Source organism: Polyodon spathula, chromosome 13 (assembly GCF_017654505.1).
Source record: "Polyodon spathula isolate WHYD16114869_AA chromosome 13, ASM1765450v1, whole genome shotgun sequence".
In the NCBI taxonomy this organism is placed as follows: domain Eukaryota; kingdom Metazoa; phylum Chordata; class Actinopteri; order Acipenseriformes; family Polyodontidae; genus Polyodon; species Polyodon spathula.
In genome coordinates, this window is record NC_054546.1 from 5714020 (window position 1) to 5770551 (window position 56532).

The window sequence follows — 56532 nt, forward strand, 5'->3', positions numbered from 1 at the left end:
CTAGCGTAGACCGTGCCAAGTGCAACAGGGCAGAGGCCAAGTTGAATGGCAGGGGAAGTTATCGTCGTCTTTATTGGAAACAGCGAGCTGTAACTTGCAGAGGTGGACTGAGTCCGGTCTGACATTTATTATAAATGTTGAGGAGGGAGCGCCGAGTTTGAGATGAGTTTCTCAGAAATCCATGAAGTAGAACCCCCCTACAGCTGAGAAATGGTTTGGCTGTGTGCGGATATTTTCACAATGTGTAAAGGGTCTGTCCTGCTGCTGGTACAGTTTATTACAGCCAGTCAGTCAGTGAGGGGAGTTGTGCTGGTTGCGGAATGTGGTGTGTGCGAAGGTTGTTTATTTCTTCACGGTTCTTTTGTTTGCATGTGCCGAAGATGACATTCATTATGAACTCAGGCTGACTGAAGACAGGTATTTGCTGTTGGTCTTTGCAACATCCCAAGCCTTTGATCGAGAGAATATAAAAAGGTGCTTGTTCCCGTGGGTATTTTTTTTAACCTAATACATTTAACGATACAGTCCTGTATAGACAAAGGTGATGCACGCATATTTCTGTATGTCTGTATTTAAGTAAAAGTTGCACTGATGGATGTGGTTTGTTCTTTGTAAGTTTTTACCAGTCAGATTTTTTTTTTCGTCAGCACCTTTATAGAACAGACTATGCTTGTGTGGAGACACACCGGGCAGTAATGCTTTAACACGAGCTTAAGACGGCTATTGTGCGTCAAGTTATTTGCAAACAGTGTATATTGCGAAGAATGTGGGATTTCAATGCTTCTTCGCATGACTTGAGTCCATGAATGCACTGTTGTGAAGTCGCATTTTTGTCAATACGTCACAGAGGTGGGCAATGGAAAGTTCCACGGGCTTAAGCCATTGTGTTCATTTACCAAGTAGTCGTCCAAGCTAGTTCGAATTTTTTTGTTTTGCTTCTTAAGGATCTAATAAAATGACATGATGTCTACAGTCAGAAATGCCTCAAAACGAACTGATCCTACCGTGTGCTGATCCTACCATTTAAATGTGCTTTGTTGCACCGGTATTGTAATATGTGTGACGAATGCAATGCACCAGGTCAAGTTTATATTTTTATTGACATCGCATTTTGCTATATGCATTAAAATGTATCCCACATAGTGGAACGTTATCGTTCTGTGCATTTGCCTGCCAAGAAAGTAATATGTTTTGAGCTTTCGACTGTAGTATCACCGCGTCTGTGTAGATTAGGCATGCTGTGGGTACAGATTTTAAAATGATCATTTTGCGATGTTACAGGAACTGCTCTACTAGTTTTTCTAGGAAATGAAGCTCAACTTCTACTATCCACAGACTGGTCATACAAACAATATAGTTAGTACAGATGTTAATTGCTCTGCATATTCTGTAGTGTGTATAATTAAAGCCACTGAATATTGAGTATGCACCAGTTATAGATCAGTATAAGGAAGCATACGGGTTTATAGCTTCTGCTGCTTGGAGTAGAATTGTTGAAGTTGAAGGAGGAGAGTCTGCTTATCTCTTGTCCTCTGTTCTGCCTCCTGCTCAGATTTCTAGCCCTCCGAAATACATTCTGAAAAAACTAGTGGCATGTTAAGAAAACGCTACATAATGTGCATGACTTTTCACTTGAAATTTTTGTAACAAACTTTATTGATGAACAACAAATATTATATTGGGTGGCATTCTAGAGTGTCTCATTCTAGAGTCTCTCAAACTACATATTTCGTTTATTATTATTATTATTATTATTATTATTATTATTATTATTATTATTATTACTACTGATGTTGTGTAGCTCTACTGGTAGACTCCCAGCACACCTCAATCAGTGATAATCTTATTTCACTTTGTATAACAAACAGTATTTACATACTGCTTTCATTCTTTCTAGTGGGGTTCAGACAGCTGGTTCCTTTCCATTTTGAACACACATGGGATTCTTTTGTCAGGCTTAATGCTCAGTTAAAGTGGAAACGCTCACTTGGTCATACAGTATGTGAGAACTTGTTGCTAATCTACAGAAATGCAGTGATAGAAACAGAAGACTTATAGCTCAGTGGAATATTGGATGCTGTTGGGCAGAATGCCCACTGGGGATGCATTGAGAAAACACCAAAAAAAAACTGAGGTCCTTGTGGTTGACAAATGTTTTTATTGCACAACATTGAACATGCCTTGTTCCTGTCAGCTGACAGCAATCGGATCTAGTTTTTTTTGTTTTTAGTAAAAAAAAAAAAGTTTGCATTTATTTTACTTTATTTCTTTAAAGATACTTGTACATCTCTAGCTCAAACCTGCATGGGGTGTAATGAATATTTATACAGGTTATGTGTATTTTATACAGGTTATGTGTATTTGTGGAGCACTGGGAACATACTTGTGTCTAGAAGGACTGACAAATACACTTGACATGAATCCAGTGTTTTTTTTTTTTCATTAGCTATCTGAATGAAATGATCAGAATTCAGCTAAATCTGCAGTGAACTTACTAGATGTATTGCAGACTTATAGGCTAGTGTAAATACCAGTGTCAAGCCATGGCACATGTTCTAGTTCATGTTGACATGCATTTATTTCAATGATCTGTTCCACTAACTGTGACTGCAGGTCAATGTTGCCTGATTGTAGAAATGGGTTTTGAGGCAAAGATGGCAGAAACTTTTATAGACTCCTCTCTTGAAATCTTAAAGTACATGACAAACACCATAAGTTTTTATTTTAAACAAAATACTGATAATATGCAGAAGTAGTGCTAGATATACCATTCATACCAATGTGGATTATATGAATATTCTGGCAAATGGAGCACCGAATGGGAAGTAATTAATCTAGCTTCCTTCCATTCACAACTTTCTCCAACGCTCCAGTGTACAGCAGCCCACTACTATTTGACCCACCAAACCATCGTTTGCAAGGCTGGGGTTGAGAGATCACCAGTAGCAGAAATCTGCTTAGCAGTTCCTGAAAGAACCCATTGACGCATTTGGGTGTGGGGTAGTTTTGAAGCTGCATCTGAGCTGCTGTTGTAATTAAATTTCAGAACCGCTCAGGATTTCCCCTGTATGAGCGGCATGGCTTCTCTTTTTAGTTGTGGTGTTAGCAAATGGAAACATGATGTATTGTGAGTCACGCCAACGCGGCAGCTACAAATCACTTTCGATCAGGATGTAATCTGTAGCTTTGTTTCTGCTCGTCTATGCCATTTGGTAGCCGCCCAGAGGTAGCTAAACAGCAAAGCTGATAATAAAGCAAACAATAAAATACTTAAAAAAAAAAAACAAACAAAAAAAAACAACAAACCTTCCCTACTTGTTGGCTATGTCTGTCCTTAATGAACGAGTACAGTAGGCATTTAAGGTTTCGTTAGCTATTGACCACCTGATGATACAATTTGGGAGGTTAGCTTGTTCATCTGCTTGAAGGGCAACTGGCACAGCTAACAATGAAGCGGACACACAGACTGATAAATCCATCCCAAATCATAGCTTCATAGTACATGAAACAGGGACATTACTGGGTTGTTTTTTAAAATGTTTTTAAAGAGAATTAGTGAAGGAAACAATTTGGAAATGTGGCTCTACAAGAAGGCTGCTGTTGAATCATGTCAAGTTTCACATTTTATTTTTTTATTTTTTTTAAATTAAAGTATTATATTGTTAGAACTCAGGAGGGAACTCGCCAGAGAGAACTTTTCTGTGCCTTGAAAAACTGGCTGCCTGATTTTCTTGTGTCTGCAGAACACGACTATCCCTGTTTTCTCAAGGAAGTTTTAAAATGCTGTTCAGTTTGTTACAGAGGGGCTTTCCAAAGTAGGCCTGCTCTGTAGATATAAACAAAGTGGTGTTCACTTTGTCCCACTAAAGTATTTAGGGATTAGATAGTAATTCCAAAGCTAGAAATATTATGATAGTGTTGTTTACCATAGAATCACTAGAAACGGAGACTAGACAGTCGTGATGAATTAACTGGGGGAATTGGTTTATTATAAATAACCTTATTGAATAAGACTCCTATTGCATAGCAGTCCACCTATTCCACAAGTTTTATTAACCCCAGTGTAGAGATAAGAAGCTCAGGTGTGTCTTATTAAACTTACAGTAAAACCAAGAATAGATCAAACTGCTGTGCAATGGAAGTATTATTTGCATCACTGAAATTACACATCGTATAACTTATTAATTTATTTTATATATGCACCACTTTGAGTAATCCCAGGCTTGGGAGATATATTATTGGGTGTGTATGTAATAATACATTTATTACATCTTCCATATAATTTGTCATATTGCTGTTTAAAAGAAGAACTCAAGGAATAATGTGCTATTTTAGTATCATGCTTGAGAAAAAAAGCACACATGGTTTGCAATTGGAAGCAAATACAAAAAAATAAGAAAAAAAAGATGGTGCAATTTAATGGCATGTTTCCATCCAGTTTTAAAATCTCAAAGGCTGTATTCATTGTACGGCACTGAAGCATACATTTTGGTGTACATAAGTATAAATAGGGAAGGTTCTCGTGTGTAAAATATGTACTTTTATAGGGTTGAAGGGAATTCATTTTTTTGAATGGATAATTGAATGCTATTCTAGTTCTTTGGTACATCTCTACAGTGATTGGATAACCCTGAATGCTCATGTAGCATGTGAATATAACTCTGCTTAAGCATTTACATTGATAAGCATAAATGCAGGGTACACTGCAGTCTGTGCTGTGTATCTGTGTCACTGAACAGTTTTAAGTCTAAACACAGCACTGAAGTAAATGGCAAGAGATTGTTTCGTGACAGGTGGTGATGTGCAAGTCTGTATCCCGCAGAAGGGCAAGGGTGGGTGATGGATGTTCAGGATTGCACCAGCCTAACTCTTCAGGTACTTGAGCCGCAGTGAGAAGGAGACTACCCTGAGTCCACAGACAAGGCATTGTGCAGCATTGCATGCCAATTCCAAACATCCATTCATCATCAGGAAGCTGTTTACCTTTCAATGTTTGCTGCTGTTCCATTTCTACTTTCTGGCAATCATTTGACATTTCTGGAGGTTCACTTACAGTAAGTATATTTCTTCTGTAATTGTTCATGTAACATTTTTTAAACCACTATTGTAAATGAAGGGGGGTGGGGGGTGAATACATTTGAATTTCTTTGAGTTGTTTCCTATGTACAATAGTGCTAGTATGGTAGGATGGAACTGTTATAGATTACCAGTGCGTATTGATTAATGCGTATTAATACTATATGAATACGCATGCATAATTGGAAGTGGCTCTACGCCTTGCATGACAGAAATCTCCAAACTCACTCCCACTTGATTCAAGACTGATTTAAATCTCATTCCAGTCTTTATCGTCGTGTGTTTTCCTAAATGGGCAAAAAATAAAAATCTTAGAAGCAATGGGTAGAAATGACTTTTTCCTCTCGAGCTAGTCACATACACAGACTTTTTTTATTCTTTATCACACTTGTTTGGTTCCCACAGAGAGTCACAGTTTGTAGCTGCGTCTTGAACAGAAATGGTTGTGTAAGGTTTTGCTTTTGGACAATAGTAGTTTGCGTCTCTTATACCAAAGGTTATAATCATTGTGAAACTGTGGCTACTCACTGTTTTGTTTTTTTTGTTGTGCTTTTGCATTTTATGATTGAGCTGTTGCATGCAAGCTTGCAAAATAATACAGGGTGGGGTTATCTTGTATGACTGCTATTAACATATATAAGATGACATTAGCACATTCTCACCCTAGATATGCTTAACTTGTATGCATTTTTAAAGCCACTGCCATCTTGCATAGATGTTGTTCAGATCTAGAATCAAGCAAAACATTTTGGTATCTGTGGATTTGGTATTTTTAGCAGATTTCTTTAGTTGCGTTTGTCATGCATTCAAGCATTGCTTTTGGCCACTTTGGTGAGGCTAAAGTATCACATAGTCCTAACCGAACTGGCCTTATTCTTCAATTTTGCATTGTCTGGGGTTATCTTGGTAGATTTCAGAAGGGGTTGATGACCAGTGGCGGGACTTGAAAACAAAAGTGTTTCAGAAAATTTGGAAGAGTGGTTCCTAAGGTTCATCAGGATACGCTTTAAATTACTGAAATCTTTACATAGAAATGCAAGGGCAGCAGAATACAGTGTTTTAAGAGTTTTTATTTCCATATTACATAGTTATGGTGTATAATTGGACCTGAAAAACTGCTGCCTGGACTTTATCCAAAGAAAATGATGTTCCAAAAAGCATGAAATTGCTTCCTGGTTTCTATGTATCTCAGAAGAGCTGCAAACGTTTCAAGTTGTAGATATTTTCTAACGACAACACCATGAGTAATCATTACTCCATTGTCATGCCAGAGAGATTGAACTGATAGACATAGTGTAGCCTGAGACTAAAACTTTGAATCTCCCCCAGGACTCTCAGGGGTGCCGCCTCTGTCAGAACTGAGAAGGCATGTGTGTGCTGCTGGGGGGATTACTGTGGTGGTAGAAAAGCAAGTACAGGGATGGAAATAAGACTCCCATTGCAAATCAGTTTCACCCATTCCAGGTTTTACTACGAGCTTGATTAGTCACAGTGTATTGGTAATAAGCTCAGGTTTGTCTTACTAAAGTCGTAGTAAAAGCAGGAGTGTATCAAACTGCTATGCAATGGGAGTCTTATTTCCTTCCCTGTAGTATCTTCTGCTTTTGTGGCATCTGTGAGAATAGATGCGTTTGCTAGTCTGCATGCTTACTTTACTGTAGCCTGAATTTTATTGTCAAGTTTTGACTGAATAGCAGGGTGAATGCTTCTTCCCAATCAAAGCTTAGATAAAGATTGCTTTTCATTACTGTATTCAAAACTCCATTTAAAGTGGACACCCACACAAAATTCATACAAAGCGAAACAAGCAAATTAGCTTCAGTGTTAGTAATGTTAAAAATACAATAAAAAACAGATTTGGCTTAGACAACAATACTTGGAATATCATCATTTTGTAAAACTATACTTCTTAAAAATAGAATAACTGATAATTCAATATAAAATCCTGAAATGAAAATGGGTTGCATGTAGAAACTAGAAAATGGCCTGCCGCCTTTCATGAGCAGTGAACACATTTAGAATCAGTAGATAAATAGAAATTGTGACAGCTACCCCTATGCCAGGGGAAATTGTAAGTGTGTATGGTATCACAGATTTGATATCCATGCTTGCATTCTACATGCAGTACTGCATTCGTACTGTTAAGATCACTGTGAGTGAGTGTTGCTGTAGGTTTGGGTTGCATTCTGCTTGCCTGCTTCTGTCCGTGATTTATGTTCAGACACTGTGAATTGAGAAGCTTTTATTTTTAGATTTTTATGAAAAACTTTTAATCAATACAACATTCTACAGTGCGGTGTGGTGTTATCTAAACACTGGTTGCTGCACGATACATACTGGCTTTGTGATGTGAACGGCTTTAGTATTGCCTTGTTTTGATTGTAGGAAAGAAACCAAGAAATGTGTGCATAGAGTGTTGGAAAAGCAGTATTTACATAACAGGGTCTGGTGTACTTTGACTGCTGTGATTGAGCTGCTTTTAAAGGATACGGGTTTCCACCAAAATAAAACAGCATTGTGCAAACGAAAGCTGTCCCATCAGGTTTAGCATTAATATGGATTCTGGATTGTGTCACTGAAATGTGTTTATCCATGCGGTATTGAAGTACTGGGACAGGAAATTACAATACCTTCTAGTGTTCTTTCTTGGAATATTTCTGTTGGCATTAAAAATCCCTTTGGCATCATTTCTAATGTTGAGGCACTCCCTCACCTATAGCCACCATGTTTCCCCCCGTGAGAAGAATGCACTTCAGGTTGTGACCTCCGATTTGTTGGGCTAATGAAAATTGTATTTAACAAATGTATTCAATAAGTCTTACCTGTCATGCCCATCCATTCACTATATAGATTTCAAATGAGCACTTCTGAAAGAAATGCATGTGGTTTCATTTTTAAAACGCGATATCTGGTACGTTACAGAAATCTCTGTTTCGACTAGTCTTGCACTTCCTGAAAGGGAAGGTAAGCAAACTGAGGATATCTTTAACTGCGCTTATAATCAGATATCATGTTTTAAAGGAAAATCCATGTGAGGCCCATATAGAGGCTGGAAGTGCCCTGCAGAGAAGATTTAATGGAAGTTCTGATTTTTCTTTGTTCTCCTTGTGGTGCATAGGGGATACTTCCAGTATTTTAGTTTTCAGCTTGCAAGTTTTCAGTTCATTGCCATGTAATTCTATAATACGTATTTATACTTACACTGTTGGATAATATAATCTCAGGATTGCTACAAGTGGTAGCACGTGCTTTCCAGCACAAGATCAAAGGTGGCATGCCAACTGCAGTATTGTCAAGTATGCAGTCATAAAATATGTACCGCCTGGGATACATAGTGCCAGGGAAATTTTAGATGACCCTACTGAGTAGTTCATTCATTACCTCTACTGATTTGTACTGTTCTCGAGTTAACCCGTTCTTTAATCCTTTCTCCTTCACAGTCTATACCGGCTGTTGTAAGTTTAGGTGATGGATAAAATAAGAATGAATACTCGCTGTGTTCCTTTCCTTGCACCAAGGAATCTAGGATAAGAGGGTTACTGCTTTATAACCTAGTGACAGTATACACAGAAGTCTTTTTTTTTAAATATATAAAAATAAAAAAATCACTTTTCTGCAAAAAATAAAGATTCTGATTTTGTGAACTTGCCGGGACTTCAACCTGCAAAGGGCCGTCACTGTAGTGCACTGTGCTTTCACTACATACTGTCTTGTTTGAGCTTTAATTACGATGACCTTCATTTTTCCTCACAGATATCTAGGTTGTCTTGACCCCTCCCAGCACACGGGAATAAGTTACTGACCAGAGAAATTGTATTACTTAACCTATGATCCCAATAGAGTAACTTCCAGTCATGAACAATTTGCCAAATTAGCATAGGAAATTAAAACTAGCTTTAGGAGCCCTGTCTTATATTGTTGCTCCAACGTGATAAATTACAGTAATGTGAATCATATGCGTGCGGTTGGCTTTCTCTGCTGAAGATTAAACACAGGCTATCTGTATTCTCCCAGTGAGGTTTATCTTGGCTCCTGTCCCTAGCGTATAGCTAGTGGGGTCTTGTGATCCCTTACTGATGTCAGCTCTTTGTTTCCCACGGTGTTTCATCCTTGACAAAACGGCACTTTGTTCTGTAGACACCACCAGGGATAATGTCAGGTTAGCAAGCTCCTTGTCTCTCTCTCTCTCTCTCTCTCTCTCTCTCTCTCTCTCTCTCTCTCTCTCTCTCTTTCTCTCTCTCTGAACATTTAAAAAGATTTGGATCTTTAATCATGCGCCATGATAGCATCTCCATGTGACTTCCATCAACTGTTTTAGAGCTGTCTTGTGTGAGCTGCTAATGGAAGAAGGTGTTAACCAGATATTTGTAACCTGGCTTATTAACCTTCATACTGTGGTGTGTGTGTTGGTTCTCTTTGAAGATGGTAGATATAGACTAAACACCAATTTTTTTGTGTGTTTAATTTATATACTGGAAATTCTCCAAGTTACCTTACATCTCTGTTCGAGACATGTAACTGTACCGAAGATCAAATGATGTGCCTACTTTTAAAATCCCTAAATGGAGATCTAATATGGGCCAGCATGCCATTGTATATCAAGCATGCCATGATTTTATCATGTTATTTCTCTTGGTAGGATCCCCTTGGAAATGAGATGTATAGGGTTCTCTATTGGTTAAAAAGTACAATTTAAAAACAAAAATAAACAGATAGGAAGCTAGAACCCCAATGCAGTAGCAGTTAAAGAATGCTGCTTGTGATTTTGCATGGTGTACGAGACACTAAAGGTCATTATGATAATGAGCCAAGAACAGTGAGTAAGGCAGGATTGTTTTCCTGCCCGTAGTTTTGTTGCTGTTCTTGCTTGTAGTTTATGATGTGGAAAAAAATCTTTTTCTGTCCCTGTTGTTTGCACAGGGATTGGAGGAGGTTTGGAAAGTATCCCAGTAGAGTCTCTCCATGTTCAGCCAATGGAAAGCAACCTCGCTGAACTTTTCAACTGATGACGCTTTGAAACGGGATGCAGTGGTCGGTAAAAATGGATCCTGTTGACCTTTGCCTGCACTGGAATGTATTGGGAAAAACAAGTGTGTTAGCATGGTGATCATCCTTACCAAGACACTGGAAAAGAAGAAGGGTGCTGATGATGTAACACGCAGAGCCTCTGAACTAGTAAGATACCGTATATTACAGTAATCGCAAAAACACTGTTTTATTTACTTTCTTTAACTCCTATTAGTTTAGATATATTTGACTTCTCAATGCAGGGCAAAGCCGGATCCAAAAAATAATTCCAGGATTTTGCTCCTTAACTGCATACATATGTAATTGTATTGTTTTGTTGCCTTTTGAGCAGGAGTGTAGTATTACAGTATTTGTGGCCTGGAAAGCAATGCCTGTTGAAACTGTGGACTGTAGACATTCGTGTAGGGCCCTCATTTACAACTACACTGTTGACTCTCTTCAGGATGTACACAAACAATATACAGACAGTTCACTCATTTGCTGGAAGCAGCCAGGAGTCCCCAGTCTTTGTGTTCTTGCCCCAAGCTGAGGAATTTGTTTCTTGGTTTTGAAGTCTAATGCACACAGCCATGCTTATTGTTATTTATGTATGTGCCATGTTGTGGTCTCTGGTATAAATATCAAAGCTAAAAGAAATACAGTTTATCTCTGGGGTTCCCAATTGCCACAGACATGGCACTGAACTGAGTTTCCATCAGATAGAGTTCATATTAAACCAGTGTATTTATTCCCCACACACTGAGCTGGGTGTTTCAACTCAGTCATCCCCTTTCCAGCAATGCCATGTTCATTTCACGTTATGAATCTGAGTTGCTTAAAAAGCCCAAGTCGCTGACTGATTAGCCTGTCAACGGTCAGTCATACTTCAATCCCTGTTCAGTGTGTAAGACAACTGCAGGTGAAAGTTAAAGCTTAGTAAATTAATGCAAAAAGAGGGGTTAGTTAGATTTAGATTAGTTTAACTGGAAGTGATCATTTTAGAAGACTCCACTACTTGTGCCTACTAACATTTTCTGTATTGCTCAGGTCAAGGAAAAATTAGTCTTACTTAAAAATAAACTTATTTCTGCGTTTAGACAAACATGTCTGCCTATATTATGATATGATATGTAACGTATTCAAAATAATCCCATTCACTTTGCAGTCTGTAAGTGTTCAAAAGAATAAAATATCAACTCCAGCTATGAGGGGGATGTCTCTTACAACACTCTGATGCTGTTTTTCTATCATACCATTCATATTAAGTGACATATGCACACAAACACACAGATACACACACATGTGCACCCACTCTGAACAACCATACAATCTGGGCACAACAGCCAAGTTGAAGTAAAGGAGATAGTCCCACTGAGCACCAAGACAACATTTGAAACTAAAACCCACTAAATGCAAAAAAATCCCACAAACATCAGGCCATCTGACAGAAAACTGGGGTAGAGACGCCATTCCCTAAAGCAGTGGTTCTCAAACTAGAGTCAGTTGGTTACTCAGGGGTTCCCCAGAAAACATTTACTTCCATTGTAGTTCAGTTTGTGGTTCTTGTATAATATTTAGCCTTTTACTCACTTTGTTCAGGGACGCCTTTTCAACGTTGTTTTTAAAAAGGGTTGCCTCCGCCCGCACACCACCGGCAAACCAGGCTTGTGAACCCCCCCCTAAAGAACTATTAAATGCAGCAACATAAGGACATTCAACACCAACTACTGGGAACACTTATCCAGTTCTATACATTAAATACATTCTGTTTAAACTATGCATGTGCAGTGTTTCTACTTGTGAAACGTCCGTCTTCATTGCAGCCTGCCCTGGGCAGTGAGCAGACAGCAGGTGCTGGAGAACACGCTGGGCCTCTCCCATGCAAGAATGTCAATTGCACAGCATTGCTGTGGACTAGCGTTTACTGTGGCTCAAATTGAGAGCACATAACTTTTTACACATAACTATTTAACTTGAAGTATAAGCCTAATTCGAACACAGGCCGGTGTAATGCTAATGGATCACCCCACTCTGCCACCTAGTCCCCTTCTTTTTAAAATCACCCGAACTTGTGTTCTCTAAACTTCACATTTGACCGTGGTTATGTAACGGACAGAGGCTTGCTGTAAAGTGGTTACCTCAGGTGCCCACTCAGGAAGTGGTCAGACTTGTTAGCATGAGTTGTGATTAGTACCTCTATCCTACCTCTTCACCCACGTGTTGTGTTGGGGGGGGGGCGGCGGGGGGGGGGGGGGCTAAAGAAGTGCTTCACCTAACACTGTGCACAATCTGTTTCTATATGCCCTTTTGCAACCATGTTGCTGTAGACACAACAGCAGTGAGAGGAGACCCTTTTGCTTGGCTAGAAGCACCTGGGAATGTGATGTCTCCAGTGCAGCTGATTGTGTTTTATTAGGTATGAAAACTACTTCGGGAACATATCAACACAGTTGTGGTTACAGTTTAAAGGAAACTGCAGAGACAGGTAATGTGTGAAAGTCTGCAATAGGAAAAGACTGTGTTCTTTAAGGTTCTAACAGGATATTCAACCTTTTAAGTTTCCTGGAAAAAAAAAAAAAAAACACCATTATTTTTAGATGATATCGGTGACAAAACAAGTGCATCTCTCATGAAAAAAATTGATACAGCATATGAAACACTTGATAAATATTGTTTATTGTTGGTTTTGTGCCAGTCTCACAGTGTTGTGGTAGAGTTATTCTTTTTAACTGTGCATTGCTTATTGACTTTGTTAAGAGGGTAGATACTCTGGTTTGATCAGCGTGTCTGTTTATTTGCAGCATAATCCAAAGAAGATGAGTAAAGGGACAACTCTCTTCTCCTGCGGAATTATGGGTAAGTGGTTTTTGAAATAAAATGCACCTGGCCTTGATCTGAGCAGCAAATAAGCTCTTAAAAAGAATTACCCATAATTGTGCTTTTGTCTTGTCCCTCAACAGCTGGGAATTCAGATGTCAGGAGTCAACCAGAACCATATTGTACTCGCATAGAGCAGCCAATATTGACAGGGTTTTGATGTCAGATCTTTCTATGTGCAGACACAATACAACAGACCTTCCTATGCAATGCATTTATGCACAATAGCATGGTTTAATAGATGCATCTTCCGTCTTACATCAATCATGTTTAATACAAATAACCTTCAAACACAATATATAAGCACTTCTTTATTCCATTGGCCAATGCAAAAACAACTTGATTTGAAAGTGCAGTAAATTGGTACAAGACTGCAGGTTCTTAACTACTGCATTGTAACTGCAGTTTAACTTTAAATGCAGTTTCATTTAACTCATTTGGAGTTGCAGCACAGTTTCACTGTGCACCTTCTAGTAGAATTATATAGGATAACAGATGGCTGTCTCCAGAGACGTTAACAACCACAAGACTGAATGACAGTGCAAGCTGTCTGTTACAGTTCATAATATCATTTGTACAGGTCTTTGTGTTTGTTCGCTGACGTCATTAAGAATATACCAGTGTTGCGTTGAGTTAGAGGTGGTGCAATCACTCAATAGGGAGAGATTGAGCAACATTAAGTACTGTAGGCCTTCTTTTATAAAAAGACAATTCTGCAAGACAGTTGGTGTGTATAATAATAATAATAATAATGCATAAATAAAATACATAATACATAAATAAATAAATAACAAACTAAGGAAGATCTGGCCTCAGTCCCTGGTATTTCCCTTCTGTCCTAGACACCCTGGAGTCCTAGGTTGTACTGTAGGTGCTTTCTATTGCATTGTTATTACACCCTGTGCATATTTATGCAAGTGACACCCACAGAATTTGCATAGTGAGGATTGTATCTCTAATTTTTACACCCAAGTAAAACAACAAGTTGAACTTGTTGTTTAAATGCTTGTAAGACTTATTTCTAAGAGCTTGAAAAACGCAGCTGCTTGCTCATGTTTGTGAATTAGGCACACTGCAGTACTGTAGTTGTTATTTGCGGTACATTGATTGTTCAGAGAGCCACTCATTGTTTTTGTGATTTAAATTGAATGGTATTGGCAAAAGGTTTTGAAAGTCTAGGTAATGGTAATTGACTGTTTGTAGGCTTTGTTCGGTGGTTGGTGGGTAAGTCTCCTGCTCCACTTTGCTCTTCTCGTTCTGTTCCTGCCTATCTTCTAGACATTGCTGTTATTTCTCAGCAAAGCTGGCCCCTAAGGTCATGGCTTCCTGCCATTAAACAGGAGAATCTATTTCTTGTCTTTGTCCCCTTCTGGCACTTTGTAGACATTTGCTATGAAACCAAACATTACATTGAAATGTAGACTCAATTGCTGTCGCTCCTTTCCAGAAACAGATAGGATATTTGTATATTTATTAAAGGAAGGTATAGGCTGTACAGTTGGGGAATTGATTTTGTGTGTTATGCATTGTAACATGTTGCTGTTGATGAGATGTCCATGTGTATGACATGATAAAACTCAGTGGACTTTGAAATAAATAAATACTAATCCAACACAGCTGTTAACAGATAGGTAGAATACTCCTGGCAAGCATCCAAGTGTTATCATAGAAAAGATTTATTGACACTCAGTCAAACCAATAGGTTTCTGAGCTATTTATATTCCTTCACTGTCCTGGGATCAAGGACACCAGAGGTGGGCAATTTCCCTCTGCCCGATGCCACATTCCAGGAATAACTGGTATCCCGTTGACTGGAAGCTCGAAGTGCTGGTAGGATTTGGGAATCGTCGATAACATGCCTTGTCTTGTTTCCAGCAGAACCCCAGACCCACCTGTAGTGTTCACAATCAGAAGACTTGTATTTAAAATACAGTGTACATACATACATACGTATTACCAATGAATATCCTTCTTTTCCAAAAATGCCCTGAAATGTGTACTCTTTTACAAGCCAGTATTATTAGTTTTAGTATCATTCTTGCCCCTTTTCCAAGTATTGGACCTAGTACTATTTTGTAACGGGCAGAAGCTTCAAACATTATTGTAATCTTTTCTAGTTCCTTCATGGCATTAATGGAAATTCCCAAACAACAAAGTAATCTTCATTTATATCACTTGCATGCAAACCATGAGATATACGTCAAGTATCGACGTGCATGTATATCGGACAGTGCTGAAAACGTGATTGAATTTATTTTTTATATAAATGCGTTCATATACAATAGTTTTACGCCACAACAACACTGTTTTAACTGGTGGATGCTCTGGGATTGCCCAGCAGCCTATTCAATACAATGAAACTACAGCATTGTGAACAGACCACAGGAGGAAAAAACTTTGAGAAATGCATTTATGATAAGAAAAAAGTGTTTTATAGCACTTTAAGAGTAACACTGTACAAAAGCAGTAATTCAAATTTAATTACGAATAGGTAATATATTACTTATTGTAAAATATGAATGGAATGATCAGTTCATTAATAAATGCTCCCTTATTATAATGTGCAGCATCATTCCAAGCCCTATTGATATGAATCACTATAACAAATGTTCAGTGAATACATTCGTAGCTTCCATTTGGCTATGACTGACTTTGACTAGTTTTGCTTCTCTAACAGAATGCGACAGTTGGGCAGAGCTCAGCCGGAAGTGTCCCTTCCGGAAGGAGACGGCTGATGCGAGTCTCGAGTCTCTGTGGAACGTCCTGCCAGAGCCCTGCCAGGCGAGCCCAACCAGGGAGCGGGAGTCTGGTACAGCCAGCGCCGTCACCAGCCTCATCCGGAACCTGAGCCTAAGCGACACCAAGAGCAGCCCAGCTGCAGCTCCGCCCAGCAAGCGCCAGTGCCGCTCCCTGTCCTTCTCCGATGAGATGAGCTCCTGCCGCTCGGCGTGGCGGCCTGCGGGTTCTCGGGTCTGGACCTCTGTAGAGAAGCGGCGCTGCCACAGTGGTGGGAGCGTGCAGCGTGGCTCCAATGGCTTCACTGGAAGCACCATGCAGCGTAGCTCCAGTTTCAGCCTGCCTGCCCACTCCAACACCTTCCCTGGCACTGCCTTCTCCCTCGGCTACGACCAGCCCTGTTTTGGACAGCGCCTTGTCTGCCAGCCCTGGCCAGGCTTCCAGGCTTTGCCTTCCAGCACCGTCAGAGACTCTACCGAGCTACACAGGTCCCTCTCACTGTCCCACGAGCAGATCTCTGCCTTGGAGTACCAGGCCCCGTCAGCCCGGAGCAGCCCAGAGTCTACTCCCGAACTGGGGAGACGCGCGGGGCCCGGGGGGCTGTCCAGGAGCCGCTCCCAGCCTTGTGTCCTCAATGACAAGAAGGTCGGGATGAAGCGGAGGAGACCCGAGGAGGCCCAGGAGCAGAGGCCGTCCCTCGACCTAGCCAAAATGACGCAAGTAAGTGCGCACAAATGAACAAGTTTGAATATGGTACAGGCGCAGTAGGTGATATTTTCTAGAAAGTTTTATCATGTTTTTAAATTTGATTTTGTTGCTTGAACTTTCTTGAAAGTGACTCCTATAACAAATATTGCCATATAATTTTAAGAACACTGGCTCAAGTCACTAATCCTTCCTAAACTCCACCATCTCTAGTTAGTCCTGGGCTATTTACATTTGGCTGAACAGAGCGATTTGAGATCTGGACTGCTGTTGTGCTACCTAACCTCTCAAGGAATGGGCTGTATCTAACTATGCACAAGAGCTGTCATGCCTCATGGAATCTGTCTTGCAGCTTTCAACAGCTAAATAGAAAATGTTAAAATATGCCAGGGAACCTCCTGGAAGAAACAGACCCGTTGAGACGTTATTACTCTCTTGACTCTGAGCTTCAAACACAGATCACAGGATTATGCTTAAAAGGGAAACGGGGTCCTTTATTATTTATGCATGTGTTATTTTTATATAAGGAGATTAACATTGAGGAAACAGATGGCTAGCTTTATCACACAGCCTGAAAATAGGCAGGGGTGGGCCTATTTTATAATACTGATTTTAATTTAGGACAGCTCAGCTTTTCTGTACTGACCCACTGGGGCAATTCCTAGCCAGTAGTGTTCTGAAGCTCTGTGGGGATTCATCGCTCTGTGTGCCAGGCTACAGGGCTGTATTGTACTGGGGGCCTAGCTTTCCTCTGCTCTCCACCTCACAGATGACATGACCCCCACAAACCACTTTGAATGAGATCCAGAAGTTAATGTTTGTGGAAAAATAAATAAAAAACAAAGTTTTAGATAGAGGTCGTTACTTTTAAGAGACTGAGCTGGGGCTCAAGCCACAGTATCCTGGCTCCCATCTTGTCCTCTTGTCTTATTGCCCTATTACCATGAGTCGTGACTGCATTTTTTGTTCTGTGGCAACAGCAATTTGTTATTGTCACTTCCTTCTGGCGTGGGATTTTGTTACATACTAAAATGATTGTAATAACTTTGTTAAAACTGTTAATTGTAGTTGACCATTTTGATTACCTTTTCCATTAAACAACCCTAAACATAATAGATTTGCAAAGGGATGACGTTGAATCCTCTAAAACAAGGAGCTGAAATCCAGAGACTGGTTCTGACTTACACAGCCAGGCAAACATACACAAACATTCACACACTTCCCCCTTGTATAGTAAACACAGGCCTCTGCCAGGTCAAGGGTCAAATCTCCCAGACTTCTCCACTCTCAGTTGTCAAGGTCAGAAGGAACAGGAGAATGTTTTGTCCTTTAGTGATAAGAATTCTGCCTGTAAGAGGATACACCAGCAGAAGGATATGGGGGTGCTTTTACTGGCTTTTGGGTCAGTTCAGAGCGGCATGTGTGTGAGATTGCACAGTCGGCCCCTATTGGCCAAAAGGTTTCACATGCATCTCTCTCCACTATATATATCTAAAAAGATTTTGCTTGTTCCAGTTCTAACGCCTCTAGAAATGGTATACTCGGTGGTAAACCATACACAAACTGTGACGCCCCATCCGGCTGGCCGTAGTTTTTTAAACAAGAGCGGACGGCATGGGTTAAGCTGTGCAAATATTTTCAGAGGGAGCTGGTTCAACCCTGGTTAAGCACTTGCATAGCAGCTGACACTGTTTTTGTTTTAGTAACATGTAACACCTTGGTTACTCATGCCATAAAAAAAAAAAAAAACAAACTGCTGCCTTAGCAAGGTCTTTGTCATTTATCATGTCTACATTCAAATCTTTTGCAAGAGGCATTCATTTAGCAAAGTACAGACATACAGATTATCTTTTGTTTCTCATCTGGAAACCCAACATACATATTTTATTTAATATATTTAAGAACCGTGACTCGTATCCTATTATATGTAAGGTTACTTATATAAAACCTAATGAAAATGCAGATCTTTGTTTTTATTTTATTTACAATTTAATTGTGCAGAATTTTGTTTTTGTAAATAAAATAAAATCAACCAATAGAATTACTGCATTTTCAGATGAAGGTCTTTAGTAGGTTTAACCAAAGGGAGAGTCAAACATCTGCCTCTTGTTGTTCAGGTGTCCAATCATGAGTGAGCAGAGGCAGGACATAATTGGGAGTTTAACCAATGGGAAAGTCAGAGATCTGCCATGGTTTTACAGTTGTCCAAAAATTAGTGAGCAGAGGCGGGACATAAATATGCTAGGTTAAAGGTGTAAGAATAGAAGAATTTCATGCAATATTGCTTATTATAGAGACCGTTATTGAGAACCTTTGAAGTAATATTTTGAATTGCTTTTTACAAATTTAAAAGCAAATGTCATAAGACAGTGGAGACATTGCAGTCGATTTAGTTACAAATCAGTTTTCAAGAAATTTCTTAGAAAAACTGAAGGTATACACCACAAACACCTGAACTGAAACAGGCAGGGAAGGAAAGGGATATGCTCGCCACTTCCAAAATTCAAATTATGAAAAGTATCCATGGCTTACCAGTAGCTGTCAGTTTAAAAAAAAAAAAAAAAAAGTATACCGATGGAACTGTATTTTGTTCAGTACAGCAAATGCGCAGTGGAAAAGCACTGGCTACAGAAATCTAGCTTGGCTACTTATTTTGTGCATTATGTATTGTAACATGTTGCTATTGATGGGAAGTCCATGTGTATGCGATGATAAAACTCAGTGGACTTTCAAATAAATAAATACTAATCCAACAGAGCTGTTAACAGATAGGTAGAATACTCCTGGCAAGCATCCAAATGTTATCATAGAAAGGATTTAATGACCTATTTATATTCCTTCACTGGCCTGGGATCAAGGACACCAGAGGTGGGCAATTTCCCTCTGCCTGATGCCACATTCCAGGAATAACTGGTATCCTGTTGACTGGCAGCTCGAAGTGCTGGTAGGGTTTGGAAATCGTGATAGCATTCCTTGTCTTGTATCCAGCAGAACCCCAGACTCACCTGTACTGTTCAAAATCTCAAGACTTGTTTTAAAAATACAATTCTAGAGATAATTGCTTTGTTTTTGTTTTTCTACTGCCTCTTCACACAACAGAACTGCAATGTGTGATATATAGAACACCAGCATGTAGGTAATGCAAATCTGAAAAGAAAACCCTGCGCTGCTGCCATTGAGTGACCCAGGAGTACACGGCAGAGAGGGAGAGCTTCAGGGTGAGGGGTTTATGAGTGGATAGATGTTGAGGAATGGTAGGTGGCCAAAGGAAACAGAGTCGGTTTGAATTCTGTGAGCTCCTGCTGAGCCGTGGCAGCCCTGTCTGCTCACAAGGCTCCTGGCCAGGTCCCTGGGAGGGAACACAAGTTTCCTGTTTGAGTATTTGAGCACCCCCCCCCAAGCTGAGGTGTGATCGGCCAGCTCTGATTCTCCGCTTTTCCATGTTAGGCCTCGGTTCTGTTATCCTGCTGGTGGGGAAAAATGGCACGGAACTTTTCCCAGAGTCGGCCATGGAAAGGAGGGAGAGGAAAGGGAGGTGGAACAGTTAAATGAGTGTTAAGTAGCAGGGACTCTCGTTCCAGGTGCCTCGGCATCCGTGCGTGTAGGTGAATCACGGCAGGGGCCTGCATTTCACTGCTGTCCTTTCTTGGCATGCTTGACAACATGCTCATTCTGACACAGGGCGCTTTTTTATATCGAGAAACTGATGTTAGCCACAGCAGTGTGCACGTTTACTTTGTGTACACACAGCAGTTTCTGTTTCTGTATACGTTCCTTAAAGCCAGCACCTCAAAGGGAGTTGGCTGTAATTCTGGTATTATTGTTAATCAGGCAAATATTATTATAGTGGAGTTTTGCATTCACTGGTTTTACCTTTGTACAGGTTTTTGAAATATCCATTATGTATTTTGTATGACAGTCATAACTGTCTAGGTAGTCACTGGACTGTAGACAAGTATCTTTGTATGTTTTTTGAATTTCAGATTCTGTTACCAACTATGAACCTTGGAAACAGAGAATAGGAGAATTTGTACACAAGGTAGAAGTTTCCAGTGTGTTCCTCTCTCTATTTCTCTTTCTTGTTGCAGGGAATGGGTTTTACCCTTTTAAGAAAAAGTAAATTCCACTTATATAGCAACGGTGAGCCAATTTTTGAGGTCTGTTTTGCAGAAGCATTGGACGTGGCAACAGCGCTTTTAATTTGTACTTTGTAGGCATGTGTTGCTAAGCAATTATGTCAACATTTGTCAGGAAAAAAAGAAGTTGGTAAGTTGCTCTTCCCCTTTTTAAGGCTAGACTTGAGGTTATATTTTTGTTTGTGTTGCCTGTGCATTAAAGGTAAATGAAAAGCACCAGGGTGATTCCATAGTGTTTGAGCACCCCTGCTGTTTGTTGTGTTTGGGGTGTTGTATATCCCTACCTGTTTACCCCGCCACTTGCTTAATAAATAGCATTGGCTATTTTCATGCGTGCAAATTATTCTAATGAGTCACATTGGTAACCCACAATGTTATACATTTTCTAGGAAAGACATGCGAGTGTTGTGGTGGGGGATTGGTGGGGGTATTTATTGCCCTTCCACTTGGGCACCATGTTTACCAACAATCAGTTCCCCAGTGCAGAGCATCCTAAGTGTTAATACAGAATGATTGAGAGGGTTTGTTCTTCATTTAACTCCTAAAATGTTTTTTCTGCAATGGTAAATGGTACAGCATTCTAGGAGTGTACTGTCCTACAGCTTTGAGTTGTTTTTCTTTTAATATCTGTTTGTTTTTCCAAAGCCTTTTATAATACAAGCTAGTTGTACATAATAGTGTAAGAACATTATATGTTACATGCAGAGTATCTCAACAGAGATTTGTATCTTTGACATGAAACAAGACTATCTTGCTGAAAATGCTAGCCACGAGCTAGAAAAAAAACGTGTAATTTGGCTAAGTTATAGTGCCTGTAGAAAGTCTACACCCCCTTTAAAAAAATGTCACCATTTGTTGCCTTATAGTCTGGAATTAAAAGGCATTAAAATAGTCCCCCCCCCCATTTATCTACACATCCTACCCAACAACTTCCAAGTGAAAAACATATTCTAGAAATTTGTAGAAAATTAATTAAAAAATAAAAACTGAAATAGCTTGGTTGGATAAGTGCCCACCCCTTTTGTAAAAGCAGTCCTAAATTAGCTCAGATGTAACCAGTTGCCTTCAAAATCACACACCAAATCACAAGTGGCCTCCACCTTTGTTAAGTTGTAGTGATTCACATGATTTCAGGATAAATTCAGCAGCTCCTGTAGGTACTAATCAGGGGATGGGTATAAAAAAATCAAAGGCCTTGAATATCCCTTGGAGCACAGTCAAGATGATTATTAAGAAGTGGAAGGTGTATGGCACCACCAAGACCCTGCCTAGGTCAGGCCGTTCCTCCAAACTGGGTGACCAAGACTGATCAGAGAGGCTACCAAGAGGCTAATGGCCACTTTGCAAGAGCTACAGGCTTTTACGGCCAAGACTGGACAACAATATCCCAAGCACTCCACAAATCTGGCCTGTATGGTAGGATGGCCAGAAGCAAGCCAATACTCAAGAAAGCCCACCTAGAATCCCGTTTTGAAGTATGCCAAAAAACACTCAGGAGATTCTGTAGCCATGTGGCAAAATGTTTTGTGGTCTGACGAAACTAAAATGGAACTTTTGGCCTAAATGCAAAGCGTTATGTTTGCCGCAAACCCAACACAGTGCATCACCCAAAGAAAACCATCCCTACTGTGAAGTGTTGTGGTGGCAGCATCATGTTATGGGGATGTTTCTTATCAGCAGGGATTGGGGCACTTGTCAGGATAGAAGTGAAAATGAGGAAAACCTGCTGCCCTCTGCAAGAAAGCTGAAACTGGGACGGAAGTTCACCTTTCAGCATGACTACGACCCAAAGCACACAGTGGCTAAGAAACAAAAAGGTAAATGTACTTGAGTGGCCCAGTCAGAGCCCCGACCTAAATCCAATCGAAAATTAGTGGCATGACTTGAAGATTGCTGTCCATCAACGCTCCCCAAGGAACAAATCTATATGTGCAAAGTTGGTAGAGACCTATCCCAGCAGACTCACAGCTGTAATTGCTGCCAAAGGTGCTTCCACCAAGTATTATCTCAGGGGGGTGGAGACTTATTCAATTATGATCTTTCAGTTTTGTATTTTTAATATATAATTTTTTTCTCAACAAAAACTTTTTCCCCTTTAACAGTGTGGAGTATGGTGTGTAGATAAGTGGAAAAAAATCACTTAAATGCATGGCACTGACACAACAAAATATGAAAAAAGTTCAAGGGGGTGTAGACTTTCTGTAGGCACTGTAATACTGTATTTCCATGGTAACAAATACAGAGGAACTTGACTTGGGTAACTCTGATGTATGCAAACCCTGCCCTGGATATACTGTTTGTCTACAACATTTTCCAAGGTTCTGAACCATTTACAGTGCACACTGCAGCAGAAAAGGAACTCCAAAAAGAGCAAGGCCTAAAATTTCATATCTCATAACTTCTCTGAGACCTTAAGCTGAAGAAAAAAAAAAAAAAAAAAAAAAATTTTCATACAGTAAGTTTTACCACAGAATTTGTGACAGAGCATTTGAAGTTACAGATGACTATCTCTGCAAAGCACCTGTATACCAATAGGTAATTGTGCAGCCGATATCTTGGTAAAAGCTTCACTTTGGTTAAAGTGGTGTGTGTCAGGTCTAATCTGAGATGTGCAAAACTGCCTTTTCATTGTGTGCAGTTCTTACACATTCCTGATCTTCATTGACCCTCAACATCAGGAATTACTAAAATTACAGACTGGTTTGTATAACACTCAGACTCCTTACTAACCAAACCACTTCATAATCTCATGTGTCTTGTTGCTCAATTATGTTTTCATGTTATCACTACATTACGAAGTTTGTGAGATGTGAAAAGAAGTGTGTTGTTAACTAAAATCCTAGTAAACACATGACTTGTAGACAGTTCTGTGTGTTTATTGACAAACCCTAGGAGTGTACCATTTTTTATTGTAACTTCTGAGATCCCTTTCATCTTAAGTCATGGTCCGGCTCATCCTCTTATACTGCACCTCTGAAGTGAGGGCTGCTATTCTAGAACCAAGCTGCTTGTTGGGATGGAAATAATTTGTTACAGACAAGAATGTGGAACACTTCTCATTCCCCACCCACAGCATATGTTTCAGTTTCGTTGAACTCCTTCAAGCTCTTTCAACCAGAAGCTGATGCATTACTTTTCTAATCCATCTCGATAATACCAGTGAGCGCAGCACCAGCATGGGTTGAAGTTGAGCATGGTTCTCTTCCAGGGAGATTCAGCTGAATGTCAAAACTTACAGTGGTGGTACTGATTTGTGTCTTCAGAGAGTTTATGCAAATTAACCCTGGCTGCTAATTATAACAGCAAAAATGCACTGAAGTTTTTTTTTTTTTTTTCTCTTTTTTCTTTTGCAGAAGCTCAGAAATTTCCATAGCCTTAGTTGCCCTGGTATTCCCAGTGAAGACTGCTCTCAAACTAACCAAGTGCCTCCGGCTTGCAGCGGTGCTAACCAGTATGAGACTGACCTCAGACCTGCTGGGGTACCAGAGGTGGGGCCTCAAAAGAACACTGAAGAGGAGGGGGCCAACAAGGAGGACCTATCCAATGAGGAGCTGAACTTCAGTCCAGACGAGGACAGAGACTCCAAGAAGACAGCAGAGAATGTGGACGAGTGCGTGAACTGGGAGGTTGAGAGCAGGACAGTGGGGGATGCTTCTCAGCTGGGAGGAGAACTGGACATTGACCAGATTGAAAGAAACTGAAGCGGGAAAAGTGTTGACTGGTGCCCTGAAGAGCGTTGCAGGGTTCTGAAAGTTGTATGAAGCCCTGAAACTTGAGGGGCTGATGCAGGGCACCACACTGGAAAGCAGAAACACACCTCAGTCAATAGAAGGGCTCACATACCCAGGTTAAGGAGATCTTATTTTGAAACAAAGTAGATGTACAGAGTTCAGGCTGTGGAATTCGACAGAGTTGGGGAAATGCAGCACTGTTGTGTGGATCTTCAGCACACTAAAGCACTGTGAAAGTTTAGTGGGGTGATGTGGTGGGGGAGAGGGGGTCATGTTGTTATACTGGGTCGAGAGGCTTGGTGAAAAGTTTAAAAGTATTCTCCTGCTCACACACAAACAGATGGGAATGTTAATCGGAGAATGATTTTGAAGTTGGAACAACCACCATCGACCTTCTTTTTCTTGAATGTTCGGCTCCTTCTTCAAACATGGGGATAGCCGAGCAGATTGGCTGGAAGATAACGGAGGTTGTAAAGTACTACAGGCTGGGTTTCTTAAGCTTTTGCACCATTTTCTTCTGAAAGGAGACCAAAAACAATAAGAACTGTTAATGTTGAGAATTGTCATTTCAGGGCCTCTCCATGTGCATCTAACTCGTTTTGTAACAAACTGTTTTTCATGTTTTCTGTTTCAGAAAACAAGTGGTTTGAATTTTGCAAAATCAGTTGATGTCTGAAGTAAACACTTTTTTAATTTTTTTTTTTTAATAATGGGCATGGGCAATAAAGTAAACTTTTGCAGCTGTAGGCATGTACTGCAGTTTGCTAGTAAAAAAAATTAGATTGAGTTTGCTGAACATGCAATTATAGGGAGGATATAAATTGTTTTAAATATTTTTTTTGGTGAGCCACCATTTAAAAAAAGATATATAAATAAATAATACTTAAAAAATAAGTCACTTTGTTGCAATCATTAAAGCAATGACATTATGCATCTCTCCATTGTTTGCATTTGGAGATTTAAATATAATAAAAAAAATAAAACGCTTCTAGAAATAGTAACATAAAAAATGTTACTCTCTTGTGCTTTTGTACAACCAAGGCTGTACAAATTTATAAAATACACAACTTTTCAGCTGAAAGTGAAGAGTTCAACTATAATCAATAAAAGGTCAAAACAGTTATTTATTTTTTATTGTAGGGAGGTCACATGCATGCCCATCAAAGGGGCGTCTGCCAGTTCCAAGCACAACCAACAGAAGAAAACAAAAGACCCTATGTATCTAACCAATGAAGAATTGTGATTTCTGCTGTTAATTTATTAATGCCAGTAAAAACAACTGGCTGACTAACGTAAGACATGAAAACTCTCCAACAAACAAACCAAATTACTACTGTGCCTTATACTCCTTTACTTAACTAAATCTTCCACAGTACCATATGGTCTCCAGTGGTTTGTAGAAACAGATACAAACAAGTGCCATTCTTATTTTGAAACTGCAGGGAGTTGTCTCATTTGTTTGTTGAAGTCTGTTGGAAAGGCAGCAGCAGAGCCTTATGCATTGCTCCCAGCAGCTGTTCATATTTTAAGAATACTTGGGAGAGCCCTGCAACCCTGTGGCAAGACAACGGGCATCCGATTGAGGGACCTCATTTTACTGCTTCATGCTGTGAAGGTTTGGACTTGTTTTGCTGTGCTGTATAGACTTGTTGAAATTACATTCATTCTTGAGATGTATATCTTAGGAGAGGCATGAAATCCCTCCTGATGTGTTGGCATTTTAGGGTCAGCTGCTGTTAACTTTAACCCTTTGCTGCCCAGTGTGCCAAAATATTTAACGTTGTGAAAGTAAGGATTACAGAAGTATGGTACATACCCAGGGTAGTAAAGGGTTAAAATCATATATGGAGTTTGAAAAGAGAAAAGGCTTTCAGATGAGGCAAGTGTTCAGCAGTGTGTGTGTTTTAGGAAGTCAGTCAGCACACTTTTACTGTTGATTTCCTACCACAGTGCTGCTCTTTTGTCTCTCGCTAATGTGCTCTTAGTTTTACTGCAGTTCACCTACTATATGTAGACCAAATGGAAAAGACCCCCACACACCAGAACCAGGAGATCATTAGAACCCATATAGAGCCAAACCATTTTTAATACCACCTGCAAAGAGCTCTACGCACCCGTCCAAGCTCACATTGCTAGTTATTAATGTGTCTGGTGTACGCTTGATATGTTTTTACACTACACTACTTTATCCAGAAGTTAGGAGTCCATGTGGTTTTGCCGCACTGATATGTCATGTCCCCTTCTACTCTGGTGGTCTCTGGGTAAGCAGGGGAAGTCACAGCTATGAAGTGTGCTTAAAGGGTTAGGTCAGTTTCTACCGTCTCATTTCCACGCTGCGGACTGGGCTCAACTATGAAGGATGAATAGGACAGATGGAGACAGTGTTAGTAGGGGGCAGGAGGGGCAATGAGAGAGTCCTATTGAAAACTGCATGTAGAGAGTGGGAGTAGTTTCCTTGTGGAAAAGAGAATGAGCTCCTTCTAAAATGAGAAGTCCAGCACATTAGTAACAACCAGGGGCTTGCAGGAGAGGGCTGGCTCATAGTTTTCGGGGGGGGGGGGGCTGCAAAATTAAAAAAAAAAAAAAATACCAGAAATAAAACATCCAAACGAAACCTTGCTAAGGGGGAAGTGGAAATTGGAGGGTAAAATCAGCCTCTGTTGTACGGTCGTTACACAGGGTTCAACTTGTACAGGAAATTGAATTTTGATTGGGCTGATAGACTTTGAAGATTAGGTGAGTGTGGAGCTGTGCAAGAGTGACGTTGCATTTGTAACTCGATAAGAAGCTCGCCGCTTGTCACAGAAAGATTAGCATGCCTTTCTTTCGACAACACTTTAGTTCTTAACAGAGCAGCAGACGGGGACACTGGTTTGGTGAGGCATGCTGCAGTAAAACCCTGCCTTGTTTTGGGTGATACACAGTTTTCCAGGAGCGCTGTAACCGCCCTCCTCGTAAAAGAAACATAATACTTAAGCGCAGAGGGGGAAACCTCCATGCTGTGCGAAAATAATCCATGTGCCATTTTCAGTGCCAAGGAGCGGCAATATTGTCAGAAAGCGTACCACGCTATAGTGTTTTTTTTTCCAAGGACTGTTGATACAGCTGCCCCTCAAGTGACTTGGTTGGGGAAGAAAATAAGAAAAAATGTTTTCTGTTAAACAAGTCCTACTTTCTCTGGAAATAAAAACACAAATAAAACAGGGGAAGCAATATGATGTGGACCCAGCAGGGCTGAAAACAAAACGCTGTGTGTTGAGCGGCTACACAGGAGTTTCCTGTCAGCTGACTTGGAACTTCCTGTCCACAGCCATCCTTGAAGCAGGAAGCTCACAACCACAGGCAGGGGAAGGATTAAAGGAAAACTTGGAATGGCAGCTAACAAGGTGGCAACCGCAGGACCACTCAAAACAAACAGCTGTGTTTCTAGGTGAAGTTGGTACAGTGGATGATAGGTGGGAACCCAATGCCTCAAGCTGTTCATACACAGGACTGCCAAAAATAACAGCAGGCATACATATAAATTAGGGAAATTATTGCTAGTATGTTTGGGAGTAAGGTTCTAAGACTGCTGTAGTGTCACATACAAAACAGCAGGAGTCTTTGATACTTTCGCTAGCTTTCATCTAAAACATTTTAACGATGCAATGCATTTTTGCTCCAAATACTGGTAGATGTTCAGGTTTTGTCAGTCTGTAGTCAGCATGACAGGTGTGGGTCAAGTTGCTGTTTAGAATACAGCATTTACTGGAGAATATTTGAAAATGTGTCAAACTACTGTATGATATTGTCAGGGTTTACGCAGTGGTGGATGCGGCTAAGCAAGTTGTTCAAACTTTTTTTTTTGTTGTGCTGACAAATCCTCAGAAAACAAGTGGTGATAATTCAGATTCCACCCCTGGTACTGGAGATATAAGAACAAGGTCATTTCATTAGCTCAGTGCACTGAAATGGTGCAGGTGAAGCAAAGGGATCTGTTGTTTTGTACAGCACTTGCAAAACATCAGCCCCTGGGAAGGGAGGCAGGCATATGGCTTAGAATGTCCTGAATGTCATATTATACCACATTCCAATCTCTGTAGGCTGCAGTTAGCAGACATGCTGTGTATGATTAGGATAGGGGTTGGCCGCACCACAGTGTGACAGATGCATATCAAATACGTGCTAGGATGATGGCTATCGTAATGATAGTATGTGAATACTTGTTCCATTCTGAAGAATCTTTTTGCTCTATTTGAGCTGGTGAAATCTAACACCAAAGGACCAGTCCAGTTGTTTTCATTTAAATGGAAATTATAATATAAGAGCACCGGAACTTAAAGCATGCTGAGGTTACCACTGATTAAAAAAATATATATATTGGCAATGATTATTATTGTATCTAAAAAATGTTGACGTGTGATGTGCTTCCCACAGGATCTGAGGCCTGTCTCTTATGCGTACTGGATAGCAATGCAGACTGAAACTTTATAGCAAGGACCAGGCTTGACTGGAATGACTCACTGGAGACACTGAGCAGCTCTGGAGTGAAATTGAATCAGTATTTGTGTGTGGTGAGAAAGGGAGAAAGTGAAGCACCATGGGATACTTGACATTCCACAAGGAAAACGTGACCTCATCTGAACAGTGTAACCTCTTTCAGCACAGAGCCCCGTACATTACCCACCCTGCTGTATCCACCTTATGCTCCCAGACATGAAGGCTCCTGCTGCCAACTGATACTGAAGATTGCCAAGGAATCCAGCATGGAGAGAGATGGGGGTAGCATGTGTAGGGTCAATAGTAGCAATAGCATAACGAACACTGCTGTATAACCAGTTTGCCTTGTTAGAAATATAATATACCACCATTCATCCGGCAACATCAGAAACTGCAGCCTGACAGATTGGTAGTGTGCAGCATTCTGAAGCAATTCATCAAGTAAGAAAAACAAGCAGCAGCCTTAAACTGTTATTCCAGTTGATATCTTCTTGTAGCTTCAAACTTGTATATGTCTGATTTCTCTGTAACCTAAGATAGCACAAAGGCTGTAATTAAGTCACAACTGTAGTTCTGCTAAAGCAAAGGTTGACAACCTTGGCTCATCCAGCCTATGACATTGCCGGACTTTGTTCCAAGCAGTTCCTTAATTTTTTAATTGTATCTTGATGAATAATCAAGTAAATAATTAAAGGACCTGGCTGGAACAAAGTCATGCAATAGAATGGTTCATAGGAGCCATGGCTGCCTACCCTTGTGCTATAAAGATTTAATCATGCTATAGGAAGATAATTGGATCGACAGTAATTGAATTTACTAAGCTTGGTGAATAAAATAAAAATAAAAAAGATCAGCAACAAAACAGAACCTCCGAAGCCTCCAAGCTACTTTGAAAATCTCTGAGAGATATGCACTACCTCCTCTGAATTTTATACACCAGGTAAGGTGAGACCTGGGAGTAGAGTGGGCGGACCAAACTGAAGCACTAGTGTGGCCTTTGAAGCTGCAGATGAGGTTCCACCGTTCTTCAGCACATCATCCTTGGGCTTTCATCAAAAGCACACAGCACTAATGCAGCAGATCATTTCTGCACCTCAGAGTGGCAAAACCTCTACCTGTTTAAATACAGGCCTGTGATGATAACGGGACACTCCAGTGAAAAGGGTGTCAGCAGGTGTGCCGAGGGGTGATGTCTTATCACAGGGAAAGTTTTGAGGGCACACGGAACTCGAGAGAGAAAGATGATTGTTGAACGACCGTCATATCCTGAAGTCGACAATAGCATTTACATGTACTGTGTGCGGGGGTGGGGGAGAAGTGTGAGAACTAGTTGAGGATTATAGCACAGCCTTGATGCAGTTTGGGGAATTCATTTTTTGCCAAGTCAGTGAGTTAAAGAGGTTGTTTATGTGCAGAACTGTGAAACGGGTTAAACAGCTCAGCAAGAAACCCAGCTATCCCTTTGACATGAAAATTTAACATGTCGGAAAGAATACTTCTTGAAAGCATTATACTAGAGTATTAAATGTCATGTTCAAGGCTGAAATCCATCCATAAAATGATAAGTTTTTAATAGAACATTAAAACAATTGGGACAGAGTTGCGTAACAGATGGGATTGAGAAACCCTAAGTAGCTCCATTGAATAGATAATGATGTATAATAGTTTAAAGTTGCCTCCACACTTTCCTTTCCAAGCACCATGAAAGAACCACCTCAGTCTCTGTATTCATTTAAATTCATTTAAATGAATACAGAGACTAAGGTGGTTCTTTCAAGGTGCTTGGAAAGAAATGAACATCAGTTATCTTTGTAATAAATCACAAATAGTCTTTTGGAGGACTTAAACTAAGAATGCATTTAAACACTGGAAAAGGCAAACTGCTGTATCCTTCACAAAAAAGATCAGAACTGCAGTAATGTTACAACTGTGCTGTACATACCCGTAATACACTGCCTAGGCAGTACTGCGGCATTGTTGAAATGTCCAATGTACTGCATTTTAATTCAGTGTAGTACAGTGTTACAGCAGTATTTGTGAAGGTAGTAGTAAAACATGCATGCTTCATAAGTCTTCATGAAGCCTGTATGAATGGATATCAGGTTACTAGGCTTTTCTATATACATTTAGATTATTACCCAAACATGTCTGCATAATTGTTTCTGCCCTCTTCGTGTAACATGCAAGTTATGGTTGTCAGATTAATCACAGTTAACAGCTTCTGAAAAATAAATGAGGCTATAAATAACTGCTGGAGGGAGATAGCAACAGGATTAATAAAGGCGGTCTGTATTTACTGTACATCCATCGCTCTTTAGCTCATTAAATTGATACCTACATATCCTTGCTTGTAAACGTTATACATTTTCTGGATCTCAAAACAAACCTGCCAAATTTATATTTATTGGTCCCTGTGTGTGCTCGGTTTGTACATTTATGTTCTGGAAAACATGGGTAACCAGAGAACAATGAAAAGGTTTTTATTAAATTATTAAATATGGTATAATAATAGCTGGTTGATAGGGTTTTACAAGTCAGTAATGCAAGCACCTTTCCTGTTATAGCTGCCCAGATCCCCCCATTACTTCTTCAGCGCAATGCATTTTACAAGCCAGATATGTGGGGTTTGCAATGTATACAGTTTATAAAAAGAAACGGAGAGTATGTTTGCTGGAAGCATTGAAGAGGCTGGGGAGGAATGGGAGCCAGGAGTATACACAGAGCAGAGTTATCCCTTTCTTGTCAGTGTTAATGCAGTGGTGTCTGACTTTGTTTGAAGGACGATCTTCATGTAGTTCAGTTTATTGCCTTTTTTTAACACGTGTCAAAAACTGGCAATTGCACATGCGTGATATTTATTACAGCATTCAAAGTCTGGTGAAAGATGGCATAGAAGAATAGTTTGCTTTTTAATAAAGCAATATTGGGGGAAGGGGGGTGTCAGTAACTACTGCTGTCCAATGATAAGCCTTTTTACTGTTCAGTGGATTCCTTTACAACCAGTTATAAGGCACCATGGTCGTGGCTCCTATTTGCCTCATAATGCCATTCAACCAGCAATAGCAGAATATAAATAGCATGGTCTTGTAACTACAGTATGGCTTTTGACTATAGGCTGATACTTTAAAGGAGTAGCACTGTATGAGTTCCTTTAGAGGGCTATGATGCAGCAGGTTTGCTTGAGCTAATAGCTTTTTCCTGCTCCGTACAGTTATAACTTCTGTATCCCTATCGAAACAGCCAAAGCAAAAGGCACACTATAATTTTGTCGAGCTCAAACAGCCATTCTATTCCTGGGAAGCGTGAGGGTTAAAGTGGAAGTTCACTGCTGTAATGATTTATTATTTCATTGTGGGTAATGGCTATTTCAGTCCATACATGGATCAGATGAATTGAATACAAAACTGTACTGTACTGTACGTACTTCTGCTACGTGTTAGCGGCTTGACCAGAGTACAAACCCTGCAAAACTGACTTCGAGTTAGCAGCTTGACATCAGGAAATTGCAGTCAGGAGCAGGAGTTTGTTTGAGCATAAAACCAAGCAAAACTAAGACTTCAAGTTAGCAGCTTGACTTCAGGAAATGAATTAGCTCATTGCAGTCAGGAGCAGAAGTTTGTTTGAGCGTACAATGCAATATGCAGCAGTACAAACCCAGCAAAACAAAGATTTTTGAGTTGTTTATATTCTAAAAAGTATTCTTCAGTGAAGATACTACTTTAAGCTGAATGTTTGAAAGCCCAGCCTCTAATTCAGTGTCAGTGGCCCTTTGCACAAGCAACGATATGGAATTTGCTTGTTGCTTTTAATATGTAAATAAATGTTTGGTTTCAGTACCATTGGCATGCCGTGTGCTTAATTTCTTTGCACATCCATTTTGCTTTCTATACAGTATGTAAATGTGCAGTGTGTCTGCTGAACTGAGAAAGAAAACATGGCCAGGTGTCTGGCCAGATCAGCCAGACAGGTTGGTCTGACTGATTTGAGAAGTATAATTTTGTCCCCATTTTCAGTTTGTTCTTTATTTTGTATTTTCTTTTTGTTAGTAGTATAATATAAAAATTGGTGTCATGTCACTGTGGGCTAACTTCAGACCCCCAAACTCATTTCACATGTGACCTGAGCTGTATTAAAATTCAGGCGTCCAGCTTGTGAGATGTGTGAAAAACCTCAACTTCGTTTAAAAATTTGATCAATTACTTTGTCGTGAAAGATGACAGTATACATTTTTTGTATTCAAACTGTATTCTAAATGAATGACAAAAAAGAAGTGAACCAAGCAAATTAGCTTGGGGGTGCGTGTTCAAAGGGTTTAAGATGCCTTGAATTTCAATCCATAGCAAACACTTGCATGTAAAACACATCTATGTAGACAAGTGTTATTAATTACATAGAGTGTATTTTTGTCATTCCGGCATGCCACCCTAGTTACTAAATAAGCAGATAATGGGGTTGGGGTGAATAAAGCTCTTAGGCTGACCTCATACTGTGTATTGGGATTAACCTTTGTTCACATCAGAGGTTTCCATGTCACGGGATTGTTGAGCGTGCAAACCAAGTCTCCCTGAGCAAGACTTGTCTCTGCCCTGCATTTGTAAACCAGGCACGCAGCGAGCCCTGTTCCTTCTTCCGCTCTCTATCTCTCAGTGCAATGAGAGTATTCATCTCCACACCCTTTATCAATTAATCTGCATGACACTGTGGTTTACATTCTTGATTGGGTTCTTGATCCTATTTCGTACTGGTGAGTTTAGAACCTCCCTTAACTCCTCTAATAATTCCAGCTTCTAATCTGTAAGAATTCCCTGTTTATGTCAACAATTCATTTTGCTTGTTATGATACATTCCCCTGGTGATTAACAGAGGACACTGCCACAAATCTACTTCAGTGCATGTGTCTGTCGGGCTTAGAAATCTTAAGTGCTGGCAAAAGTTGAATTGTAATCCCTGCAAGTAATGTTAAATAATTGGTTTACTATATTTATGCATCCATATTGCAGTTAAAATTAGCATATCAATATGTTTCTGCTACTTGTGGTATACTGAAAGTTTGGATTATTTCCCATCTTGCAAACTGAGCCATTAGTTGTAATTGCGGTTTTCTTTCACGTTTCTAATCAAAGTACTGTATGACAATAAGGATGATAGTGTTGCATTGGCATTGCTATACAGCCCAATGGAGAAATGCTACAGTAAACGTTCCATCTTTACACAAACATTACTAAAACACAGCCTTTTTTTTTTTTTTTTTTTTTTTTTTTTTTTTTAATAATTCAATGTTAGCGCCTCTTTCTGTGGCTGGCGTTAGAACTACTCTGATTTTCTGAAGTAAAGACAAAGCACTGAATTCCTGTGTAAACGTAGTGTGGTAAAATAGTCTGCAAGGCCATCCTCCTTCGTCGAGTGGAGTCTAATTTGGGGTTTTCTAAGAAATTACAAAAAGAAATGTGTTTAGTTTTAACCTGATTCAGTTTAGGGTAATTCTCGTTAAGAAAACCACATTCTACAAGCATGTGGCCTGAAGCTAAAATGAAAGCTTTTCTTCTCAACACTCATACTTTACAAAATACAATGCTGGCATTTTGTTTATAAAATGAATTATTTAAATAGTGGGGTCATACTTTGCAACGTCCACAACATCCCAGACTGATGTGTGATCTCTGTCACAATGACAAAGGCCATTCATGTTCCCACCCACGTATATAAGCTAAATAAAAAGAGACACCATAACAATTCTCATGTATTTATTTAAGAACTTAATAAATCCCTTTCATGTGTCAGACTTGTCTAACATGCATGTAGTTACAATGTCAGGTTCCTACTATTAAACAAGTTTAGTGGGTTAGCCACTAATGAGTCGTCATGGTGCAGTACGTGTTATCAAAGGGGCACTTCTCTACTAAAGGAGCCCTGTGTTGAATGAATCTCAGTGCTAGCGCCCTTGACACCACCTTCATTCACCCAAGTGTTTCAGGATCCTGTCCACAGCTTCAGCCAAGTTGTTCACATAACCGTCTGCCTTGACCGTGGGGTGCTTCTCATCGCTGGGCCTGCGGACATAAACAGGAAGGAGAGAGTTGGTTTCATTCCTTAGAAACAAACACAAGCCATAGTAATCAACTGTAAATATGTGCGAGATGTACATACTCATGTAGCAAAAAGTCACAAAAGCAAGCTGTAGGTCACAGCCGTAACCACAAAGGGACTTTACAATGATGTACATTCATTATGTGGTGGGTTTTAAATGAGCGTACATTCGTGGATATAGTTTTTATTCTAGTACTGCACAAGGACAACAGACTGGCTGTACCAGCATTGTTCAGCCAGGTTTTAAAACCTTCATGCTTACACTGCGTCACAGATTAGTGTTCAAATCCATTGTGAATATGTGTCAACACAATAATCAATCAAATTGTTCAAAGAGTAGTTGCAAAAATAAAACAGCCTTATCATCTCAGGGAAAAGAACAGCTGTTAAGAATACATCCCAGCAATGTATAGGCAGAAGTATGCTCTGGCAGCCATGCAGTTTAGTTTAAATATATACAAGAAGACCAGGAGAAGCCAACAACAAGGGGATCAGAGCAGATGGTCAAGCCTGGCATTGCTTGATTGATAACTCAGATTTATTATTAGCTTTCTTCAATGTTCCTTAAAATTTAGATCATGGGAGGGGAGGGAATGGGCAGAACTTCGTGACATGGCTTTTCCAAAAGCAGATGTTACACAGAAAAGATGAACTAGTTTGCAGTTCATCATATACACCCTGGACTAGACCACTGTCCTGCCGATTGTTCGAAGTGGAGTTGTGAACCATTTTAACAATGCAATAAATTAGAGAAAACTAGGTTTGCTTGAGGTTGCTTAACAAACCCCTTATCCTGATTCCTGGTCAAGGATTACTAGTGATTCAGAGATATTGGGCATGATCATTAATGGAAATGTATGCCAATAACAACTTTTTAAAAGTTTTTCAAAACATCAAATCTAAGAAAAAAAGCTGAAACATGCCCGCTGGTTTACACTGAGCTGCAGCAATGATCTTCCTATCAGATATGCGTGGGACTTCATTACCCAGCATTTGTGTAACCCAACATAGAAACCAGCCAAAGGCATCCTGGATTTCGTTCATAAAGGAATACTGTACAAAGCAAGCACTATCCAACTGACCTCAAAAAGTACTCAGAGACATTTAAATAAAGATGAAAGTGAGAATGACCACTGACCACTTTTGTACTAAAAATGTTTTGCATAGGGTTTAGAAATAGTAATGGAAATATGCAGTATAGATATGCAGAATCAGGAATAATAGCAATCACATTTTCAAATCAAATTAGAGTAAGCTTGGTTCAAGTTGACTTGTTTCTACAAACCTGGTGTGGTCTGCCCCACCCATTGCTCAGACAATCATTTGTACAGTACACATATTTAGTATATCTGGTGTAATTATTACAGGCAAGCCATTTTAATTGCCTCTTTTAGAAAAAAAGGAACAACGCCTTGTTTATACATATCTTAAAACAACCACAATAAGCTCCTTATCAGTGCGCCAGAACATGTTATCATTATTTATCATTTAACAACTCATAAACAAGCCCTAGCAAAGCATATAGTAAATATAAAGGAAACTTAGTCATAGTACATTAAACAAGCACTAAAACATTGTAATCAATGTCTTTATGTTTTACAAAGGGATCTCTGTGGTATGGTGTGGTATGAGTGTGCTGTATGGGGAGTCTTTAAGACAGCAGATTAATTTCAAGTGGAGCTTTGAACTCAGTTAGCAGCTAGCTGCATATAATTAAAAATTACTCACTTTTTTACAGGAACGCATATCTAAGTAATTTGAGCCGTTATGCATGTAATGTCCAGCAGGTTGAGTTGGTGTATATAATGCTAGTTACTTGTGGTTGTAACCAAGTATGTAGCTGGAATTAATATTTAGACTAAAGGGCTGACCTGGTGGATCCTATGTGTTATTCCAAGTTTAACCATTAAATGGAAGGGTTAAAAAAAAGTATATATATTTTAAACAGGATATTTAATATCTATATATTTGGTCAGATATATAAATGCCCACTACTGATTCAATAATGCCCTCAAAATGAATGAACCTTGACCAATGAAATAAATTAAAGACAAATTAAAATAACATGAAGTAGTGTAGCGTCATTAATGAGTAACTTGTTATCTTCTCTGCATGGATTTGTAATATTACTAACGCAAGATAGTTTTGCAACTCTTACCCCTGAGCTCCAAATACTATAATGGCAATTAATCAACCATTACTGAGATTGTGTTGCTACAAGTTAAAAACCATATAACCTGCACTGTGCACGGTGGGATCAAATCTTATCAGGATATCTTAATTTCTCCATTATAATGGCAAGACCCATTGCAATATCTACAGAAGCTGATTAGCTGTAAACAATTGGAACATTATTATTTTATTTATTTATCTTTAATAAGTTAGTTTGAAAGTGGTACTATTAAAAAAAAGAAAGAAAAAAAAACTGCAGAATGTTATAATGTTTGATTGAGAGATGCTGTTGACCAGGACTGCAGAGGACTGTAATAAACACAAAGTAGTGAGAAATCACTATTGACCAGAACAGCGCCCAGGGAGCTGAGCTGGAAGTACAGAACACATTGAATTAATAAATGGAAACAATAGGAAATCAGATACACATAAATAAGATGTACAGTAATTACACAGAGTGACGTTTCTCTGCTTGTATCTGGGTCAGGATGTAAGATGATTACCATGGTTACATTCATTTAGGTATGCTGCAATCTCTATAGCAAAAATAACTATACAAATAAAGACATACAGTTGTAGCCAAAAGTTTACATACCTCAATGGAAATTTATAATTTCTACTGTTTCAAAAAAACTATAATTATAGGAAAAATCTTTTGTAGCAAAAGTTTTGTTTTTGTGGATGAGGAAAAAAAGTTGCAGGAAATATATGTCTACAATTATTTATTTCAGAATTTGTTTTTGCAAAACTCCAAAAATGCTCATTCAAAAGTATTCATACCCTGACAAGGAAAATGAAATTAATAGCTAGTTGAGGCACCTTTAGCAATAATAACCTCTTTTAAACGATTAGGATATTTGGCAATCAGCTTTTGGCATGATTCTTTAGTGATTTTTGACCATTCTGCAACACAAAATTGTTACAGTTGATTCCAATTCTAAGGACTTCTCTTGTGCACAGCCTTCTTCAACTCATACCAAAGATTCTCAATCAGATTTAGATCGGGACTTTGACTAGGCCATTCCAGAACCTTGATTTTATTCTTCTTTAACCATTCTGATGTGTGCTTTGGATCGTTGTTGTGTTGGAATGTCCAGATGCACTACTATCATAGCATCAAAGGATATGAATACTTTTGAAAATAAATAATTGTAGACATCTATTTCTTGTAACTTTTTTTCCTCATCCACAAAAGCAAAAGTTTTGCTACAAAAGACTTTTCCTATAATGATTTGTTTTCAAGAAATCAGTAGAAATTATAAATTTACATTGTGGTACGTAAACTTTTCACTACAACTGTAAGTAACACGCATTTAAATACCAACTTAGACCTGCATATATGACCCACATCCACTGTAGTATTAGAATAACAGGTCTGAAGAAATGGGCATGTATCGTTTCTTAAAACAGAAGCGAGTCTAGTGCCGAATGTGAGTATTTAATGGACAGTACAATGAACAACATGTATGGTTAAAGCAGAAGCCTGCACTGTTTATAAAGAGCCACTGCTTTAGTACAGCTAAGCCAGGGTTAACTGGTGTGTCCTTTTTTTCTGTCAGTTTTTTACTCCCTTTGTGTAAACACTATAAATTATATGTTCATTTAATAACAGCAATGCTTGCAGGGGTGCAGTGAGCACATTAGGTCATCTCAATCTGATGCTTCGCATGCTCCCCATATCCTCTCCCATACTGCATACTGTGGGCTTTTGGTAACAGAAGGCTTGCTCCTCAGCAAATGAGAAGGAAATACAAATATACACAAGTATGAATTCCAGAATATGCCATTGCAAGGGCTCCATAAACCCAGGGATTCACACAGGAGAGCTTCCAGTTTATTTTTGCACAGGCTCCTGGGATATGCAGGGGGTGACGGAGGACTGAAGTGTTTTGTTTTTAAACACTCTCCTTGATAAGCCAGCTGAATGTATTTCAATGTAATGCCATTTCAAATAAATAAATGACCCGATGTAGTGTTTACAAATTAGGACTCGCAAAATTTTGGCACAAAGCGTGGAACTTCATGTTACCAACCCTGTTGTATTTCACAACAGAAGCTAAATCAAAATGAGTTCACGGAGTTGAAGATGCAATTTAATTACAGGCCAAAAAAACTATTTAACTTGGTCCTGACTGTAAACAAACCCAAAGCGACCATGTTGTCCCAGTGCAGGTGAGAGGGCTGACAGTTTTTAAACATTGATTTCTAAAAGTGGTAAAAGAAAATGCATGCTTTTAAAACATTCTAGGTGAAATCCAAATTTCAATTTTAACATCTTTTAACAAACATGTGCTTTAGAGTTTGAGAGTTTCATTCAGCTCTCTAGTTTAGACTGTCAACAAATCATGCATACAGTACAGTAGGCAGCATCCATCATGTGTTCCCACCTAATGCTCGACCCTGCTTGGTAATCCATAACCTTACACAGTCAATCAGAAGATACACAGCAGACAACCTGTTCAACGTCAATTCTTATGCAGAAAACATTGCCAAAACATTTGTCTGTTGCATTGCTGCTGAAAGAGCCTTATTGAGCTCATTTTTATTGCTGTTGCTAGATTACAACCAGACCTAAACTTGATATGGCTCCCTCCTCTCTCTTTGCCATTAATTGCTGTTCCTCCCATGTCCCTAAATCAGTAAACATGACTGATTCACATCGAGCTATTATTCTTCCCTTCTACAATCAAAACACAAGGCATACCTTAGAGCTTGCTCTCAAACGGGTACCCTCTGAATGTGTGTATACAGTGTTTGGAGACGTTTCCAAGTATTTATGTAGTTTTCCTATACTTTTCACATGGTTATGCTGTGCATTTTCTATTGCTCATTATATGCTTTACAATGCATACCTGTGCTTTATTACAATTTGCCTTGCTTTTACTGGGGTTTCTCTTTTATCTTGTACTCCAGAATGCTGTGCTTGAAACTTTCATAGGACCCCAAGACAGGAGTATCCCACCTGACAAAAACAAACACCATAGCAACGTGACTGGTGTCAGTAGATACACTGCAGTTAAACTGACCTGTACTGTCGCTGCAGGTTTTCTGCAGTATAATTTGAGATTGACATGTTCATTTTAGATAGCTTGGGGAACTGACTAAAACAATAGAGAGTTTAATAAAGTTATACAGCAAATCACAAAAACACATTTAAACCCCTGAGCTATTATGGTCAGGGCTTTACTACTGAGAATCTGAGAAGGGTTATTTCAGCAGAACATGATTTAAAAGTGCCATTTAATCTGGGAATATGCAGGAAAACTTTTTCATATTTAAAACCCTTGGTTAAACTGCTGTCACTGTTTTTATCCTCAGTCCTTCCTGTTTATTTTTATTGCGCTGGGTATTAATAAAGACATGAAGCAATAAAAGAAAAGCTGAAGTGGAAAATTATAAAGAATAGCATGGCAGCTGCAGCTCGATAAATACTGTCTATTGATCTTTGAGGAGCGAAAGTTTGTAGTTTTTAACCATTTCTTGGTTTAATTTGTTTTAATTGGGACTGCTGGCAGGGAATCAAACCAAAAGTGTATATTTAAACTAGAAGGAAAATACATTATCCCTAAACTTTCAAATTCCTTTTTAAACATTCTATTTACACCTGCGGTACTCTACAGTATATGTGCTTTAAACCTTCATGACAGTGCTCTTTGGAAGAAGCACGTTTCAACTATAATGAAGCGTGTGTTACTATTACATGTGCTAAGCTAGGCTTGAATATAGTGGGAAGCCTATTAAAAATACTTTCTTCTTCTTCTTCTACTTTCTTCTTCTTCTTTTCTTCTTCTTCTTCTTCTTCTTCTTCTTCTTCTTCTTCTTATATATCACATGAAAGACAACTTCCCAGCCCCTGAACAATTTTGTATAATAATTACAAAAACAAAGTTCCTCTAAACTTCCTCTAAATTTGCAATAACAAGGAAGAGGCAGTCCGGCGCTATTTAAATTCAAGTGACTCTGGCTCATGCAAATTGGATACGACAGGTTTGTACAGGTTTGTGAGATAGCATCCTGATCAAGGCTGCGCACTTTCAATAACAAATAAGCAAAATAAAAACACAGGAACAAAATTTAAGTTCAAACAAAACACAACAAACCTCAAACTTCTTAAAATAAACTAAACGCACCAGAGATATGACTTCCCTGGTGATTAAACAGAGAGCACAACCTGCTGTGCTGTGCAGCCTCTATGCTTTAGAGACATTGTCGAATTGTGCTGAATTATATTGAAACCTCTCCCAGGCTCTGAATAGTGCCATGCCACTAGAGTCCGGTCTGCTAATCTATACGGAAACCATTCTAGCTCAAGCTCTTCCTGGAAGGTTGTGGTCTGAGGCTTGGTCCCAGCAAGTTGCCAGGTCTTGTTCAACTACACTACAGACAATGTTAATGTGAGTCCATTACATACCAGGGGTTTTCTCCTGAAGTTATCCTTGTTTTCTTTCTAAACCACACTGAAAGAGTATTGTTTAGTTTTATTTAGTGCCACTTAACCTTAGAAATAAAGTGCGTCTCTAAACCTGGACAATAAGGGCTTACGCATATTTGACAGTATCTTTATGATGATCAGCATCATCGCACACGGCAACGTGTTTTATTTGGAATTACCTGAGCCTTCTTTCCATTAAGAATGCATGTGGTTCTAATGCAGAGCATGTGTTTGGTGAGAGCAACTGAAAAAGGCCACTATTTTACAGCTATGGCTAGGCGTTTAGCATCACCCAATAGAGTTAACTAAATTTGCATCATAAATTAGAATGAAACTTGCTGAATAATGTTACGTTAACGTATCGAATTACATACCGCTTTGTAGTTTTCCATATACTTAACGAAAAATTTAAACAAATGAAAAAAAATGTGACATTTCAAAATCTAACATGAAATACTGTATTACTGTTATGACTTCCGGTAGACTTTTGCAATATCATTTTGTTGTTTCTTTAATTACATAATGTTAAATAAAATATCTAAATTATGTTCATATATATATATATATTTTTATATATATGCTATATATCTATATTAATAAAAACCTGTATCAACATATGTTAGTAACACACGTCCTCGGCCAACGCTTGAACACCTGCAATCACACACGCTGTCAACCATGGCTTACTAAACTTCTTATGTAACTGGGACATGCCTGGGAGCTTTGTTGAAGTGGTTGTTTAGGGCAAATTCAAGTGTCCTAAATACCATCTGCTACCCATGCTGATTTTTTTTTTTTTTTACTGCTCAAGGTGTGGAAAAGTACTAACAGGTAAAAAAAATACACAGACAAAGGAGGCACCATGTTTCACCTTGTAATTTAGTGAGTAGTTCTCTTGTTGTGAAAAGGAGTAATTAATTATTAATCATTGACTAACTGTCCAACAGATAGGGCTGATATGGAAGTACAGCTGACACACAAACAGCTGCTGGGAATTCAAATATCCTGCTCATATTGGCACGGTCAGATTATTATTATTTTTAAATAAGAAATACCTTGATTATTACTGCTTCTTTGTGCTGTCTGTTCCATCGTTCATTTTAAAGCATGTTGGTATGGCTGACCTTTACTGCAAATTGGAACTGCATTTTCTGCAGATAGACAGTAAGGCCCATTGCAATATCTATAGGAAATGTTTGTTCTCATGTTGAATGAATCTTTTAAAAGTTCAGGTAACTTATCGATAACTTCCTCAATCATAACATTTTTAAAAATAATGATGGAACTTGAACTAGCTGACAGAGTGTTCTTCTTTAATGATCTTGTCAAGCGTTGAACTCATTCAGTTTTAGTTAAACAGAAATGCACACAGCATGCAGACAGGCAGACATGAGCAGCCCTTATTTGTTTGTGTTTGGCAGCTATTGATAATACCAGATATTCTGCATGATCATACATAGTAGTAAATGGGTAAGTAGACTTTATGAGATCCTGTTGTTTTAAGCAACATGAAGAACTCTCCAGTTAAACAACGGTCAACTCTGGGTATGCATGTGGAAACTTATAATAAAAATATTCACTGAAACTACAACAATTAAGACTGTATAAGTAAGGAACAGCAAGTATTGAGTTTTATTTCATAAAAAAGTAGGTGTGGCAGGGCAGGGCCCTGTCTGTAAATTATAATATTGTTGTGTGGTGATTTGGTAGTGGTTGGCAGGGATGGGGTTAATTTCCTATCCCTGCCAAAATACATGTGAGAATGTGGCTGGAGCTAATTGAATAATTGATAATTAGGCTCCAGCCACATGCTATAAAAGAGGAGAAAATCCTTTGTTTGGAGGAGGGAATTTGGGAGTGAAAAAGTTTTGTTGAAGATTCAGTGAAGGCGTTGCCCAGCCTGAACAGTTTTGTTTAAAACTTCTGTTTTGGCCCTTGAGCTGGTTATTTTCATTTCTGATTACTGTTTGTGACTTGTTTTTGTTAAACCTTTTATTTTGCTTTGTGAGCAGTGTTTGGTTCAACTTTTTGATTTACTTTTGTTTATTAAACAGCACAGCAGCGCTTTAACTGCAGTTTTAATGTCTCCGAGTCTCTGTCCACCCAGCAATCGTGTCACGTATGGTTACAGAAGCGGGATAGCACCCCCCAGAGACTCGGAGACAGTTTTAAACAGAACTGTTCAGGCTGGGCAGCGCCTTCACTGAATCTTCTCCAAAACACTGAGTAACAAAACTTTTTCACTCCCAAATTCCCTCCTCCAAACAAAGGATTTTCTCCTCTTTTATAGCATTTGGCTGGAGCCTAATTATCAATTATTCAATTGGCTCCAGCCACATTCTCACATGTATTTTGGCAGGGATAGGAAATTAACCCCATCCCTGCCAACCACCACCAAATCACCACACAACAATATTATAATTTACAGACAGGGCCCTGCCCTGCCACAGTTGGATATCCTGTTAAGCATATAAATGCTGAAACAGATTACAATTCAAGTACAGTGCCTTGGAAAATTATTCAGACCCCTGACCAATTCTCTCATATTACTGAATTATAAATGGTACACTGAAATTTCGTTCTATATCGATATTTTATTTTAAGACACTTAAACTCAAAATCAATTATTGTAAGGTGACATTGGTTTTATGTTGGGAAATATTTTTAAGAAAAATAAAAAACTGAAATATCTTGCTTGCATAAGTATTCAACCCCCACACATTAATATTTGGTAGAGCCACCTTTCGCTGCAATAACAGCTTTAAGTCTTTTGGGGTAAGTATGTACCAGCTTTGCACACAGTGTCAGAGTGATTTTGGCCCATTCTTCTTGGCAGATTTGCTCCAGGTTGTTCAGGTTGGTTGGACAACGCTTGTGGACCGAAATTTTCAAATAGTGCCACAGATTCTCAATGGGATTGAGATCAGGACTTTGACTGGGCCACTGTAGGACATTCACCTTTTTGTTCTTGAGCCACTCCAATGTTGCTTTGGCCTTGTGCTTGGGATCATTGTCCTGCTGAAAGGTAAATTTCCTCCCAAGCTTCAGTTTTTTAGCGGACTGAAGCAGATTCTCTTGCAGTATTTTCCTGTATTTTGCTCCATCCATTCTTCCTTCAATTGTAACAAGATGCCCAGTCCCTGCTGATGAGAAGCATCCTCACAGCATGATGCTGCCACCACCATACTTCACTGTAGGGATGGTTTGTCTTGAGGCATGGGCAGTGTTAGGTTTGAGCCACACATTACGCTTTGAGTTTTGGCCAAAAAGCTCTATCTTTGTCTCATCTGACCACAAAACCTTTTCCCACATCGCAGCTGGGTCACTCTCATGCTTTCTGGCAAACTCCAGACGTGCTTTCAGATGGTACTTTTTGAGTAACGGCTTCTTTCTTGCCACCCTCCCATACAGGCCAGTGTTATGCAGAGCTCTTGATATGGTTGACTGGTGCACCATTACTCCACTCCCAGCCACTGAACTCTGTAGCTCCTTCAAAGTGATTGTTGGCCTCTCTATGGCTTCTCTCACAAGTCTCCTTCTTGTCTGAGCGTTGAGTTTTGAGGGATGGCCTTTTCTTGGCAGTGCCTGGGTGTTGTGATGCAGTTTCCACTTCTTGATTATTGATCCAACTGTGCTTACTGGGATATCCAAACACTTGGATATTATTTTGTACCCTTTACCTAATCTATGCATTTGTATTATTTTATCTCTAACTTTTGTAGAATGCTCTTTGGTCTTAATTTTCCTTCAGATTCACAGCCTTACCATTGATCCTTCAACAGTGGGGTTTTTATCCAGAAAATGTGACAGGAACTTTAACGGTTCACAAGTGGAGGCCAATGGTAAGGTAATTGTGTCCTTGTTAGGGCAATTTCTTTCATCGGTGCAAACTGGGAGCTTCCACAGCACAGGGGTTGAATACTTATGCAAGCAAGATATTTCAGTTTTTTATTTTTCTTAAAAATATTTCCCAACATAAAACCAATGTCACCTTACAATAATTGCTTCTGAGTTTCAGTGTTTAAAAATAAAATATCAAACAGAACTAAATTTCAATGTACCATTTGTAATTCGGTAATATGAGAGAATTGGTCAGGGGTCTGAATACTTTTGCAAGGCACTGTATATTCTGCACATAAACAACACACTGTGATTGTTTTTACAGTTTTATTATCTATTTATACTGGCTGTTCTGATAGCGATAAAAGGGAGTGTTTTATCCTGACTCAGCGACCACTACCATTCTCATCATGACACACTACCTATACATTCTAAGCTCAAGGTTTAGTTGCACAAAGTTCCTAGTTTGCATGAATGTTTACAAACAAAGTCCTTTCCTTTGCTGAGTACCACATGCTCCTATACTGTACAATATGCTTCAATAATTAGGCCTGCTAACCCCTGCATGGGAAGGAGACCAAACCATGTTACAATATTCTTGCAAGCATGACTTTGAGAATGCATTTGCACAGATAGTTTTGTCAATAACTGAATCGCTGCCACACGAAGCAAAGAGGTGTCATGGGGACAAACTTTCCACTGGCTTCAATTTATGACCCTTGACTCCTAATCTCATTTGGTAGAAGCAGTACAATTCCATGGCTGGGAAACTATCTAATCAGCTGGACTATACATATATTTCACAATGCGTCAGTTAAAAACTTGTATTATTTTACTATACTGTGTACTGAATTGTCACTGTATACAAATTAATCCTCATCTTCTAGCTCTCTACTATGTAATTCACCTTGACATTAATTAGTATCTCTACTACATAAAGAAAGTGTTTTTGAAATACACAGGATCAAATGTTTTAAAGGTAAAAGTTATATTATAAAAAATGGGGATTTATAAAAAAAAAAATCTAAGATCTCTAATGTGTTATTATAATAAACTCTGTGCCACATTTTATTCTCTACACAGTACTCCCTCTTTATTTAGCAAAACATCACAAAATTGTACAATATTGATAATAGTAAATGAACTGTGCCAAACTGTGAACTAAATGAAATGGTCAATTATAAAATAGTTAAATAATGACGTATCACTGTAATATAGGATGCTGTGTGTCATTGTGGCTCAAAGTATTTAGTAGCATTTATATTATAATTCTACTGCAATATGCTACAGCAAAGGAAATCATCTAAAAAGTATAATAAAAAAAAAAAAAAAAAAACACAATAAATGAGTGAAAAGACACCAGACCACCACACTTAAATTCAAACAGGCTTCATAATAGCATCCCTGGGCTAAAACAGTGAAACATGTTTTACAAGCTGGGAATAATACCAGTCCTCCATAATGCTGAGTTTACTTGATCTCTGTTTGCTCCTGCATGCCTTACCACACTGGGTTCTTCTTTTGTTATTTTCAGTGCACTGGGTTCTTGTTAAGCAGCAGAAATTGACAGCAAATACAAGGTTCAAAGAGCCTGTGCAATGCACTCCAGGGCTCTGGGTCTGTGTCCAAGAATGGAACTCGAGTTAATTGAGTTTAGAATGGAGTAACATGAGTTTCATGGATCAAGTTCACAGGTTGTCTCCCTCCTTCGTGGAATGGGAATCTCCCAAGACACTGGAATTCTGTTCCTGTTTCTTTGAATGGTGGAAGCAGATGACACCTCGATCACTGTTTACATCACATTTTACACTGTCCCCTAAAGACCAAATTATGCCACAAAATATAAAGAAAAATGCATAAGCAACAAGTTCAATTTAGCCATTATCCAGCATTGATTTTTTTCTTTAATGCTTTCAGGCTTGGCAAAATCAAACCCCAAAATCAAATAACAAGCTCAAGTGAGGCTCTTTCAATGTCTTCATTAGCTTGTAGATCCCCCCCCCCCCCCCCCACCCGCAGTCATAGACCAGCTCTCCAATAAGACCATTAAGACCCTGGTGGTAGTAATATAGGGATCAGCATAATTGTGAAGGCACTGGTCGGAGATTTTTGTCATCTTGACTTAATGTCTTATTAGTTTTTACCTTATGCTTTTTTTTTTTTTCGATAAGGTATAGATAAGGTTTTGAAAATGTTTTTCTACTGCTGCATGGCACTGTTAAACCACACATATAAGAAAAAATAGTTGACTTGTAGCTGGCCTTCTCTCATCTTCCCCCTGGTTAGGGAAGAAGAGTAATTTGAAAAAGGGTCACCCTTTCCCAAAGGCACAGCTTACATGGCAATTTACATTAATAACAGGGAAGATGTATTTTGCATCAGTAATGGCAGGTTGATTAGACCATATTGACAAATTCCTACCTAGGGCTAGTCTAGGCTGTGTCAGATATGAATACAAATTAGTAATATTTTACATAACAGAAAATACTGTATGCCCAAATGCCCTTGTAAAGAGGCTTCAAGTGACACATTTTAAGCATGCACTTGTTATTTTATGATTCACATTATTTATAAACAGTCAGATATTTAGCATCAGAACGTAATTGGAACAAGACTTGCACGGTGTACTGGGGTAAGGTAAATTTTGTGTGCAGCTCTAAGTATACAGTAAACAAATAAACAAATGTAGATTAAGTTACAGCAAGACTTCTCCAGCCCCATTTAATGCAGACACAAATCTATTAGTCATAATTACAGCAGTGGATTTTATTTACTTTTTAGCTTAAAGATTTCACTCTTAATGATCTTTCCTTCCTTATGAGCATTAGGGATAATGATTATTTAGTTCAACTCTATTACTACCACTGGCACAGCTGCACAGGAAATCCCTACTTAGAGCAGGCCAAAGTGGTTTTCGGAGCCAGGAAATGGAGCCCTGTGATTTGGTTTTACACGTGCATAATTATCAGTGCTCTGTTCCTTTTTGTCAGGAATTGTGTGCTCATAAAATAGCTGGTAGGAGGACAGAGGCAGGGACTAATGACCAGGGCTTACTCACACAGCATGTATGGCAGGGGCAGAGGCACAGTGAGCTTACCCTGCACTGCTCAGGCATCATACCACACCACCCTGTCTTCAAAGCACCTTTCCCTCCTCTGTAGGGGGGGTGAGGGATCAGTCCAGACCCAGTGCTGGAAGATTCTGTCAGCTATATGAAGGAAGACTAAAGAGCTTAAGAAAAGTTATGAATGTGAGGAGACCATTCGACACCTCCAGCTGGCTTCATAACCCAAGTTGCTAGTCTGAGCTTTGTCGAAACCACCTGTATGAGAAATTAATAGTCTTAATAGAATAGAATTAATAATTAAAGCATCATTCAATAAAACTAAAAACATGAGACGATGCAAGCACACAGCTGCACACTGCCCCTTGCAATGGGTGTGCCTTTTGCAATTTCCTATCGAGTCCCAAAACAAACTTAAACAGATGCAACGCTGCAGCGGTTTGCCGGTGTATTTATTTCATAACCAAGGTCAAATGGCTTTGTGTATCACGCTTGTAGCAGACTGACCCTTGGATAACTCCATTTGCACAATGAGGGAGCTAAAACAATGATCTGGGGCTGCCCAACAGAACATTTATAGCAAAGAGGGAGTGCCAGCGTCCCCTCAGAATTAGTACGCTGACTGCGCCATAATGAAAGACCAACTAATGCACCCGAGGGCTACCAGTTCATGTCCTTTCAGAACACTGAGATCCTGGGTCTCTGATCTCGTTTGCTTAGGGTGTTCTCTTCCCCATGATGTAAAAAACAGATCATGAAACTCGAGTACTTGCATTGTAAAAAGCTGTGAATAAGCTTTGAGCCACTCCACTACAAATATAGAAGATATTTAACTGAAAAATGTACTGTTTTATAGGAATCTTGCACTAATTCACAGTGTTTACCATTTACCCCCATTACTGTAAATGAAAGGTCAACTGACATATTTAAAGCTGCAGTGTCTATAATATTCCTGTTTTTTTTTTTTTTTTTTAATTTTCTTATAAGAAAGCAGACATTATTGGCAGTGCAGTTTGTTTACATTCCATAAAGGTAGCTGTCATTAATGGGATACCAGCTTCCTAACATTTGCATTTACAGTATGTGAAAGAATGGTCAGTCTAATTTCTCAAACTAACAAACTGTTGCAGAAAAAAACAAACAGATTAAAAAACACATAATAATGACCCATAAATGCCAGAAGGACACCCTCTTTCAAGCTTCAGTTCGCTGTGTGCATTTCATCATTACCTATTTCGAAAGGATTTTTTTTTTGTGGTTATTAATTTGGGTGGTTGCTTATCAGGAAATAGCAGACCTAATCAATTCAACTGTGCGTGATGCTTTCATGTTGAATGTGTATGTATATTCTGTACCATAGATCCTGTAATTAAACCCTGCTGTGTAGTGTGCCACATGGAATAATGAGCACCACATTTTTCTAGCACTACTTTATATATTAGAGTAACATTAAATCCTGTCAAATGTTTTTTTTCCAAATATCACTTTATCACACTTTCATTTTGTAATTTTACTTGTAGTCAAACAGTAATTACGCAATAACTGCACAAAACACACATGCAATTAATAGTCTCATGTACACGTATTTCTACTTCTTAGAACAGTTAAAGTGCTTTGAAAATATCTGTATTTTTATAGATTTTGATTTTTTTTTCTATAGTTGATCATTTGAGATTTTGCAATATAAATGACTGTAATCATTGGAACTGGAAGAACATTGCCTGATTAAAATCCTTCAGAGCCTCCTCTAGTGCAGTTCAACCTGAAGAAAAGACCTCTGCGTTCTCTCAAGTGTGCTATTCAACTCATCCCAGTTCATAAACCAGCTACACAGAGGATCAACCCATGAATACAACTGAACAAAGTATGTTCATTGCAAGACCTTTCCTTGTAAGGTAAAAGAGACAACACTCAAGGATCCAATTCTGTTCACTATGTTTTATTGAGTTTTTAAATTAAGAAATACACTTGGCGTGCTCTGTCCACGTGTTTTCACAAGCAGTGAGAATTTAAGACATTTTCATTTTTTGTTACCTTGAAAGGCAGCTGGAAAGCAGTCCTTCAGCTGTCACAAAGGGAACTCACACTTATGTAACTTTATTGTTTATTTAAGGAGGCACCGCGACATTGGCAGGTCAGGGAGTGTGATTTCCGAGGGTAGAGCACAGATTGGTTAAACTGAAATAAGATGACTTTAAAGAAAAGAGCTGCTTAACTATTTAAAAACCTGGATGGTCTGCATTCACCTAAATACATCCACCTATAGAAGAGAAACTTGTTACAATCCCGAAACATCACACATTCTCTGTTTCGGTCACTACACCCTGGTGACTTTTTAAAAATCAAAAGCTGTGGCCTCGTTAAGCTGTCAAACATGTTTTCTTTTCAAAATACTGTTGGTACACCAGTGTGTAACCATTAACCTGTCCCCCTGCAACACTCTGCCACCAGTGGATGTATTAAAATAACACATTTGTTGTAAGTGGTATTTCTTACTAATGTATTCTTGCATGCACTAGGCTAATGGTTACACCAGCTGTACCCTTCTGTACTTGGAGAGAAAGGCATGATTGAGGACTGTATACAGTATTAAGGGTTGCTTTTAAGTTTGAGTTTTAAAAAGTGCCCAGAAACGGAAAACGACACACAAAGTGTACCCAGACTGGAAGAACACATAGTTGATTACAACTGTGATATTTCATAGTTGTACCAGTTTTCCCATCTGGCTCTGGAACCAAACAAATAGGATCCGATTGATCCAGTTTCAAACAGTATTATTGGGTGGGGGGCCTGGGCTTGTGGATTCAGTCTATTAAAGGTTAATTTCTTTGATTTGTGTTATACATATTGGTTAAAACAATATTATCTCATATGTTTACAATCCGCTGCCTTTACTGTGCCTTGGAAACCTTCTGGTGATGAAATAACAAACCTTCCCTAACTTGACCTCACACTGCTCTAAGATAAGAGAGGAGCCAGCAAAAACAAACAGAAAACACCCCTCACTAAGCTCTGCTTGGTACCCTTCTCCAATTATAACAGGTAAGGCCCTGAAAGACTGCGTTGTTGTTTGATGTTTCATTTTACACGGCAGTGTAAGCCAGGTGCACTAGATTTAAAAAAAAAAAAAGGCTAAGGTTGAACTAATTGCTCTGGCAGAAAGGTTTCAATAAACTAAGGCACTTCTTATTGCTCAGCTAGTTTCCATTTTCTAAAAGTAGTTTATTGGCTTTAATTCCCAGAGCCAGGCTGGCATGTTTATAGAGATTGTAGAGTTTGGTTCAAAGGTCACTTTACGAATATCACCTGGAAAAGTATGTACTGTAGAGCAACTGAACTTTCCAGGTAGCAACAGCATGGGGAAGAGGTTAACAGCGTGCACCACAGGGATAGCTATCTACCACACTTCATTGCCTAGACACCTATCAGTCATGGGGGTAGTATTATCATTCATATAGAGAGTATAACATTAATTTTCTTAATATTCCTACTACTTTCACATTTCACACAGAAACTCCCTAGTTGTGTTCTCATGACCTTGGAAGAACGGCTGCTTTTAGAGGCTTTGATGCTATTGGTTAGAGCTCCCTCTAGTGGTCACAGGGGGGAAAACGCAAAGCAAAATACAGTTGCTGGTTACCTCGTAAAACTTTAGTTTTGATAGATAACATACAATATCACTTAAGCGCAGCCCCGAGGAATTAAATTAGTCTGGTACAAAATCAGATAAGGCAGTCTCTATGAGTCAGCTGCATCCAACAGTACTGTACTTTACTTGTTTTCCAGTTAATAGCAGATATGGGAAGGATAGGTAGAAATACATTTTAGATCCCACGCAGGAAGGCTATGTGCGGTTACGGCCCAAATCAACAGGCTTTAAATCTTGATCAGAAACTTTGGATGCTCCCTAGTGGCGAGGTTTCTGTTTTTTTTTATAATACTGAATGGTCTAATTTCGTATTTAGGTAGCTGGGGGCGTATGTCAGGAGCTGGCGTTGTGTAATATTCTGCTTCCCATAAAATTCTACATCCCCTGCTTATTGAACTATACGCAATCAGGTGGTCTAGCAATTAGACTTCCGCCACGGTTTGTTTTCTAATGTTAAGGTTAGGTTAAGGGTGAGGGTTAGTCTATATTTGCATTATTACGGTACAATGTTTTTTGCTAATCAAAAATCATTTGATTGCATGTAGTACAATAAGCAGGGCATGCAGAATTGTATGGGATTACACAACACTGGCACCTATCACTGACATACACCCCCTGCCGTGTAAATACACAATTCAAGTTGCCATACCACTAGGAGTCTGGCAGTCTTCCATCTGTGGGGAGGGAGAGACTCTGCGGTTTTACATAAACAGTGTGTCTTTTGTGTTTACGGGTGACCACAGATTCAGGGCAGCCAGCCAGTGATGTCACACAGGGGTTACATGCTGAGCAATTGCTGAAGACACACTATCTACTGTTACATGTTTTTGATTTGTCAGTGTCTCGTGTTTTCTAGTTCATCAGTTTTTTGACTCAATGCAGTCCAATGGGAATTGACTCAGAAATGTAACTACATGCTCGGTTACTCATTTCAGTGGAATATAAAGGACACGTGAAACAATGGATGACTTATAAACACTACTATATAACTGTCAACAAAATGTGACAAGATGTGACAAGTGTAAAAATGCACCCAAGACAGCATGCCTCTACCATCATTTCTCTAGCACTACAGTAGCTCTGCCACCTTGTAGTTTATAATCTTAAACCCTTTTAGTCACAACGAAGAAAGCAAGGGTGGAGAAAGCAAGGGTGGGGTATATCAATAAAAAGGAGGGACAAAGAGAGCTGCAGTGCAAAATGGTGTATAATCAAAACAGTTTGTGCATTTTACCTTTGTTGAGAAGCGTAGTCAAGCACAATTCACCACATCACATTGTGGTATTAACTGCAGTATATGAAAAAGCACACACCTCACACCTGCCATACTAAAACCCCAGTACATGTGGATTAACCAATATCTCATTTCAGAACAACAATAAAAAGCTTCCTTAATATAGGAGAGATAGTACATGGAAAAACTACATGGTAGCACCACCTAGTGGCGACTGATTACTTACATTTACTTGCAATTCAAAACATGTAGAGTTGTGCAATTTAGGTCTGTCCTGCTTCAGAACAGAATATACCCCTACCTGGCCTAACATAGGTGTACATGTCTACTGTGAAACTCCCACAAGCATAACCCTGCAGAGTGGCATGGGGTTAGATAGACAGTAAACTGAGTCAGGAAAGCGCTCTGATGACGTGGTGAGAAATTAAGCTGTAAATATTGGGACTGACCTGTACTTTCCCATCCTCACTTGTAGAGCCTTCATCCTGCACTGCTGAGCCCCGCCGACATCATTCACCAGATCATCTCCAATCATGATGGCCTGTCGAGAGCAATGAGAAACACCTCAACATGCTGTCAAGCACCACTTTATTCCTACCATATTTCACATGCTGCGTTTCGCTGAACGCATGCACCTGATGTTAAATATTGTCACTCTAGAGATTAAACATGATCACACTGTCAGCAATCCAAGTTAAATGTACGTGAATGTGTATTTAAACGTGCACCAGTACATGTAATATAGATATCATATATATATATATATATATATATATATATATATATATAATATTTATAAAATGTTACGAGATATTTACCCTATGTTCGGCTAAAGACGAGTATTGAAATTATGTATAAGTCGACTGACTGTTAACATAAGAACATAAGAACATAAGATCATAAGAAAGTTTACAAACGAGAGGAGGCCATTTGGCCCATCTTGCTCGTTTGGTTGTTTGTAGCTTATTGATCCCAGAATCTCATCAAGCAGCTTCTTGAAAGGATCCCAGGGTGTCAGCTTCAACAAACATTAATTGGGAGGTGATTCCAGACCCCCACAATTCTCTGTGTAAACCCTTCTCACAGCGGATACAAGACAAGACGTAAGGGGGAAAAGATTTGAGGTAAACAACTTGGGTACAGGCCACAAGAGACGTAGACCTGCTGAGTGACAGGCAGGAGATCAAGACGGAGGCTGAAGTTGATACGCCCCACAGGTGAACAGCATTTATTTACATATCAACACACTGAAAAGCTCACATGACACTACCAGCAATGGCAAAGCACGGAACACATACAACACAGTGTACGAAAACTTTGGTGGGATCTACAGTCTCTGAGCTAATCTTCTCTGTTCAATAACAAACTAACGTTACTGAAGATTAACTAATGTTATTAAAACTAATGTTACTAATGATTAACTAATGTTACTACCTTAAATCACTGTCGTTATAAATGCATTTTCTGAATTTAGGACGGATTTCATTTCTCGTTTGAAGTCCTGCACTGAAGCATAGCTTACTGGTGTCTCTAGTGTATTGCTACAAGTGTGTGCAATAGCTGTCCTCAGGCTACCACAAAGTCTGCTAAATACTATTGTAATGCCATCATTTGGCAGAAATGGGGATCCTGTAACAGAATGCAGAAATTTGGACATTTCGTCCTGATCCACTGACTTGATGACGTCACGTAAATAGTAATAAGCAACAGCTTTTTCAGGTCGTTTTCAGAAGTTGTTATACGCTGCAACACACAGTCTGCTGTAGGCATCTCCTGCCAGTACAGGTACGAAATTAATATCTGTATCTAACTGTGACCAAAATGCTCTCATATGAGACTCTGGAAATAGCCTGCCTTATAAAGCAATTCAAGAACATTGGTTTTATTACCAGTTCATTTTGTGCTACAAGAACCAGTTGCTCTCTAAAATCTTTAGCTGAAGGAACTGTGTGCATGCCATTTAGTGTTCGCTTATCTCAACTTCAGTAGTTCAACCAGAACGCTGTCGGTATAGTGCTCATCATAGAAACTGTAAGTTCGGAAAACGTCATGGTGTCCAAGTAAGTCCATGACAACGGCTGGTACATCAAAACTAGTCAGTAGGTTGTAGCAAGATTCCCCCGGTCCTGCTTTACCGGAGGCTTCAATCTTCAGGCCTTTTACTATCAATCATAGAGGTATTAAACACAATAGATAGCAGTGTTGATCTACAAAATCTGGGCGACACGCAATGATTAAGCTGACACATGTGTGACCAAACTTTACCAACAACAGAAAAAATGTCCTGCTCTTTGGCATATTGATTTACTGATATACATGGGACAGGAGCATCCTCACCTTTAAACCACTGAATGAAAGCACTGTTCCAAAAAGAAGAAAAAAGATCTTTTGTTAACCCACCAAAGTCACCTCCCTCTTCCCCAGTAAAGTTAACATGTAAACATTTATTGATGATACTTTGATTACTGTAAATTCTGTGTCGATCTTCTAGAACAGTGCGTCTCTTAACTTCAACTGTAACTTCTTCCAATAACACATCTCGTTCAGAGAAAGCTGCGTAAGGTAGAAACACAAATATTACATTACAGTAGATTGTATCTTTAAGTTGTGCCTTTCATTCCTCAAATTTCATATTTTGCAGAAATATGCTGAATGTTATTAAAATATCCACTATCATGGCATCTCAATTGTGAGAGACACTGTGTTTCTTGAAGAGATCACTATAGTGATCATGAAATCCACACCCAAGAGCCTCTTACTATGTATGGATTGTCACCCAGTGCAGTCTCTACCTCACCGACGGTTTCGTTCGTTCTTTTTTTTTTTTTAATTACACGTGGTTTCATAAACTAAATTTTAATGCGGTAACATAACATAATTTTTAGTCAAAAAAGGTAGTTTGGTAATTTTAGAATTGCCAAATAATGAGTTGAGTTAAAAAAAAAAAGAAAATACATACCTCTTTCAAACTCCTGCTCCTTTTCTCCCAGAAGAGACTGGTGGAGCTGAACCTTATGGGAGAGAAATATTAGAGAAAATATCTAATATGTAACATTGCAGAAAATACTGAAATTAAAACCTCTGATTAAAATACCTTAACCCGTCTTTACATCCAATCAATTTATTTGAATTCAATATACTGTATGTATCAGCATGGAAGACAATCCAGCAATTATGGAGAGCTTTAAAGTTCTGGCAACACAATTATTAACTTGGGAAACAACACAAGCTTATACCATAACAGTAACAGCATGGAAAACTTCAAATGTAATATCCTTGAGCAAAGCCATTTCAAAATGAATGATCT

At 39.1% G+C, this 56532-nt stretch overlaps 1 protein-coding gene across 9 annotated transcripts; it reads left to right on the plus strand.

Moving 5' to 3' along the window:
• Positions 1–278: 278 nt before the first annotated feature.
• On the plus strand, positions 279–53885 carry LOC121326202 (protein FAM53B-like). 9 transcript variants are annotated; one of them, XM_041269419.1, is made up of 6 exons: positions 279–486; positions 4794–5054; positions 9997–10251; positions 12885–12939; positions 15638–16416; positions 53701–53885. In XM_041269419.1, exons 3-6 carry the CDS (start codon positions 10177–10179, stop codon positions 53848–53850), a joined length of 1059 nt encoding a protein of 352 aa, XP_041125353.1. In that variant the 5' UTR covers positions 279–486; positions 4794–5054; positions 9997–10176; the 3' UTR covers positions 53851–53885. The 9 variants fall into 9 exon arrangements, with proteins under 9 accessions (XP_041125353.1, XP_041125345.1, XP_041125348.1 ...); XM_041269411.1 differs by lacking the exon at positions 53701–53885 and adding an exon at positions 23891–25140; XM_041269414.1 differs by lacking the exon at positions 53701–53885 and adding an exon at positions 23891–25140 and having other exon boundaries at positions 279–474.
• Positions 53886–56532: the final 2647 nt, after the last annotated feature.

What these genes read in the sequence shown, in the direction of transcription:
- LOC121326202 (XM_041269411.1), top strand. Translation starts at nt 10,177, where the DNA reads ATGGTGATCATCCTTACCAAGACACTGGAAAAGAAGAAGGGTGCTGAT. An exon ending in CACGCAGAGCCTCTGAACTA is followed by an intron (nt 10,252 to 12,884) that starts GTAAGATACCGT and finishes GTTTATTTGCAG; the next exon opens with CATAATCCAAAGAAGATGAG. An exon ending in ACCTAGCCAAAATGACGCAA is followed by an intron (nt 16,417 to 23,890) that starts GTAAGTGCGCAC and finishes TTTCTTTTGCAG; the next exon opens with AAGCTCAGAAATTTCCATAG.